Here is a 70,731-nt window from a genome sequence, read left to right as displayed (position 1 = left end):
GAAGATTGACAAGTTGACGGGGCTGTGACGGGGAGACGAGATGGATTTGAGTCAGAGATGCTTAGTGCAAAGCACTCTTTGAAGCCATGCCTTCAAATTACCCGTCATCAAAGTAGGTTTGGGGAGAACCAACGGTTGGATTTCACAGAGGCTTTGTGAGACAACTTAATGGAAACTTTCTGTTCCCTTTCCAAAGGAGCCACTGAATCTGCCAAGCCTCGAAGCAGGGACTGTTACCTAGCAATAATGTTAATCAAGAAATGGCTGGGTATCCTTGATGTAATATTTTGGGGAAGACGGTCACAACTGAAAAGGATCTTAATATCTGGATTCAATATTTGAAGCTAAATTCCCATAGGAACACTCGAGTGTCTCAGGCCTTGTCTAAACTACCACTTACTTTGGTATAACTTATATCACTCAGGGGTGTGAATAATCCACCCCCCTGAGCGACGTAAGTTACGCCGACTTAAGTGCCTGTGTGGACATGGCCTGAAATACTCATGGAGGGATAGTTATTGTGCTGACGGGAGAGTGCTCCCTCGTCGGCATGGAGCATTTTCACCAGACATGCTACAGCCGATGTAGCGCTTATAATGTAAACTAGCCCTCAGTGGGAATAGTGTTTAAGCTCTAATTCAGCAAAGCACTTAAAACATTTTCCTAACTTTAAGCAAGTTTTTGAGTCCATCCCTATACAGCAGCTCATGCTTAACTCCTAAGTTTAGCATGTGCTTACATGTTTTGCTGCATAAGGATGGAGTTAAGTAAATGCTTAAAAGCTCTGCTGAATCAAGACCAGTCTTACAGCCTGGTATTCACATCTCACCAGTGAAGAGGGAAAAAATCATACATGTACTGTCGTTCTTCAGAGACGCTAGTCAGCAAGGGTACAGAACACATGGAGGCAAAACCCGAAAGTACATTAAAGAAAAATGTGGCTTCAGAATTTTACTAGTTCTGAGCGTATGAGGATAAATAAATAGATATAAAACACTATTAAAACGCGTCCTTCAAAAAATGACCTTGCATAAACTTCAAAGGAGTAAATGTTTCACACAGTGCTCAGGGCTTGGATCACATGACTTTTATGAGACAGCAGTTAAAAACCTGAAGTGCCACCTTCAGATGTTTCCTCTAATGTACCAGCAGAGCAATCTAAAATCAGAGTCACTTGTGAGCATATGAGGAAGGAATCAAATGTTGAACCATACACTGGGAACTTGCAGCTCAGAGTAAAAAATGTTGCACATGTAGAAAGATATAAGTAGGCTTGGAATGATTCAATTTTTATTGGTAAATGTCAATAAACATTGATTTCCCTGCACACACACACAGACTGACAACAATATTTCTATCAATAATATGACAATATAGGTATAGGTGAAGTAAGCAAAATGCTATTTGAGAACTTATTGGAGTTTGATGTAAGGATGTTTACTTGGTATAGTTTGACATACGAGGTGGACAGTTTGTGTTTTAATGGTTATAAAGCTTTAATGTTTTGAATCTCAGTGAATACGGTCATTAAATAACTGTCCAACCCACCATTGTCTGACTCTCATCTTCATGTCCCACAACTCCGAACATGTACATTGATAAAACTAGAAAAAATGCTTAAAATACATAAGTTCATGCAACTGTGAAAATTTAAATTGATAAATATCTAAAAGAGCTTAGAAATAAAGATCGATATTATCTGTTGAAATTATTAAAAAAAATAAAAATGGATTCTGCCAAGCCTAGAAAATATATGGAGATATACCTGTCTCATAGAACTGGAAAGGACCCTGAAAGGTCATCAAGTCCAGCCCCCTGCCTTCACCAGCAGGACCAAGTACTGATTTTTGCCCCACATCCCTAATTGCTCTCCCTCAAGGGCTGAACTCACAACACTGGGTTTAACAGGCCAATGCTCAAACCACTGAGCTATCCCTATGAGTTATGGGAGTAGAGACCCCAGCTCATGGAAGGTAGGGAATTGGGAACCTTTTTATCACTTTAGGTCTAGTTTGATTGCATGATACAGAGCTTATTAGAGATAAAGGGCAGATGATGTTGCGATTCAAAGCCAGGGTGGTAACATTTCTACTGACTGCACTCGATCTGTTTTCACAGTCAACACCCAAAAGTCCTATGCAACGATTGTGCCAAAACTCTACTCGAAAAAACAAAGGTGTTTCTGAATTTTTCCCTTTCAAGTTACTGACATGAGCTTCAGCTACTTAGGAATTCCCTTGATTATAATTACATTCAATACTTTTGAAGTTAATTTCATCCAGCTGATTAAGTTTGTATAGCAAGATCTACAGGACTGGAAAAATAATTACATTATCTAGATAGGATGTACAAACCTTCTGAGCATGGTTTTTCCTTAATAACACGTCTTCCTTGCCTATACACACGCCCATTGAAATGTTCAGAAAATTCAAAGTCCCTTTAAGGATTTTAATTGAATGACACAAACCCTCTCATTAAAGAAATTACAATAATTTAACGTCAAAAGGGTGTGGCATGCAGAGCAAGGGAAAAAAATTAGTTTCAGATACAATTTTTCAACAGATTTAAAACTTTTCATTCCATTTTGTTTATTGAGCTTCTCCAGAATGCTTGCTTAAATTCTAGGAGTGTGCCAGCCAAATTACATACAGATATTGAGACTGAAAAGGCACAATTTCTCCCTGACAACTGCCACCCAGGCATGTAGTCTGACTATACATGCTCTGCTGGGTATGCCCAAGATTTCTTCACGTGTCCTGTGTTGCATCCATAGAGGCGTAAGAGCATGTGTGCTTATAACAATCCATTCAATCCCCCACACTACTCTGCTTTGATATGATTGTGCTCCTTCTCCCATGAGTTGATCATTGTACTTTTTGCCAGAAGCTAGGAATGGGCAACGGGGGGTGGATCACTTGATGATTCCCTGTTCTGTTCATTCGTTCTGGGGCACCTGGCCTTAGCCACTGTCGGAAGACAGGATACTGGGCTAGATGGACCTTTGGGCTAACTCAGTCTGGCCGTTCTTGTATTCTAATGTACTGTGCCTACCGGCAGAATCCAGCTGTTTGAGAGATCCTGAAAAATGGACCAGTAACGTAGACCAGAACTCTGTCATGGTATCAAGTATCAGGGGGTAGCCGTGTTAGTCTGTATCCACAAAAACAACAAGGAGTCTGGTGGCACCTTAAAGCCTAACCGATTTATTTGGGCATAAGCTTTCATGGGTTAAAAAACCTCCCTTCTTCAGATGCGTCTGTCATGGTAGGCACTGCATTTGTAGAGCATCTTGCACAAGGGGATCTTGGTCCATGAATGGGACTCCTAGGAACTATAAGAATAAATAACAACAAGAAGAACATTCTGCAGCCTGTTCTCTTGTATCATTAAAAAAATAAAACTGTGGTGAAACTCAGCTGTAAATAAGCCACGAGGAGTCCCTTGACTTGTTTGGCTAAACTATAATTAGACTTTAAGGAAGCAGAGTAATTAATTAAAATGTAAGTCCTGCAAGTGAAGCTTGCAAGCAAAGCATATATTTTAATTTCACATTTATTTCATGTGTAATAGAATGTTTGCTCTGTTTAGCTTCTTTATAAGCCATTTCTTGCTGCCAGGCAAACCAAACCCACAATCTATAAATTAATTTTATGCATCCCATGCAGCTCCTGAAACATATATAAGGTGAAATTCCTTAACTCAATTCAAAGGAAAGCTCTTTCCTTCACTGTCTGCTCTTCTCTTGCACTTGACTGCTTTGCTGATTCTGCTCCATTCTCACTCCAAGCAAGCCACCATGAATCGATTGTGTTTCTCGTCTGGTTCTCTTGGTGGAAGAAGGTGCTTCTCTTCGGCTTCTGCCGTTTGTGGCCTCAGCGGAGGCAGAACCAGCTCGGGCTCCATGTCCTGGCCTGCTGGAAGAAGTGAAAGCGGTGGCTTTGGCAGCACAAGTCTCTTTGAGCTGGGTAGAAGTCAAAGAATTTCCTATGGTGGAGGCTATGGTCTTGGACACTGTGGTGCATATGGTGGTGGGGGGTACGGTTACGGCGCAGGCTATGGCAGCGGTGCGGGCTTTGGCAGCCATTTCGGTGTTGGCAGTGGTGCAGGTTATGGTAGCTGTGTAGGCTACGGCAGTGGAGGCTACAGAGGTTCCTCTGGTTTTGGAGGTTACTCCCCCTACCATTTTGGAAGTGGTGTACGTTATGGCGTCGGACATGCAGGTAGAAGTGAGGGTATCCAAGCGGTGTGCATCCATCCGGAACTGTTGAAGCCTCTCTCTGTGGGGGTTGACCCAGAAGAACATAAAATACGATCCCATGAGAAGGAGCAGATAAAATGTCTCAACGACCAGTTCGCCTGCTTCATTGACAAGGTGAGAGTATAAAGCGCCTTTCTTTTTCTTGATACTAAAAAACAGAAATAAGACAGAGCTTCGTATTGGAGATCCAAGCTTTCCCAGAGGTCAGAGGTGTTCATCTTTGGTACATTTAGCTTGGCCTCTGATGGCCCATGAGGTGTAGGAAAAGTTGATATTAATATGATAGGGTTAATTTAGTTGATATTCCTTTCCTTCCTAGACAGAAGAATATCCAGGAAGCCACAGTATCTCTTAATGGTTCTCTGCTGAGAAAGAATCAATGGTAAAAAATTGATATATCAAATGCCACTCAGACATGATGGTTATGGGTAGCAGTATAAAATCCTAAAATAGAATAGGACCAGTGACAATTTTCTATCAAAGCACAGTGTTTTAATGGTTTGTAACTAGGTATGTACCAATAGCCCTCACGGACATGGAAGGAATTTTATGCTCTTAAGTACTATTTGTGCTATAATATGTGGAAATACACAGGGATTTAACTAAAACAAAGTAGTTCTCTTTCAACTTCTGTGAATCTCACCCCGGGAAAGTTGATTTAATGTAGTTATTTTGAGGTTGGATGCATTGCAAATTTCATATTCATGATTATTGTTAAGGATAAAACCAGCTGCATTAAAGTAACCTGGAAAGGAACAACAATGACAACAAAAAATGGGTTTCTGCCTTTTTGTGAAGAAGGCCAAGGTGGTTGTGTTTTTCAGCCTCTTTGATGAACATCAGCAATGTTATAGAATATCAGGGCTGGAAGGGACCTCAGGAGATCATCTAGTCCAAGCCCCTGCTTAAAGCAAGATAAATCCCCAGTTTTATTTATTTATTTTTTTACACCCCAGTTCCCTAAATGGCCCCCTCAAGGATTGAACTCACAACCCTGGGTTTAGCAGGCCAATGCTCAAACCACTGAGCTATCCCTCCCTTAAATCGTCTCTCCCCTGGGGTATTTTTGGGAGCACTTCTTGAATGACTCAGTAACGTGTAAGAGGAGCTTCTTTATTCCTATCATTGAAAATCAAGAGGTGACTGAACCACGGTTTATGAGAATCTTCACCGAGAGAAAACAATCTAGCAGAGAAAGGCAGAACTAGAACTGATGGTTGGAAGCCGCGGCCCTAGACAAATTCAAATTAGAAATCAGGCACCAATTTTTAACCGTGAGGGCGATTAGCCATTGGAGCAAACGATCACAGGAAGTGGTGGATTCTCCAACTCTCGATATCTTTAAATCAAGACTGGATACCTTTCTGGAAGATATACCGTAATCAGACACAAGTATTGAGCTCAATATAGAGATAAGTGGTTGAAATGCTTTGGCCTGTGTTTTACAGGAGGTCAGAATGGATGTTCAAATGGTCCACTTTGGCTTTCAAATCCATGAATCTATGAAAAGGCCGAGTTGTTGCTTGCTTTACCAGGACCGTTTTTCTCTGCAGGGCTTTATTTAAAGAAGCATTACCCATAAGTTTCTAAGCAGTGTGAAAAAAATCACTTCCTCTGTCAGGCCAGGTCTACACTACAGGCCTATACTGGTATAGGTATGTTACTCGGGTGTGAAAAATCCCCTTTTTATGTTGGCGGGAGAGCTTCTCCCGTTGACACAGCTACCCCTCTTGTGGAGGTGGATTATCTACACCGAGAGGAGAAGGTCTTCTGTCAGCGTAACAGCGTCTTCACTTAAGCGCTACAGTGGCACAGCTGTGCCGATGCAGTGTTTTAATTGTAGACCTGCCCTCAGTTAACAAGGTTTAATGCCTTTCGGAGGCTTTTAGAAGAGTTAAAACAATATTGCATCTTTGGCTTTCAGGTCCGCTGCCTTGAGCAGCAGAACAAGGTGCTGGCAACGAAATGGGATCTCTTGCAGCAGCATGCCGTCCCGGCAAAGAGAGACCTTCTCCCTGTTTTCGAGAATTACATCTGCCAACTGAAAAAACAGCTGGAATGTTTGTTACATGACAGGGCGAGACTGGAAGATGAAGAAAAGGCCGTCCAGGACTTGGTCCATGAGTACAAAAGCAAGTAAGTGAGACGGTGAAGTGGATAAAAGCTGTATACTAGGGCTAACGCACCATAGTGTGTGCTGGAAAGGAACAGGGAGAGCTACTCACCCATGTTTCAGTCAAGAAACTCTAAATCCCAAGCCCTCCTTTCCTGTCAGCTATTCTCCAATATCAGAGCTACAGGCTCATCTATGTCCACCTCCTCTTCAGATTCTTAAAGCCATTCTTGACTTGAACTTTCACGGATGCTGTCAACCCCACAAAAACTACAGCCGGTGTCATTTCCTCCCTATGCCTTCCTCCTTATTGTCACCTCATTCATCCTACCTCCCAGCAGGTAGCTGGGTTGCAGGTATTGTTATTGTTGTGCTGGAGCTGCCTAGAAGCCCCAGTCACAGACCGATACCCTATTCTGTTCAAACACAGAAGCTGGGAATGGGCGACAGGATGGAACCCTTTGATGATTCCCTGTTCTGTTCATTGCCTCTGAAGCACCTGGCATTGGTCACTGACAGGATACTGGGCTAGATGGACCTTTGGTCTGACCCAGTATAGCCGTTCTTATGTTTTTATGTTCTTAAAAAGGTGATTGTTGCCCCAAGATCTTACCATCTAAGTGTCTCAGCTCTAGCTGCTCACGGTTCCACCAATAAGGAACACCAGGCTCTTTAACTTGTTTTGTGATGGTTCTTTTAGTCTTTGCTTCTTGGTTGCTATGGGTGCAAATCACACCTGTGCAGAGGGCCAGCGCAAACCCTGCATGTGATTTATGTCTTGTTTCAGGCTGGGATTTTCAAAAAGGATTAAGGGGATGAGGCCTTTGGAAATCCAGCATAAGCGCTCAGACTAAAGCTTAAATGGGCCTCCCTGTATAAACTTACATGGAAATGGGAAGACACAGAGATGTTCAAACCCACGACAATGTGGGAGGCCACCTCACAGATTTATACAGCTTGTAAATGCTGGGCCTGATTCACCTCTGTGTTACTCTGGTTTGACATCAGTGTAACTCCACTGAAATTAGTGAAGTAAGGGTATGTCTACACTACCCACCGGATCAGCAGGCAGCGATCGATCCAGCGGGTGTCGATTTATCGCGTCTAGTCTAGACGCAATAAATCAATCCCCGAGCGCTCTCCCGTCAACTCCTGTACTCCAGCGCCGCGAGAGGTGCAGGCAGAGTCGACGGGGAAGCGGCAGCAGTCGACTCACCGCAGTGAAGACACCACGGTAAGTCGATCTAAGTACGTTGACTTCAGCTACATTATTCGCATAGCTGAAGTTCCGTAACTTAGATCGATCCCCCTTCCCACCCCCCCAGTGTAGACTGTTGGGAAACTGTAGGAATACATTGAGGCAGGATCAGTATTTTTGTCAGAAACAATAATGTAAAAAAATGAGCAGGGTACAAAATTAATAGGGAATGGCTTTGTTTGTATCGCACTTCCTGTCTTTGCTAATGGCTTAGACGACAAAGTCAAACCTTGGCTCTCCTTTCTTCTCATAGATATGAAGGGGAAATCAACAAACGCACGCATGCAGAGAATGAGTTTGTGGTGCTCAAGAAGGTAAGTCAGGCAACGAAAGCGTGAAACAAGACAAAATTAGCTGTTTTGGGCATTTCACTTTAAACTCGGTCCTAGACCAAATCCTCAATCAGTGGAAGTGGTTGTATTTCAATGGAATGATGCCAGTTTAAATCAGCCGAGTCACTGATCTGCAACAGGGTTTAATAACATACTGAATCGAAAGGTCTTTGAAATCATTATACTTGAGGAAATGAATGGGCAAACCTTGCCCTAATGTTCTCCTCACACCTCTGCTTGATGGAGAACAATTGGTAAAAAAGGAAGCATATTTTAAGCATCAAGGGAAAATTATCCATTTTTCTTGCTTGCTTCCACTTTGGAATCAGCAGATGAAAAATAATATTTTCAGTATTCATTTTGGACAATCACTAATCAGTGTTGGGTTTTATTAAATCACGTCTAGGCATACTTTACCCTGTTTTAGTGAAGAGGGATGAACTATTAGACGACCTTCTGGGGACCTTCCAGCCCTACATTTCTAAGAACCATGTGATAGAGCTGGACTTTGGCCTTAAAAGGCCAACAGAGATTCCCCTGGAGGAGGGAAGTTCTTTGCTGCCATAAATTCAGAGCTGGCAGCTGTGTCAGCTTGTCCCTCCCCACGTCCTGGCATGATGGGGGAAAGAAGAGTGGGGGTGGTAGAGCAGAACTCAACCAGGTAGATTCTCTGACAGTGGTAGATGCCTGAGCAGTCAAAGGGCTGCCCTAAATGATGCAGGGGCTTGGGTATCCCCTACTCAGGTGTCATATCAATCCCCTGATGGCATCCCCCGAGGAGCTCAAACACAGGGAAGAAGAGAGCCTGTAGTGCCTGGTTCTTATCTACACCAAAAACCCTTACGCCACTCTGACAGTGTAAAAGGGCCATAATGTGGCAATGAATTATATCTACACTTGATATAAGGCGCATTTATATGGCCACATTGGTGTAAAGTGACCTTTGTGTGACCAGGCCAACACTGTTTGTAAAAAAAATACCATCATCTTTCCATGGATTTGGAAGATATTTAGTTTTTTCCCTATAAGACGTCAAAGGGTCCTGAGGAAGCCTCACCTCTGAGACGACATGCTCCAAAAGCCTGACCAGAAGACGACTGCGGGTGTTGCCACTGTTGCTATGTTTCTCTGTGTTTGGATCAATACCATTTCTGATTGCCTGGGGCTGCTTTTCAGGATGTGGACTGTGTCTTCATGACCAAAGAAGAGCTGGAGGCCAAGCTGTTGCAGCTGAGACAGCACTTTGAGTTCCTGAAATGCATCTTTATTGAGGTAGGCATTCTGCCCATTCTAGCCACTTGGAGATTGGTCCCAACGCAATATTAATCAATGACTTTTCTGAAACCGCATTCAGGGTTGTTATGATGAAGCCTAATGCAGGCAAAATAATTTTCTTTATAAAATTTCTAACCCTGTGGGCACTCCCAGAAAACATTATCAATCACTCTACATACAAGATATTTCTTTATAAATAAGAATTATTATATTAAAAAAGCCACGTGCTTTCAGACAAGCATGGAGACAAAGGGACAGACTGTCTTGCCTACATCTGGTTGGGAAATTGGGTTTATTTTTGCATGGAAAATTTTGAGTTTTCATTGAAACAGTGACAACCAAACAACTTTCAGCCCAAAATAGTCAAACTGAAAAATGTTTGGAGAAAAACTTCTGAAAACGTTCAGATTTTCAGTGTTCCAACTGATATATATATATATGGGAAACAGCTACTTTCTGGTAAAAAAGTTTGTTTAGCCAGAAACCCAATTTTCCATCAGAAAAAGTTTTGTCTGAAAATATCCAACCAGCCTTGGACGTTGTGTCTTCGTGTACCCTTGTGCATAGTGAGTTTGAATCATAAGGGTAGCATTTTACACCTAGTTTCCATTGACTTAAACTAAATGATGATACGAGGTGAGCAGTAGCAGCGTTTCAGGCCCAATGCCTTACAAAGCTCACAGTCTAAAGAATGGCAAAATAAATAGTAGCGATATTGTTTTGTAAATCTCTGCATTGGGATTTCTCCATCCTTCATCAGAAAATCACACTGTGGCAAATAGGTTCCATCCACCAGGCCTCACACCCGGCAGTAGCTGGGAACAGACCAGCTACCGGGTAACTCTGGTTAAGGGAAAACTCTTTTCTTTGCGGCTTTATTTACATGTTCAGAGTGTGGGCAAATAAATTAGGAGCATGCTTCTTGATAGAACACATGGGAGTGTGGATGAGGGGATCTGTACGTGAAGGGGCCCCAACATTAATACCTGACTGAGACTTTATGCAACTTGCAGGAGAGAGCTCAGCTAGATGGCCAACTCTGCGATACCGCCGTTGTTTTGGAAATGGACAACAGCCGAGACCTGGACCTCAGTGGCATTATCCACAGTGTTAAATGCTGTTATGAGGAGATCGCTCAAAAGAGCAAAGGAGAAGCTGAGACATTCTACCAAACTAGAGTGAGTAATCACAAAGCTATAGTGTATGGAGATAAAGCCGTAATTTTGTCACTCTACCACTTCCACAAAATCATGAGCATGGGACAATTTCTTTCTCCGCAACGTACGATACATGCTGAAAAAACATCTTCGCCCTGCTCAGTTGCAGTGACACGTCTTCTGAAGACGTGATGCACATTGACCATCCACCTCTACAATCTGCTTAATAGCTAGAAGTGGGATATTTATGAAAAATTATCCACATCCATCATTTTAGAACAAAGCAGTGGTCGATAACTGGGATGCTCTTTCCCGACCTTGATATATCATTAATTATTATTATTATGAAGTCCCAGTTATGGATCAATACGAACACATAACAAAAAGACAGTTCTGGTCTCGAAGAGCGTACAGTCTAAGTTACTTAACTTTGGGCCCATCTATGAATTCCAGAGGACGCCTTGCCTTGTTTACACTCATATCACAACTGTGTCTTTTCCCATGAGCAGAGGTGTCTATGAGACTCAAAACAGCTGCCACCTGTCTTGGAATGGATGATGATTAATGTATAGCCATTATCTTGTTCTGAATACTAGCTTGAGGAGCTGAGCACCAACAGAGGCAGATTCTGTGATGACCTGAAGAATATCCAGGGTGAAATAGCAGAGCTGAAACGGCTGATCCACAAACTGCAGGGCGAGACTGATAAAGTGAAGAAAGAGGTAGGATCGATTTGTTTGCTTTCTCCTGGATTGATTGCTCTTGCCTTGGTGTAAAATTCACAGCTGTTCAGAGGACCGGCACAAGATCTACAGGCCAGTTAAGTGCCAATTCAGAATAATCCCTGATGGTTGACCCTCTGCACAGGAGTGAATTTCAATGGTGGCAAGTCTATATGGGCCAGGAATCAGCTGGCAGAGTTCAGCATAACTCCATCGACTTGAATGGAGTTAAACCTATTGACACAAGCACAGGATCCAACCCATGGACCCTGTTCTAAAATCCAATAGCAATATGACTGGTATATACTCACCTGCTCTGTTAGCTATTTCAAACCTGAGCTTTACTTGCTCACTTCCTTATCATTTACTTGGGATAGGTCATAGAAGATGCTTGGTGTTGTTTATTATTGGTATCTCAGAGGTGCCCCGTGGGGCTTAATTGGGAATCGGGACACCATTGTTTCAGGCAGCGTGCTTAGCGTCTTCAGGTTTCTGGTGCTAATGCTCACAGAATGTGACCTGAAAGCCGGCGTTGCATGAATGCTCGAGTTTGCAAGCTTAATGTTGATGTTCATTGCTAGTAACACTTGATCTCACAAGAGTAGGCTGCAGACAAAAAAAGACAGGTGGTGGAAGCACATCTGAAGCGGATCGATTTCAAGATTCAAATGGGCATTTAGAAAAGAGGTTTGCAGTATGGTGAAGAGCTGCACAATGACCCTTTGGTTTCCCCCCTCTCACCTCTTCACAGATTGCCTGTCTGCAGACGGCCATTGCTGACGCTGAGCAGCGAGGCGACTGCGCCCTCAAAGACGCCAGAGAGAAGCATATTGATTTGCAGAACGCCTTGCAGAAGGCCAAGGACAAACTGGCCTGCATGCTGCGGGACTACCACGAGCTACTCAACATCAAGCTGGCCTTGGATATTGAGATAGCTACATACAGAACAATGCTGGAAGGAGAAGAAACCAGGTAAGTACCTCATATGTATTGTAGCACAGTAACATTTCAGGTAGCCCCAGTAGCGTTTGACGGGAACAAAGTTAATATAATCAGTAAGAAAGAAAATGAATAATATGGCAACATCCGGATTCAGGACACTGTCTGATTTATGGAGGAAGAGTTTGTCCAAGAGAAGGAGATGAGTTCTTTAAAGATAGTAGGGGTAAAATTTTCAACAGCATATAAGCGATTTAGGAGCTTAAGCCCTATTTTCAAAAGTGAGATAGGCACTTAAGAGTCTAAGCCCCATTGACTTTCAATGACTCATAGGCTCCTAAGGCTGGAATTTTCAAAGGAGCTTAACAGAGGCACCCAATTCCCACTGAATTTCAATGGGATTTTGGTGCCTAAATACCTGGAAATCCTTGGTCATTTTTGAAAATAGGATTTAAGATCCCTAATTATCCAGGCATGCTTGAAAATTGACCTGAGGTCTCATTGGCTACAGGTTGCTAAATGCATATGAGGTCATTTACCTGTATTGTTTTTCTTTCCTTAACAGGATATGTACAGGGAACCCCACGAATGTCGGTAAGTAAACTGAGGATTCACCTTGTTTTGGTAGAAGTCATGTCAGATTTCTTTAAGAGCTTCGAAGCTGCTGTTTAAGTGACTGAACATCTTTTTTTCTCCCAGCTGTGGTCAGCGGTGGCCATACCATCGGGGATTGCAGAGCCGGCTTTGGAAGTGTTTGTGGACCTCTAAAGGGCGGATTCAACCATGGAATTGGAATCTTTGCCTCCAGTGATGGATTCAGCTCCAGAAGTGCAGAAGGCATCTCCAGGATGGGAGGTGGCTATGGCACAAGGAGCGCCGTCGGCTCTTCAGGAAGGGGATATAGTTCTGGAGGACTAGGCAGTGGTGGAATTGGGTATAGCTTGGGAGGATTCAGCTCTGGAAGTGGGGGATACAGCTACAGACGTGTGCTCAGCTCTGATTTTGCAAGTTCCGGGGGTGTTGGCGGTCACGTGGGTGGAGTGGGCAGCTCCGGGAGTGCAGGCGCCGGAGGTGATGTGGGATACCATTCCTCAGGCGGAGTCAGTTCTGTGGGTGGGGTTTGCAGCTCTGGAGACGTAGCCTCCTCTGGAGATGCAGTAGGGAGCTCTGGAGGTGCAAGTGGAATTCATTCCTCAGTGGAACATTTTAGCTCTGGAGGTGTCGGCAGCTCTAGCGGTGGAGTTTATAGCAGTGGCGGTGTAGGAAGTTCTGGTGGTGGAGTTTATAGCAGTGGCGGTGTAGGAAGTTCTGGTGGTGGAGTTTATAGCAGCGGCGGTGGAAGTGGAGGAGCATACAGCTCGGGTACGCGCATGGTATCAGTCAGCTCTTCAAGCAGAAGGATCATCCGATAAAAGTCCAAACGCAAAACTCTCCTTTGCTGTAATGAAAAGTATTTCCTGCCTTCTGACAGCCACATGCATCACCAAACCTGTCATTGACAATAACCATACATTAAAGAAAAACCTGCATCCAACGCAATTCGTATGATCAGAAACCACATTCTTCGAAATGCCCCTTTTAGAGAAACTTTACGCAGTGCTAGATACGATCTTTTTCGTTCAGTGAGTCTGTGGCTGTCTATAGGCGTTATCTTGGCTATTAAACCAGGCTCCTTTGCCTGATAATTTTGCCCTTCTCACTCTGGGTTTTCTTGCATTAGCTACACTTGGGATCACATAGCATTAGGACCCAGAATTTTCCTCCTCCTATGGTAAAGCATTTCAGCCAGGGAAGCAGTGCATTAACCATTCAAGATCAGACTGCAGCTATCACTTAGCTTCTCTTATGACACCAGGAATCAGTTTTTTGTTGCTTTTTTTTGGTGAGGGTTAGCTGGTTTTGATCAGTTTGCATAATCACTGCCATTACATTTGCTGCATCCACTCGGTGACCTTTGCTAAAACTGATTGTAATTACACCAGAGATAAGCATTTGTCTGCTTCATCTACAGTTAAATGTCTGTGTTGTTATTCCTGTGTGTATATTGGATGGAAAGGTCTTGTGCTTTTTCTGTATATACAGTTGGAACACCATTGACTGTCCTTTGCTTATTATCGAGCACTCTACACTCTCTGCTGTATCTACAATAAACTGAATGCATAATTCAAGCTTTGTTTCTGAAGGGTTGTTTTTTCTTCCCCTCTGAGGTTTCAAAATATGTTAGTAGTTGCTCATGGCCAAACAGAAAATCCCAAATGGGTCTGTGGCAGGTCTGGAGTAAAACCCCTTTGAAAGCCCTGCTAAAATGCTGGCTAAGCTCCGTTTTCTGGTAGGGAGGCCAGGTGTGGGGACCCAGGCAGTCAGCAGAGAGCCCAGCTGCAGGCCCTAACGAGGACTGGCTCACTGCAATGAGGGTACGTCTACACTACCCGCCGGATCGGCGAGTAGTGATTGATCTATCGGGGATCGATTTATCGCGTCTAGTGTAGACACGATAAATCGATCCCCGATCGCTCTGCCGTCGACTCCGGAACTCCATCACGGTGAGAGGCGGAAGCGGAGTCGACAGGGGAGTGGCGGCCGTTGATCCCACGCCGCGAGGATGCGAAGGAAGTGATTCTAAGTGGATCTAAGATACGTCGACTTCAGTTACGCTATTCTTGTAGCTGAAGTTGTGCATCTTAGATCGATTCCCCCCCCCCCAGTGTAGACCAAGCCTGAGCTGAGTAGTGACAGCTGGGCTGAGGACGGGCGGGGCTATAAAAGCCGTGGGGAAAGCTCAGTCAGGAGGCTAGCCCGGGAGAGGATAGGAGGGTTACATCTCTGTCTCCTCACCAAAGGAAAGGAGCCTCATGGGCCAGGAGACCTTGGAAAGGGTCTGACTGGAGATAGCTGCTGGGGGAAGACGGGGGACTACACTGTTGCACTGTAAATAAAGACACAAGGGTGAAGCACTGAAGAAGGTGTGAGGACTGTTTATTTAACCAGCCAACACAGGGCACTGGCACGAGGGGGTGGAAACCTGAGCAGACCCTGTGACGTGGTCGTTTTGTAAATAGGGGAAACAATTTTCAAGAGCACCTGTAGGACTAAGGAGTCTGACTTTCAGTGAGACTTTGGAGAAGATTTTCAGAGACACCCATTAACAGCTAATGGGAGTTAGATGTCTCTTAGGGTACGTCCAGACTACCCGCTGTATCGGTGGGTAGCGATCGATTTATCGGGGATCGATATATCGATTCTCGTTAAGACGCGATATATCGATCCCCAAACGCGCTCCCCATTGACTCCGGAACTCCACCGGAGCGAATGGCGGTAGCGGAGTCGATGGGGGAGCCGCGGCCGTCGATCCCCCGCCGTGAGGACCCAAGGTAAATCGATCTAAGATACTTCGACTTCAGCTACGCTATTCCCGTAGCTGAAGTTGCGTATCTTAGATATCTACCCCCCCACCCGCAGTGTAGACCAGCCCTTAGAAAATCTCCCCCGAGATTCTAAGGCCCAGATCCACAAGGGAACTTAGATGTTGCAACGCCTAACTTTTAAGTGCCTAGAAAATCACTGGAGCCATATGCTCCACAAAGCCCGAGTGAGGTGCCCAGCTCCCTATACAATGAATGAGCTAGGCGCCTAGGAACGGGAGCCACAAAAGCCAGCATGCTAGGCCGGGAGTTGCCCAAGCTAGCCAACGGGTGATGCCGACCAGAGGGGTATGTCCTAAGCCCTGCCCCTCTCTCAGAGATAGGCACCTATGTCCAGACCGCAGGGAGGCGCCTGTCTCTGCTGGTGAGCCACAAAGGGGAACCAGTCTCCTGGAATCAGGCATCTACGCCATTTCTTGCAAGATAGAGTTAAGCACCTGCTCAATTCCACACAAAATGGAGGGGGAGTTTGTGGGGATAACTTCCCTTTAGCCTAGGGGTTAGGATACTCCGCTGGGATGTGGGAGAGCCCAGTTCAAACCTCCCTTCTGCCTGATGAGGAGAAAGGATTCATGGAGGGATCTAGAACCTGTCAGAGAGGTTAGGCTTTGGGATATTCTGAGCTGGGTGCTTCTCAATCTCACCTGGTGAAGCTGTTCTGCTTTAATTGGATCATTAACGAGGCCAGAAAATGCGTGAGAACAACTCCATATAGCCTGGGGAATGCAACCAATCTGGGGAAGAGCCCTCTTCCAATGCCTGCTCTTCAACAAGCAGAGACCACCCAATACTGTGGGGGGCAGAGTGAGGGGAACCAGCTTCAGCAGTGTTACTGATCAAGGCATGGGTCAGCCGTGGGTGTTTTATTACAGTGTAGACATACCCACTGTGTCTACACTGCTGGGTGTGCCCACAGCCTGGCTCACAGGCTTTAGACCAGAAGCCAAGCAAGCCCACCCCAACAGTCCACCCTGCAGGGTCGTACATGCACCAAATGCTGCTCCCCTGAATCCACACTGGCACGTCTGGTGCGCAGGCATGGTGCTATGATTGCTGGGGGCGTATCCCAGGATTCTTTGCACCACAGCACAACCGGAGCTGCTCTAGGAACTGTTTGTTGTTGTATAGTGGGGACAACGTGTCAGTCCTTTCCGATCTGAACCTGTAAGTCAGGTTAGCCTGTCAGTCATCCAGGCCCAGTGCATCAGCAGACAACAGGGTTCCTTTCCGCCCATCTTCGAGGCAATGGATATTCCCTTACAGCCATCTTCTTGCTTCTGGATTTTAGAGGCAGGAGTTGCAGAACAAGAGGGGCCCGCCGTGCGATGACCCGAGAACCAACCCACAGGAGATTGCAGAGCTGAGTCCAGCCGATCCAGAGGCTGCCGTGGGAGAATGGACACACAAAGAAAAGGTAGGGCAGATCTTTCGTCCCTTGGCTTGAACAGGATTGATTTGGTGCATATAGCCCTGCCAGGGAGCCGGCGACGGCAGGGTCAGTCTCCTAGCAAAAACACTGGACACAGCCAATGTTGGCAGGGGCTTCCTGAGTGGTTGCATTTCCTGACTGGTGGAGGGATGGAGCTAGCTTACTACTTGACCCAGCCGCTGCCAGAGCTGGCCAGCAGCTTAACCTGTTCCATGTCCACAGCTGTGCTTGGTCCTGTTCCCCAGGCCTGCTGTTGTCCCCTTTTCAGCCCTTGCCTTTCTCCATCCTGGACGGCCTTGGCGCTGACCTGACCACGTCTCCGACTCACCCCTTGACTCTGACATTGATCCCTGGCCCATACACCGTGACTCTGCTCCCCTGGGTGTCTCATTGCCTTGATTCTGGACTCCAGCTCGGCTCCTCTCTAACCTCCAGGCCTGGCCGTCCCCATGGCTCCAACCATTAGGCATGACGGCCCATGTCCTAGTCATATCCCTGACGAGTACAGATCTTGAGGTCCAGCTGAGGTCCTTTGGCTTGGTGAGTGGAGGAGCTATGTGATTGGGATGTCTTATTCTAGTCTGGACGTTGCCACAGTGCTATTGTTCAGGCTGACCTGAGCTGGTTTCCAATTAAAATAACTTAGATTCACAGTATCTAGGCACTACATCAGGACCCCTGTTATGCTAGGCACAGAGATGGTCCCTGCCTAGAGGAGCTTATGACCTAAATAGACAAGGCCACAGTGACTTGCACAAGGTCATGCGGCTGGTTAGTGTTAGAACCAAGGTTTCCGAGTCCTGTTCAGGAGGCCACCTGGCCTTCCTATGCTTGCTACTTGTGCTCCTGTGCTTCACAGCAACATCTGAAGACTATCTGGGAGGAGAATAGGCAGTTCAGACATCTGAATGGGGTTTTGTTGCTACAGTTAATTGGGAAACCTTTCCAGGATCTTGCCTGGATAGTAATGGTGGATTAGATGAAGGGGTCTAGGAGTATCATATCCTTTAGAAAGGACAGCAGTGTGCCCAGGGGGTGAGAAGCAGGAAAGGAATAAAAGCTTGGAGAGTTAAAACAAGCTGATGAGGTTCTCCAAGATGAATGTTCCTTTGGTGACTCCGGTGTTGTTCCCTGGCACATTAGGTAGAGTGAAACACATTAGAGTGCTCTGCCATGCCGCGCAGACAAACCCTATTTCTCCAACTGTGGACTCAAGCTCAGAGTACCACCCATTCCAAAAAAAAGCAAATAGGTGCTTGCACAATATTATTCTCGCAACACCGATGAACAAAGTGATAAGGGAACCTGGAGATGCCAAGTCTAACCAAGAATGAAGGATGAATTAGATGCAAATAGATGAGTTTGGGCTCAGAAATCTTTGGGAACGTCCTTAAGCAAGTTGGGGAGCAGAAGAATCCATGTGATTGCCACATTATCATTGTGAGGGGGAAAAGAGACATTAATGTTCCTGGTATTCTGTTGTTCTCGAAAGCACCCAGGCATTACGACAATCAGGGTCTCTCTCCCCCGTGAAATTTGTCTGGAGTGCACCCTCAGTTCACCCAGCGCTTGACTTCAGACCTTATGGCTCCTACACACAATGCTAAAGCTACAGGACCAGCTTCAGCAGGGAAGAAACAAGCTCCACTTGTATCGAAGCAAATGGAGTCAGGTCCCACTTCCCATGTGCTGGAGATGATATTCACAGAGATAGACTATTCGTGAAGTACTAATGTAGACACACAGTTATAATAGCCTTTATTGTGTCCATCACAGTGTGTTAGCTAAGCTCGTTTCTGTGCATACATGACTTATCAGGCTGGAGAAAGACTTAAAAAAACCTGAAACCTGCAAAATGTCCCTTGGGGGACCAGAAGGAGTGGAAACAGGCCAGTGGTACAGCACGTGGGGACAGAGGTTGTATGGGACTCCAAGAGGCAGGGCCGGCTCTGGCTTTTTTGCCGCCCTAGGCAAAAAAGCCACCCGCCGCCCCCTTCCCCCCACCCCCGCCAGCGCAGCAGGGGAGGGCGCTGAGCCCGGCCACGGGCCGGCAATCCCCGACCGGCCGGAGCGCAGGGGGGAGGGCGGCGAGCCTGCCGCGGCTCCACTCTCCCCAGTGGCCAGAGTGCCGGGAGCAGGGCGGAGAGCCCGCCGCGGCTCTCCACTCTCCCCGACCGGCCGGAGCACCGTGGGGAGGGCGGCGAGCCCGGCCGGGGCTGTCTGCTCTCCCCAACCGGCCGGAGTGCCGCGGGGAGGGCGGCGAGCCCAGTCGCGGCCCCGCTCTCGGGCCGGAGCGCCCCGCCATGCCGCCCCCCTCCAGGCGCCGCCCCAAGCACATGCTTGGTGGGCTGGTGCCTGGAGCCGGCCCTGCCGAGAGGGAAAGGGGACTTGGGATGGGGAGGGGAGGCTGAGAGGATAGGGTGTCCAGGGGTGGAGGGCAATGAGATAGGGGCTGTGGGGGAAGGCCAATCTGAGGAGACAGAGGCACTGTGGGGAGGGAGGCGGTTGGAACGGGGGCTAGAGGAAGACAGGGGGCGGTGGGGAGGATCAGAACGAAAGGTGGGAAAGAGTCTCCAAAGGCAACTCCTTCCCCCGCAGCCTGTTTCCCCTTGGGGCGCCTATTCCCATCAATCTACCTCCTCCCCCGCTTGCCAGCCAGGCCTTTGGGTGGTTGGCTGCTGCGGCTTCCCCCTCCTACTCGCTTTCCACTGGCAGATCCAGGCTGGCTGGGCACCAGCAGAGGGAGCATTGAGAGCGGAGGAGAAGATGTTACAGCTGGCCCTGCTCTAAAGGGAAGACCAACAGCTGCCCCTGGTGGCCAGGAAAGTCACTGCAGCAGAATTCCTGCTGGATGTGTGAGGGAGACGGTATCTGTATAGCTGGAACAAACCGACGAGGGGAACCTAACAGAGAATCCATTCACATTTTCTGATTTTTCAAGACATTCAATAAAGAGTAAAATTCAGGCCTGACTCAGAGATCATGCAGCCCCCACCAGCGGGGCCTGGCCCCACAATTTGAAAAAGCCAGGTATAAAGTGCACGTCCAGGTATAAACTGAATGCAAGTTAGAAGTAATACAACTTGCACCAATTTGGCAGTCAGTGAGTATGCAATACAAGTGTAGCATACACCAGTACATCCTCCAAACTTTTGAAAGCCGAGTCCCACCCTTAGGGAAATGAAGGAGACAGAGCTGCTCCGAAGTTTGCTGTCAAACCATTTTCAGCATTGCCAACTCTTGTGGTTTGAACTCAAGTCTCACGATATTTGGTGTGTTTCTTAAAGCCCCTCCTCCTGGAGTCCTATGATTGCAAATCCCAGCTTTTATTTTTTTTGTAAAACACTACATTTCTAGCCCTTTTGGTTGCAGAGAATAGCCTGGTAACGTGAAGTGGGTGCACCTTAAAGGTTTAGAAACCAGCAGACTGGGAAAGAGAAACCTAAATTTATTATTTTAAAAAAAACATGATTTTTAGGGGCTGACTCATTATTTCTGAAAATTTGACTTTGGGAATACTGTATTCCCCCCCTCCCCCGGCCACTTTTTGATGAACCAGAAGTTGTTCATGAAAAAGTTTGTTTTCATCACAAGTGTTTAGTTTTGAGGTTTTCAATGAAAATCCAGCCAAAAAAGTCTGTTCTTCAAAATATTCTTAGGGGAAATAATTTCCCAACCAGTTGCAAGACCATCATACATTGTAAAGGTCTACCTATCTTCCATGGCCTCACCAGCTGCCAATCCCTGATCAGTGCTTTGTGAAATCCTATTTTATGGAATCAACCTCTTCATCTCACACTAAAGTCAACGAACCTTAAGCCACGGATGAGTTTTCCCATGTAAACAAATCTCTGCGCCACCTTCAGGTGCTTAATGGTGGCACAGAACATATTTTCCAGTATCTACAAATCACCTAAGTAAGACCCAGCTCACTCATACTGTAAATTACAGGGGGAAATGTTGGCACAATCTCTCTCTGCAGAAAGAGTTCTGTGCAGAACTTCAGGGTCAATCTCACAATTGAATCAAAAGAAAAACAATGGGATTCTGTAAAAAAAAAAAAACATTGAAAAAACAACCTGAATAAATAAATCTGTCTGATATCATCCAGTTGAAAATTGGGACATAGGCATTCGTTATCATGTTTTCATACTCCTGTAAAGAAACGCAGGTAAATCAACTCATTTCAGGTGAAATTCATCTGCGTTCAGAGTTATCAGTACAAGGCCTCTACCCTATGGGAATTCCATAGATATCCTGCAAAGAGGACTTAAGCGGTTCTATGCATCCAATCTGAATTTTCCTGTGATTAGTTATGCTGTTTAGTGGCTTGGAAATGTGAGATATAGAGGGTATTTCCCTAAACGTCCTGTTTCTTTCTCCTGGGCCTCCTTCCAAATCACGTAAAAAACTTTGCTGTGGACTTAGCCCCATGGCCGAAAATGTAATTGCCACGACATGGAAATGAAACACTCCGCCATGTGAATCAGAATAGCTCCAGGGGATCTGGTGTAGTTTGGGAAAACAGTCATATGCTAATAGCCAGACTGAATACAACCTGCTATTATCCCTGTGTTTACATTAATTGACTGAAATGCTGTCCATCCCTTCAATTACACGCAGAGAACTTTCCATCTGAGGTTGAGTTCTCCTTCTAAGGTGAAATTTGCCCCTATACAGAGGGTCTGTGCAAGGTCCATGCACCACTTAAGCCCTATTTTGAGGGCTTACGTTGAGCATAAACTTTCTGGGGGAACCCTTTGTGAACTGTGAAATGGTTCCTTCCTACCAATTTTCCATTGAACACATTTACAGGTGAAGAGGTGCTGTAACGTTAGACTCCTTGTCTAGTATGTGTTGCATCACGGGGGAGAGAGGAGATAATTCATCGAGTCCAAGGTCAGAAGGGACCATTGTGGCAGATCAAAGGAGATTAGATTTCACAGACACTAGACCAGGGGTGGGCAAACTTTTTGGCCACATCTGGGTGGGGAAATAGCATGCAGGGCCATGAATGTAGGGCTGGGGCAGGGGGTTGGGGTGCGGGGTGTGGGAGGGGGTACAGTGTGCAGGACTGGGCTCAGGGCAAGGGGTTGGGGCAGAAGAGGGGTGCGGGGTGTATGAGGGGGCTCAGGACAGGGGGTTGGGGTGCAGAAGGGTTGAGAGGTGCAGGAGGGGGCTTAGGGCAGGGAGTTGCGGTGTAGGAGGGGTGTGGTAGGGGGCTCAGGGCAGGGAGTTGGAGTGTGGGGTGCAGGAGGGGCTCAGGGTGTGGGCTCCATCCTGGCACCACTTACCTGGAGTGGCTCCAGGGTGGCAGCAGCGCAAACCAGGGCCTGCCCTGGCCCCGTGCCTCTCCTGGAAGTGGCTGGCACCACGTCCCTGTGGCCCCTGGGGGAAGGGGGCAGAGGGCTCCGTGCGCTGCCCTTGCCTGTGGGTACCTCCCTCGAAGCTCCCATTGACTGCAGTTCCCCGTTCCCAGCCAATGGGAGCTGCGGGGGGCAGTGCCTGCAGGCAAGGGCAGCGCGTGGAGTCCTCTGTCCCACCTCCCCCAGGGGCTGCAGGGACATGGTGCTGGCTGCTTCCGGGAGCAGCGCGGGGCCCGCCACGCCACAGGGGTGGCAATCCTGTGGGCCAGATCCGGCCCGCGGGCCATAATTTGCCCACCCCAATCTAGTCTGACCTCCAATATACCACAGGCCATGGGACGTCCCCAGAATAATTCCTAGAGAAGATCTTTTAGAAGAACATCCAGTTGATTTAAAAATTGCCCATGATGGAGACTCCACCATGACCGTTGATAAATTGTTCCGATGGTTGTACCTTCATAGATTGTGTCTTCGTAAGGTATGGGCCAAGAGCAAATTTCCCCTTTGAATTGCATTACATTGCAATGCATAGTTAAGTTTATGGCTTTGTTGAAATGTGGTCAACTGAACAGTCTTCCAGGAGCTGCAAAACCTCAGGCTGGCCCTGAATATTGAGACTGCTATATACCTGACTTTGCTGGAGGGACAAGAATGCACGTAGGTAAAACATCTTTATTACAGTGTGTTATACTCAGCATTTCAGTTAGCCCTGGAATAAGGTGGGTGATAATACACATAATTTTCGTGTGTAATTATAGGCGAGATAATAATATTGAAAGATGCCATAGAGAGGAAGGATGGTCCTGTGGATGTGACACCATCCTGAGGGGGAGGGATAGCTCAGTGGTTTGAGCATTGGTCTGCTAGACCCAGGGTTGTGAGTTCAATCCTTGAGGGGGCCATTTAGGGAACTGGGATAAAAATCTGTCTGGGGATTGGTCCTGCTTTAAGCAGGGGGCTGGACTAGATGATCTCCTGAAGTCCCTTCCAACCCTGATATTCTATGAGAGATGTGGGTTCAATTTCTTGCTCTGTCACAGACTTCCTGGGTGATCTTGGTCAAGTCAATTCATCTCTCCAGTGGAATTTGCGGGCCTCTGTGTCCCACTGACTCCAGCTGGGGTTGTGGATGGTGAACTTGTCTGAAAAATCAGGCCCATTGTATATCAAGTTTCAGCACCCAAAATTAGAGGCAGCTTTTGAAAATGTGGGTGTCTGGCCTGTCATTCGTACCTGGGTGTGGAACATGGATGGGCCCCTTTTGAAGCCATTATTGAATTCTCTGGAGCTCGTAACACTGGCCCAGTGGATGGAGCTGATACGGGGCAACTGCAGATAGCCTGGGCTAGATTATTTGTAACGGAACCAGGTTGATTTACACCAGCTGAGGGTCTGGCTCCATACACCCAGTGCACACTGAGGGCCAAATTCTACTCTTCGCCACTTTGGATTTATACCGTTGTCACTCCATTGAATCCAACAGAGCAGATCCAGATTGACCGGGGTGTGACTGACAGCCAAATTTGGCCCTGGATGGGCAGTTCCCTGTAGAGCCCTTCCATAGCTGCCTCCTCTACCCACAGATGAACTGGATGAGGGAGAGTCAAGGAAGAGAATCATGCCTTTTTCCCACCCCTTGCATTACTTGCATACCTCATGCACAATAGACTGAATGAGGGATAGTGTGGGAACCTGAACGGAAAGTGTCCTCGCTCTTGTTGGGCCAGGCCACACCCTTAATCTCATGAGATTTTTTCATAATTAACATCGGAGCTGAAGTTGTTCATCAGCTTTAGGGTAATTCTCCTTCACCGGGATCAAGACAGCATGAAGACGATCTGACGTTCCCCTAGCTCTTGGTGGTTGTATTTCGTATATTACCTGGACTTGTCAATGTGTTCTAAGTTTATGAACTTTGGGCAAGACCTCAGATGGTATAAATCGGGCCCAAAATTCCTTCCATGGGCTTTTACATCAGCTGGGAATCTGGCCCTGCAACTAGAAGCTAGATTTCTGTGGTCAAACTTTTACTGTCCTCATTTGACTGCACTGGCAAGAATTTATTCATTTTACTTTGTCGCTTCAAACTAGCAGTCCATCTTCATTCAGCAAAGCACTTAAGTACTTTATGTGCTCAGCTTTAAGCATGCATCTCCCATTGGTTTGAATAGAACTTAAGCATGTAGTTAAGTGCTTTTTCTGCCAGAGAAACCAGGTCAATGAGCATTTAGGCCCCAGTCCTGCAAACACTTATGCTGAGGCTTAACTTCCAGTGCACGAGCAGTTCCACTCGTGTCAGTGGAACAGTTACGTGCTTCACACTAAACACATGCATAAGTGCGTGCACGATGAAGGACTTGCAGATCAGTTTGCTCAAATGGAGATTTAAAATATTATCAAGTTGGAGGTGGATCTTCTTACAAAAAAGTTTGTTAAAATATGTTTGACTCAAAAGAGCAATGTCAACATGCACAACTAGGGTGACCAGATATTTAGTTGTTTGTCCGATGTTTGGTTGGGATGCCATTTGTCTGGATATTTCGCACTCCGTGTTGTTGTTTTTCGCTCCGCCGGCGGCCCCCCGCCATGTGTCCCGATATTTTGTTCCTCTCATTTGGTCACCCTATTCACAACCCCCTTTTGATTCAGTGTTGGCCCATTTTTGTGTGAGCAAAATTTGGTTCATGTAGAATCATAGAAAAGTAGAGTTGGACAGGACCTCAAGAGGTCACCTAGTCCATCCTCACTCTGTTTCTCTTTGTGTAAAATACTTTATATGGTTGCCAGATCCGCAGGTTACATCTTTGCTTTAAAATACTGCAGCCGGTTCTCTCCCTGTGAAAAACAAACTGGGTGAAACATTTTTTGGCAAACACTGGAACAATGTGATTAATTTCTATTTGCTGCATAAAAGCCGGTCAGAAAGACATCTCAGTGTCAGCGGAGTGAAACGCTGACGAGCACTATTAAATAGGTGTGTAGTGTTTGTCTTTATTTAGCAGAGTATAAAGACTTTCTCATATTGCTCCCAGGCAAACCAAGCCCATCAAAGCACTCCGTTCATCTCTGGTTTCCCATGTAACCAAGCCCAGCTCCTCAAACACACAGGGCCCCATGGATCCTGGGTGTAACTTTACTGAGATCATGGGCTGAATCTCAGGTTCTCAGGTCCACCTCCCTCAGAGTCGCAACCTCAAAGCACCATCTACACAGGTGTTTTTAGTGTGCACTGCTAGCGCAAGCCCTGCTAGGACAAGTCTGTGGACTCAGGCTGGGAGGTTCAGACCCAGGTGCAGTGTAGACATACCCACAAAGTGCAAAGGGAAGGGTGCAGTTCTGGCCAGGCCCTCTCAGCGGTCCAGAGAGGCCCAGACCACTTCCAGCTTTTGAGGCCCCTAGCCATAATAATAAAAAATGACGACACATGAAAACAAAATAAGGCACTAAAATGTAACGATTCTCTACCTTTCAACACGCACTTGATCCAGCGCCAGCCACTAGTAGTGGTTTGTTTATATAATCAGCTGATTTGAGAGGACACGTTCATCGTGGTCTAATCTTGTGCCATCAGAACCGATATATTTTTATTAATATTTCTGAACATTTTTAATTCTTTAATGTGACAAAATCTATATCAGTTAACAAAAAAGTATGTCTTTTACCAAATCACATCTCTTATTTGCTTAAATTTGCGGCTCTAAGCTGAGAATGTGTGTCACATTTTGGTCCAACAGGGATGCGCATAAAAACAAGTTGGGAAACTTATCAAATGCCAAAAAATTAACAAGGGTCTACATTTGAGGCCTCTTTGGAGTTTGAGGCCCAGGCCAAATGGTCCTCCTGCCTCCCTCCTGCCCCCCGATTGGCTCTGGTTCTGGCAATCAGTATGTTTAGTTCTCTGCTTTTCTCCTGCCTCCAGATCTTTAAACAAATCACATGGTTGTGCAATTGCTACATGCATAGAGCTCCCTCAGAGAAGACATAGGAGATTCTTGCTTCTCATTGGTCCTGATGAAACATATCCAAACATCCATTCTCTTCATTGGGCAGTTCTATGTGTGAAGCAATTGCAGGACCATGTGTCTTGTTCAAATATGAAATAAATAAATAATCTCAAACCTCCAAGGCCTGGAGAAGAGCAGAGCCGTGCAGAATTTAGCTCGAGGTGATTGTTGCATACAAATGCATTGCAGGCTTTGGTCATTCTGTTGTATCAGGGCTCATGTAAGAAAGATGACCAACAACTAGATGTAGAACTGGTCGGAATATTTTTCCCCATGGACATTTTCAGCTAAAACTAAACGTCTTTGTTTCCATGGAGATTTGCAGTGGAAAGTTTCAATTTTTGACACAAAAATGAAACCCCCAAACCTGAAAATTTTAGGCTGATGTGCAACCTATTTTTATTATTATGATGATAGGATTATTATTTTATTTGATCAATTCTTAAAATGAATCTATAATTAATGTCATTCCACATGAAGCTGGTGGAAAAAAATTCCAACACAATTCTTTTTCAGAGAAAAGGCCTTTTAGAGCAACTGAACATTTTCACAAAAAATGGCCATTTGGAAATGTTTTTGTTTCCTTTCTTTTCAGTCGGGGAAATAAACCCTATCAGATATTTACTTTATTTATTGTGGGCAAAAAAGTATGTGTGTGGGGGATGGGGGGTGGGTGGGATAGGAGGGTGTTTTTGTTTTGTTCCTACTGAAGTGAAATTTTCCACTGAAAAACGTTGAATCAAATTAAAAATGTTCATTTCTTTCTGACCTTTTCACGAACCTTTGTGCAGCAATGTCTTCAGAAATTCTGAACGTAGAGAGCTCAACTGTGATCCCCTTGGGAGTTTATCTAAGTAAGCTAGGGTGGCCAATTTTGGTTGCATGTGTTCCTGGAGATTTCATCACATGACATAATCTTAAATTAAATATTCATCTTTAATTCCTGGAGACTCCAGGCCAATCCTGGAGGCTTGGCAACCCTAAAGGAATCCCTCAGTACCAAAAGAGTAACGGTTTCAGGTTCTGGACCAAATGCTTCTCCTTACTGTATTATTATTATTAATAATAATAATTTTTACTGCTGTAAGGTCTAGGCACCCAGTCATGGATCAGGGCCCCATTGTGCAAGGTGCTGTACAAACTCAGAAGAAAAAGACAGTCCCTTCCTCAAACAGCTTATTGTGAGAGTATGAATGTAATAATAATAATAATAATAATAATACTTAGCTTTGCTATAATGTTTTTCATCCGTAGGTCTCAAAGCGGTTTACAAAGGAGAGCACTATCGTTAGTCACATTTATGTTTACAGATGGGGAAACTGAGGCACAGAGTGGTGAAGTCATTTGCCATGGTCACCCAGTGGCCAAGCCAGGAATAGAAACCAGGTTTCCTAAGTACCAATCCAGTGCGCTAGCCACTAAGCCACACTACCATAGGAGCAATCCATTTGAAGATTGCACAAATCATGGCCCTTAAATAGAGCTGTCCTTGTCAATGATCATCAGGCCAGTGCAGCGGCCAAACAGCTGTTCTATGCCTCCAGGCCAAGAATTCTCATGAAATTTTTGTCCAGCATTAGTAAGCAGGAGATTTTTAAAGGCACTAATAGGATATAGACCCCACTGACTTTCATTCTAATTAACTCAGACAAGTCTCCCATTCACCTTGACGATGAGTAAGCTGTTTTAGCTAGTGCATCTTTTAAATGAATGTAGGGCTTTGGTAAGATACCGTATGGATAATCCTGGAAATTGACGTATTCCATCCACTTGTGTTCCTGGGTGCATTCATTTACCTTGGAGCTTCAGCTTACTGTCTGTGTCAGTGAAAGCCAGTAGAAGACAGTAGAAGAATACAAGAACTAGGGGCACCAAATGAAATTAATGGGCAGCAGGTTTAAAACAAATAAAAGGAAGTTCTTCTTCACACAGAGCACAGTCAACCTGTGAAACTCCTTACCTGAGGAGGTTGTGAAGGCTACGACTATAACAGGGTTTAAAAGAGAACTGGATAAATTCATGGAGGTTAACTCCATTAATGGCTATTAGCCAGGATGGGTAAGGAATGGTGTCCCTAGCCTCTGTTTGTCAGAGGGTGGAGATGGATGGCAGGAGAGAGATCACTTGATCATTATCTGTTAGGTTCACTCCCTCTGGGGCACCTGGCATTGGCCACTGTCGGTAGACAGGATACTGGGCTAGATGGACCTTTGGTCTGACCCAGTATGGCCGTTCTTATGTTCTATGTTCTAAGACCGGCTTCATCTGGCCTTGCAGTTTCCACCTGCATTATTCGTGGTAAGGGCTGTCACTCGAGAATTGGGGGTTTTAGCCCATTGGATGTTCCAGCACGGTACATAGTAACTGAACAGTTTTGGACAATTGCCATCTGGGGGTATGTGAAACCAATGAGCAACCATCGCTGACTCAGATGAGAGTGCCAATTGGTTCTTGAAACATGGCTCGTAGTTCGGGGCACATTCATATGGAAACACCTTTGTTTTGCAGCAGGAAAATAAAAACGATTCGCCTCTGAAAGCGAAGCTCCGTGTCTGAGCACTCGCTGCCGGAAAATGAGGCGTTAGATAACCCTGTTGCTGGATCGAAGCCGATCAGCGATGCAGACTCCCATCAGTTCCACGGGAGTGGTTGAGTTCAGTGAGCATTTAACAAGTTCATTTCGACACCTGCCTGCCAGGAATGTCAAAACCATTAAGGCGCTCAACTGATCGCTTCACTTCCAGGCAACCCAGCCCAGATCCCAAAGGATAAAAGGGGCAAGGCTCCGGTGGGGTGTTCACCAAAAGGCACCGCTTGCCGACTCCGCTCCTTTCCCGCAGCAGCGCTGATCTCTCCCGCCACGATGAGCTGGCAATCCGGCAGCATCCGAAGTGGAGGTGGGAGCAAGGGCTTCAGTACAGTCTCTGCTGTGGTTCCAAGTAGCCACAGAGCCAGCTTCAGTTCGGTTTCCGTGTCAAGAGGCGGCGGAGGTTTCGGAAGGCTCAGCGGCGGAGGCAGTTTTGGCAGCCGGAGCCTCTATAACCTAGGGGGCACTAAGAAAATTTCCATCGGTGGTGGGAGCAACCTCCGGAGTGGATTTGTGGGTGGAGCTGGTGGTGGCTTCTATCTTGGCAGCGGAGGTCATGGTGGCGGACCTAGCTTTGGTGGGGGAGCTGGCGGTGGTGGGCTCAGTATTGGTGGTGGAGCCGCTGGGAGTGGATTTGGCTTTGGTGGCAGTGGGCTTGGTTTTGGTGGCGGGGGAGGCTTTGGTGGAGGTAGAAGTCCAGCAGGATTTGGGGGTGGCAATTTACCTGGCATGGGTACCATCCAAGAAGTGACCGTCAACCAAAGTCTTCTGGCACCACTGAACCTGGAGATTGACCCAAACATCCAACAGGTGCGAAAAGAGGAGAAGGAGCAGATTAAGAGTCTCAACAACAAATTTGCTTCTTTCATTGACAAGGTGAGAGTTTATCAGAAACTATGGTGATGGGAGTGCTGTGGAAAAAGGCAGATAGGTGGAAAGGAATGGAAAAGGCATGTTTTCATATTTGGATATCTACAAAAACCCATGAGTTAATAAGTCTCTCACCCGGCAAATGTTTCCTCTTTGCACTAATTGATTCAAATCTTCCAGTAAATGAACGTGCTTCTACGTGCTACGCGAATCCAGATTTCTCAGTGGTTAGCATTGGAAACTGAACAGACCAGGGACTTGATTTGCTCCATCCCACCCCCAAACGCACACAGAAAGAGGGGAAATGTGAAATATAGATTGCAAAATCCACAACTATTTCATTAATAGTTGTAATCCCTTTTTGGGACACAATTTGAAATGTCAGTGAAACATGGTGTTCGTCTCTAATTGGAGCATTTCCTCTAACTCTCACCTTTCTGCTAATGCTTGACCACAAGCTGAATCAGTTTTCTCTCAGTCACTATTTAGCTATAACTCCATGTTTCTATATTGAGGTCCTTACTTGGGTTTACTCAGGAAAATGCCATTAAATGGAGTACACCTGAGTCCAGACTGAGCCCAAATGAAGGAAAACTGGAGTAAGCCAATACTTAGCGACAGAAGTTGTTAAATATCATTACACCACTTACAAAGATGGGGAAACTGAGGCACAGAAGTCACACAGACGGTCGGCGATAGGAATAAAACCCAGATATCTCGAGTCCCAGTCTATATTGTCCTAGCTAGTACATCAGCCTACCTCAGGAATTGAGCTGGTCAATGGGAGATTTGGTTGGCTAAAGACTACGTTAATGTGAGAGACCCTGAGGATTTGGCCCGTTGTTTTCAAGAAAATGTAGAGGTTAATTTAATATGTCCTCTCTTGCCCCCTGAACTGCCAAGTTACTGAATCTCAGGTGTCAACATGGTTGCGAATATCTTCCATTAAATATCTTCTGCCTGTTGGGTTTCAGGTCCGCTTCCTGGAGCAGCAGAACAAGGTGCTTGAGACCAAGTGGACCCTGTTGCAGGATCAGGGTCAGAAATCCAATTCCAACAAGAATAACCTTGAACCCCTCTTTGAGTCTTATATCAACAACCTGAGGAAGCAGCTGAACCACCTGTTAAATGAAAGAGGGCGGATGGAGGGAGAACTGAAGAACACGCAGGACCTTGTAGAGGATTTTAAGAACAAGTAAGTGAATGTGCTGTGTTATACACTCTACAGTCGTTCCAGTTTGGAAGTTGGGGATCAGATCCCTGGCGGTACGGTAGCTTTGTTGCGATGAGGGCTAGCTGATAAAAATTAGATGGAACAGTTTTCTGTTGGAAAAGGCAGTGAAAAAGTTTCATGGGAACATGTTGAATTTGACGAAATGTTCAAAGGAAAAGTGTTAAAATGAATTGTTTTGACTCTTGTTTCATGCTGATAATGTTGAAATGTTTCATATGGACTTCACTGTTTTGTCTCATTTTGTATTAACATTTATGGTAGAATGATTCGAACTATATATTATAGTTCACATTTTACAGACACGTATTTAACATAATTATCTCATATTTTAACATCATCTGCACAAAACAATCTGATATTACTGGAAGACAGTGTTTCGCATTAAACTTTTTCAGAATTTCCACACTGAGAAAAATGTCAAAATTCCAACTTTCTGTTCTGATTCAGAGTGACAACAAATTTGGAAATGTCTGAATTTCCGCCAGAGGGGAAATTCCATTCTCCGACCAGTTCAAGTTGTGATACATTTTTTTCATGCTTACAGCAGGCATGACCAACACACATGGCCCAAATCTTAAGCCTGCACATGTGAGTTTTAGGGACAAAAACCCAGGAGATGGAGTATGTTTGCTGAGGAGATATATGGAACACCGTGTGAGTCTAGTGACTGGCATACATAGAATGTTTATGAGTTTTCCACTGCTCCAAACAAATGCACATGCGTTAAGATCTGGTGTTCAATCCCTGCACATGACATTCCAGCCGCATCACTACTGTTGCAAGGGAAATTAAAACATCTCGCAAGCTTATAGAGCACAATTTTACAGCAGTTTTGCAGAGTGGATGTGGAAAGAGAGAGGAGGTGAGACCATAGATTCATAGATTCTAGGACTGGAAGGGACCTCGAGAGGTCATCGAGTCCAGTCCCCTGCCCTCATGGCAGGACCAAACACTGTCTAGCGTTGACCAACAGGGTCAATGCCGGTGGGCCATGAACACACACAGAGATGGAGCTGCATCCAGATGTGAATCTGAGTTCTGTAGCAGACTGGACCTTGAAAGCCCCCCTGCCAAAATTTTAGAGAGGTTGAAAATATGGATCGTGTTGAGAAGCTAAATTTTGAAGTGAAAGCCAATCACTAGCCTGGACTGCAGCTAATGCAGATAGTGTCTGGAAAGATTTCCTTTTTTCTAAACATCTATCTTCCCGTTTTGAAGCCAAAAATTCAAAGAATCAGCATGACCAAAGGAATTGCAATTTGTAAAAAGCATTACCCTAAATTTCAGTAGAAACGATAATCATGCTACAAGAAAGGTGGCCAGGTTAATCTTAGAAACAGGCATTTGCAAATGGGAGCTCAAGCAAGAAATTCTTTGCCTTCCTGCCTCTCTTATTCCATGAACAAGGTCTAGCGCTGCATCCCCTCTATCCCTACAGATACGAAGACGAAATCAACAGGCGCACAGCCGCGGAGAATGAGTTTGTGGTGCTCAAGAAGGTGAGCCGTGCTAAGATCGATTACAATTTTCACCCTGTTTGCAGTATCGAAGGCAGAGATTTTCAAAGGCGCCTAAGAGAGCTGGTGTCCAAATCCAATTGAAAGACCTCCTTGGCCCTACAAGGTTCAATTGTCCCACTAAGTCTTCCAAGGGGGTTGGAGGTAGCATCTTTTCCCCACTCCCACCCCCCTGACACTACACTGGACCTGGCAGAATGCCAGCATTTCTGAAGGGTAAGGGAGGGATTGTGAGCAGACCCCAAAATATTACCTCCATGCTTTACACCCTCCCTATCTTTGGCCCAGAATGCTTCAGAGTTCTTCCCCTATAAGCTCTATGCACCCCCTCGCTGAGCTTTGTCCTTTAAAAGTCAGCAGTGCAATGAAGTGTCTCTATCGACTTCCCCAGCCCACACAGACCCAGAAAGGCCGCTTGAGCTTCACCCCTGGGCAATCCTTGGCTTCTTTTCTGCGCCAGCCGAGGCCGCTAGGCTGCAGTTGTGACTGTGTTTGCTGTTTCTCAGGACGTGGATGCCGCCTATATGAACAAGATAGACCTGGAGGCCAAGGTGGATGCGTTGATGGATGAGATCAACTTCCTCAGAACCCTCTATGACGCGGTATTGCTTCTTCTCATGGCGTCTTCGCTAGGAAATTAAATACGGCCTATGTTCATGAGCAGGCTTAACGTGGGAGGGAATCAAGACCACCACAGAAGGCGGTTTTGGCCATTGGAGAGGGCATTGGGCTGGCATTCGGTAGACCTGGGTTCTGCTCCTAGCTTTGCCACTTAGCTGCGGTGTGATCTTGGAGTCGCGTCATTTCATTGCTGTTTTGTCTGCTTTTATCACAAGGTCTTCGGGGCCAGGTCTATCTCATTCTGTGTTGATACGGTGCCTGACTCAATGGGGCCCTGACCTTGGCTGAAGCCTCTACCTGCGACTGCAATCTTAATAAAAACACATGCCTTTTTATCGTACAAGAGAATAATCTTTAGGATTTCTAAGTACCTAACTCCTGTGCTACTTAGAGCTACTACACTTCTCAGACTCCTAGACTGTCAAAGTTCACATACCCTGAGTGGTTTTGAATAATACCAATTTCCAGTGTGCACCTGTCTCTGTGTTTGACTTAAATAAAAATGCTAGAGTCCAGATTCTGATCTCAGTTGCCCCTTTGTAAATCCGGAGTAACCTCGTTGATTTCTGTGGAGTCACTCTGGATTGACACAGGTGTGGAGTCACTTTGGATTTAAATGGGTTTACACTGGAATCTGGACCTAAACTTCTAAAGATAGTGACCTTGTTTTTGATGCGCTACACCACTGTCAATCCAGAGCAGCTCCACTGACACACAAATGGACTTTCTCCTGATTTGCAACTGGGTACATGGAAGGAGAATCAGGTCCAGCATTTTTAAAGGCAGATGGTGGCTATCAGGACATTTCTGCACTAGAGGTGACTCAGACGCCCATGTACTTCTGCAGGAACTGGCCCAGCTGAATGTCCAGGTGTCTGACACCTCTGTCATCCTGTCAATGGACAACAACCGCGACCTGGACCTTAGCAGCATCGTGAACGAAGTCAAAGCGCAGTACGAGGACATTGCTAACAGGAGCCGAGCCGAGGCTGAGTCATGGTATCAGAACAAGGTGAGTGGATCTATAAACGGAGGCCCCCGGATTCTTCTCCGGGTGTTCAATTCTTTTAAAAGAGTGCCCAGAGCTATGCCGTTATTGCCGCCCGAATGAGTGGCTGCTTAGTTAAAGTGCAGAGCTGGGCATTAGATTGTATTTTTTCCCCCCCCTTGTTTCTGAATATTAGTTCGAGGAGCTGCGAGCCACTGCTGGGAAACACGGCGATGACCTGCGGAACACAAAGGGAGAAATCTCAGAGCTCAACCGGCTGACCCAGAGGTTACGGGCCGAGATTGAGAATGCAAGGAACCAGGTAGGAACGGCTCTCCCTAGAGACGGGAGAAGACAGAACTGCCTGCTCCTGTCACCCAGTTTCCTGCCCCCCCGCCCCACTCTGTCGGCTGCAGCACTGTGAGGATGTATAGCCACACCAGCTGCAGTCAGTAGAGGGCGACATGTCACACGTAAGTAGTTTCATTCCACCCAGCAGAGGGCAGTGGTGTGCATGCGTGCTCACACACATACGTATCAGCCTTCTCTCCACAGCACTAAATCATTCTTGCTAAGCCAGAGACTCAGCCCTCACAATGGTTTGTATGCCGCAGACATGGCCATAGCTCAAAATGCTCCAGCACAAGACTTAGCAGCTGTAAATATAAATCAGTCACCACCCTCTGACTGGATATTGTGTCTCAGTAGCATAGGCCAGATTAGTGGTCATGATGATGCAGAAAACAGCTGCAATGAACATAAGAACGGCCCTACTGGGTCAGACCAAAGGTCCATCTAGCCCAGGATCCTGTCTTCCGACAGTGGCCAGTGCCAGGTGCCCTAGAGGGAATGAACAGAACAGGGAATCATCAAGTGATCCATCCCCGTTTTCCATTCCCAGCTTCTGGCAAACAGAGGCTATGGAAATGTGCAGGCCAGTCACGCCCCTGGTGCTAACAGCAGCAAGGACAGCTAGGAGTCAGCTCTCTGCCTGTGAATTCTGCACTGTTAAAGGAGAGCGGGAAAACACAGAGAGAAATGGCTGGTAATTAAAAGGAAGCCAACTCCCTTCCCCTGCAGTGCGCCAGTCTGCAGACGGCGATCGCCGACTCCGAGGACCGTGGCGAGCTGGCTCTCAAAGACGCCAGGATGAAGGTGGCTGATCTGGAGGATGCTCTCCAGAAGGCCAAGCAGGACATGACGCGCCAGCTGCGGGAGTACCAGGAGCTGATGAACGTCAAGCTGGCGCTGGATATCGAGATCGCCACCTACAGGAAGCTGCTGGAGGGAGAGGAGAGCAGGTGGGTGCAAGATAATGAGAGTGATCATAATGCTTCTGACTCATTGAGATCCAGCACTCTTCATCTACAGCTCTCAAAGCACTTTTCAATGGGGGGCAGGGGAGTATCTTTATCCCTATTCTACAGACAGGGAAACTGAGGCACCGAGAGTAAATTGAGGTACACACAGTGGGGAGTCTAATATAAATTCCTAGATAGAGAGATAGTAATGTATGCACAGAGAGAGAGAGAAAGTTCTATATGCAGACTGATATAGCAATTCAGAATAACGTAGATAGACAGATAGAGGAGTGTATATGATGGATGGATGGATAGATGTGTATGTGTGGGGATAGCTAGATACTTCCTTTCCCAAGGTTACCTAGCAAGCCACTGGCAGAGCTAGAATAGAACCCAAGTCACTTTATTACTTGTATTGAAGTCGCACCTAGAGGCACCAATCCGCGATCAAGGGCCCATTGGGCTAGGTGGTTGATAGTCCCTGCCCCAAAGAGCTTACAAAGTCCTTGCACAGGACAGGAGACAAGAGGTGGATACAACAAACATATGGAGGAAGGACCACAGGGAGCAGCATCTCTTGACTCTCAGCCCAGCACGCTGAGTGGCTAATCTTTTGCAAAATTACCATGGGTCTGTTGGGGGCTGGGTTCCCTATTCAAGAAGGATGGATGGTACAGTGGTTAGTCTAGCCTGCAATGTAGGAGAATCTGGTCTGGTTCCCTGCCTTTCTTGCACCCTGCTCCTGTGGTGTTGAGCAGTTCACTTAGGGCCAGATTTTAAAAGGTATTTAGGCTCCACAGACAGAAACAGACTAGCCTCCTAGGAAAACATGAAAACAGATGGTCTCGATGGACTAGATGAATATGATGATCCCGTCTGGCCTTTTAGTCAACGAGTCTTTGAAGATCTTAGCACTGCAAGGTTGCAAATGTGCCAGAAAAAGCAGCTGGGATAAACTTCCTCACGTATTTACGGCGCCGATCTTAAAAGCCGAACTCCTCCATGTGATTTTTACCTTCCTTTTGTCTGCCTTCCCCCACAGGCTGAGCGGAGAGGGCGTCATCCCCGTCAGCTACTGTGAGTATCTCGCTCCTGTCGGGAGCAGTGTCTGGGCTTATGTAACCCGTGCTAGGCGAGTGTGGGCATTTGCTCCCTCTATGGCTGGCCCACATAAGCTATTAAAGGGTCTGCTCCTCTTGCTAGTTACAGGGTCTATCCCCAGCTCATTTAGACACCTACGGTCTATTGATTTCAAAATGGGGCGTGAGTGCCTAACTATCTTTGAGGCTCTGCGGCCTAGTCTTTTATCTCCGGTGGCAGAGGCCCATGCTTTTAGTGCCAGAGGTCCCAGATTCAATACCCAATTGTGGGCCCAGTAGGTAGAGTTGTCAACTTTGGTTGGATGGATTCCTGGAGGTTTCATCACATGAGGTAACCTTTAATTAAAGATTCCTCTTTAATTCCTGGAGATCCCAGGACAATGCTGGAGGGTTGGCAACCCTACCAGTAGGGCCAGTTAAGAGTCCATGTTTCACTGGAACCGAACCCCTGATTCAACTGGGCATCTGACCAGGCTGTGGTTTTCTTGCAGCGGTGGTCAGCTCTAGCGCTGGAGTTGGTGGCGGAGCTGGTTTAGGAGGAGGATTTGGCGGTTTTAGCTCAGCAGGAGGCGGAGGAGGATTCGGCTATGGAGGTGGAAGTGGTCTCGGTCTCGGAGGCGGAGGGTTCGGCTTTGGAAGCGGCGGCGGCTTCGGAGGGGGCAGCAGCTTTGGCTATGGAGGTGGCAGCGGGCTGAGTGCCGGAGGAGGAAATTTCAGCACCGGAAGCGGGAAAGGCACTGGGGTGGGAACCAGCATGGGCGTGAAAATTGTCTCCAAAACCTCTTCCAGCAAAAAGACCATTAAAAGTTAAGCTAGAGGAATTCCCCACAGCTCAAGTCATAGATAGACCACTCCCCCAACCCATGTATAATTGCCCCTTGATACTACCCCCCACGGCAACAATCCATCACTTTGGCAAGGAACCCCCTGTAGCATCTTGAATTCCTTCAGCCCCCCCCTTTATAACTCTAGTGTGAATGACAATGATGCGCCTGTTTCTTTGGCTCCTGGCATAGTAGTTCTTAAGCACTGGGGTCCTAATTCAGGAAAGCTGTTAAGCATGTGCTCAAGTTAAGCGAGTGCTTAAGCATTTTCAAGAAGGGACTTAAACCTATGTTTAAAAGTTAAGTTCCTTGGAGGTTTTTAAGGCCCGACTTGACAAAGCCCTGGCTGGGATGATTTAGTTGGGAATTGGTCCTGCTTTGAGCAGGGGGTTGGACTAGATGACCTCTTGAGGTCCCTTCCAACCCTGATATTCTATGATTCTATGATTCTAAGTCTCTGCTTAAGTGAACAGGGGCCTTTGTTGTATTCCGTGCGACCTGAGAGGTTGTCAACATTTTCAAACTTGGCACCCAAGCCTAAGAACCTAAGGGAGAAATTTTCAAAACAGCCGAATGGATTTAGGCACATGCACCCCGTTGAAAGTCCTTAGGACTCGTGCTCCTAAATCTCTTTAGTGCTTTAGAAGATCTCTCCCAAAATCTATATGTAGGCTCCTAAAATAAGTGGTCTAATAGTCACAGACACTGAGCAGTTGCAATTGTTGTTGAAGTCAATGGAGCTGTGGGCACTCAGCGCTTCTGAAAATAAGGCCATGTATTCTGAAGCTGAATATCGATTAAGGAAGGGAATTAAAGTTGTGAAACTGACTTTAGATAACAGTGTTTGCAAATGTTAGCCACAGCCACGCTGATTAGATTTACAAATGGCTTATCAAATGCTAATCCTTGTGTTCTTTTATTGAAAGGGAAGTTTACCCCGTTGTGTTACATTTTCAAAACTAAACCCAAGGCAAACATGAGATTTATGACGCGGTTTACATGTAGGTTTGTGGTCATGTGTTATCAAAGGCTAGAAGTACAAACGATCAAATCTGTTTATGTAAAAGCTCTGGTTTTGAGTTACTGAGATTAAAACAAAATTAACCAGGGCAGGGACTGGGTTCCCAGAGAACAATTATTATGATTTAATATTTACACTGCCAAAAGGCTCCTGTTAGCCTCGTGCTAGGCAGCACGGTTAACATTTTCAAAAGTGCCAGAGTGATTTAGGAGCTTAAGTCCTCTTGGCTTTCCATGATTTTCCATGAGAATTAGGCTTCTAAGTGATTTAGTACTTTTGACAAATGTAACCTGTTTATACACATAAGAAACGGAATGGGATTTTCAAAAGCTCCTAACTCAAATTTTCAAAAGGGCCTAAGTGACTTAGGCACCTTAGTGCTATTTTTAAAAGTGACAAGCATTTAGGTTCTAGATCAAAGGTATTTAGGTGATTAACTCCCATGGAAATCAGTGGGAGTTAGATGCCCAAATAATACCTTTGGGGATCTAGGCCTAGAAGCCAAAGTCTCATTGAAAGACAATGGCATATAAGCTCCTAAATTCCGAAGTCACTTTTCAAAATAGAACCCAAACACCAGATTTTTAAGGGATTTAGGCACCTAAAGATGCTTATAGGTGCCTGGTGGGATTTTCAAAAACATCTAAGTGCCTAACTGCCTATGGATTTAGGCACTTTTGAAAATCTCACTAGATGCCTAAAAACCTTTAAAAATCTGGCCCGAATTCCTAACTCCCATAAGTGCTTTTGAAAATTCCACCTGAGATCTCTGCACTGGAGTTTCTACAATGTTGAAAGAGAAATACAAAGAGAAGGAGAGAAAGTGGATTTGTGTTCAAAAAATACCTTTAAGAACAGTTAACTTTTCCAACAGGGCAATTTTAAGTCTGATTAATTTGATATTAAGAATGAATTAAGAAAATTATAGTACAATTCTTAAAACACTTATGTGGAAAATTCAAGCAACATATACAGCAGATGGGAAGAATATCTTTGTCCGAGGGGGTTAGACTCTGATGTAAATTACACTGATGTAAATCAGGAAATATGTCCCTTGGTCTCAATAGAGTTACTCCGTATTTGCAATTGAAATTTGAATCTGGCCCAGAAGTACTATTGCATTTCTTGTGAGTATAGTCATCAGCAGCAATGGTACCGCAAAAATCTCCAGAACGGTGTGTTTTAGCAAAAATGTATCTGAACAAACCACCTTCATGTGTACTATCCAGTTTGCCATGAAATTCCTTCATGTTATTTTTTTGTGAGTGCACCACTAAAAAAGGCGACAGATTTCTACACTTCTTCAATAATAATGACAAACAATAATTATACTCCCGTTTGACTTTTTGGCATGTGTTCAATAAAACTGGATTGTAATTTACGACGTGTTACTGCCTATTTTTACCCAAGAGGTGAATTTATAGCACAAAATATTTCTGCACCGTCTTTCACAGGAGAGGGATGTATTAATAACAAGGAAAATGGGATTTTTTCCCCATGGCAAATGTTTAACGTTTGTCAAAAACATGAAAATTGAAAAACCGAAGATTGGGCTGACTTTTGTTGTTGTTATTGTTTTTACCCAAATGTTTTCAGTTTTTGGCAACTGACAGCCAAAACATTTCGGCCGAAAATGGAAAAATATTTGGCTGAAAACTGAAAAAACTTGGATTTGGGGTTTCTGATCAAAAATTGTCAAGGAAGGCGGATACTTTCTGGAAACGTTTTTTATTTCATTGAAAACGCACATTCCATCAAAACAACGTTTTGACCAGTTCTACTAACTAGCAGAAATAATTTTGCTGAAAGATTTCGGGGAAGGTCTATTATGGCCTGATCACAGTGGTCTCCCCTGGCCTTAGAAACTATGGATCTATGTTTCTATTTCTGCATTTCTTAAGGAGCAAGATCAGAAAGATACATTCACTGAGTTTTTTGGTGGCTTTGGGGGAAATAACCTGAATTCAGATTGTGCAGCTGTGGGGTTCTTTTGCTGGAACAAAGCATAAAACACCTAGATGCATTGGTAGACACGGAGGGTGGAATATTCTAGGGCAGTGATTCTCAACCAGGGGTACACGTGCCCCTGGAGGTACTCAAAGGTCCTCCAGGGGGTACATCCACTCATCTAGATATTTGTCTAGTTTTACAACAGATTGTCACGGAGTATGGGGGACTCAGGGCCCTGCACCCCCGGCTTCCTGCGATTCACCATGACTCTTAGCCAGCCAGTAAAGCAGAAGGTTTATTTAGATGACAGGAACACAGTCCAAGACAGGTCTTGCAGGCACAGACAACAGGATACCCCTCAGTTAGGTCCATCTTGGGGTCCTCGGGCACCACAGCCCCTTTGGGAGGTCAGAGCCCTCTCTGCCTCCCAGCCACCACACAAACCAGCTCCTCAGACTCTGCCTTCAGCGACCCCTCCCACAGCCTTTGTTCAGTTTCCCGGGCAAAGGTGTCACCTGGCCTCCAACCCCTTCCTGGGTTCTCATGTTACATACTCAGGTATTCTCCGTCGGTCAGTCTCCCATCCCACAACGCAGACCATCCTAGCCACACTCCCCTGTCAGCATTCAAAGCCCACAGTAAGAACAGTCCCACTTCGTCACACAGATTACATAAAAAGCACTAGCAAAATCAGTGCAAATTACAATTACATACTGACAATGACTTGTTTATACAATTACATATAGACAATGACTTGTTTGCTCTATATACTATGCACTGAAATGTAATTACAATACATATATTCCCGTTGATTTATTTTATAATTCTATCACAAAAGGGAGAAAGGAAGCAATTTGTCAGTAACAGTGCGCTGTGACACTTTTGTATTTCTATGTCTGATGGTGGAAGCATGTAGCTTTTAACTGAGGTTAACTTGAGGGTACACGAGACAAATCAGACTCCTGAAAGGGGAACAGTAGTCTGGAAAGGTTTAGAGCCACTGTTCTAGGGAACCTAAAACAAGCATTAATCCCAGATTTACATAACTTCAGAATTTAGGGTTTTAAATGACACATTGTTAGAGTGCTTCATGTAGCAAGAAAACACGTTTGGAAAACTATTTTAGCAATGTTCACCTCGGATTTCTTCCTTGCACTTTTCTAATAACTGTTCACAGAACGGATTGATGTTGCCACATGTTGTTTCAGGCTTATGTTAAAAGAAGCTCAGGCCTTTATTTATTGATTGCCCCACCTAATTATAATTCTGACAATCACAGTTTAAATCCTAGTCCTTCAATTCAAAAGTTCACAGGGCTTTTCCTGTCTACCTGGCCAGTGCATCTGAGGGCTTGTCTATACTTATGCGCTAGTTCGGCGGCAGGCAATCGAACTTCTGGGTTCAATTTATCGCGTCTTGTCTGGACGCGATAAATCAAACCCAGAAGTGCTCCCCGTCGATTCCGGTAATCCTGCTCGGTGCGAGGAGTACGCGGAGTCGACGGGGGAGCCTGCCTGCCGTGTCTGGACCGCGGTAAGTTCGAACTAAGGTACGTTGACTTCAGCTACGTTATTCATGTAGCTGAAGTTGCGTACCTTAGTTCGAATTGGGGGGTTAGTGTAGACCAGGCCTGAGTTGAGAGCGCTGTCCAGAGCGGTCACTATGGAGCACTCTGGGATAGCTCCCGGAGGTCAATACCGTCGAATTGCGTCCACACTACCCCAAATTCGACCCAGCAGGGTCGATTTCAGCGCTAATCCCCTCGTCGGGGAGAAGTACCGAAATCGATTTTAAGAGCCCTCTAAGTTGACAAAAATGGCTTTGTCGTGTGGATGGGTGCAGGGTTAAATCGATCTAACGCTGCTAAATTCGACCTAAACTCGTAGTGTAGACCAGGGCTAAGTGGCGTAGCTTGAAGATGATGTGGATTAAAGATCGACTCAGTTTCAGTCTAACTTAAATCCGGTCATTACCAAAATCACTGGTGCCAGATGCTAGTCTCAGTTACCCCCATGTATGTAAAATGTAACCCCACTATGATTTCACTAGTTGTCATTAATCTTACAATATGATGCAGAGGTCCCAGCTGAGCTCCAGGCTCCATTGTAACAGACCACACTCTACAAACTAAAAACTCTACAAACGGGCCTGCTAAACCCAGGGTTGTGAGTTCAATCCTTGAGGGGGCCATTTAGGAATCTGGGGCAAAAATCTGTCTGGGGATGGTCCTGCTTTGAGCAGGGGGTTGGACTAGATGACCTCCTGAGATCTCTTCCAACCCTGATATTCTATGAGTCTATAGGCACAAAGACGGAACGCGAATGCCCAGAGTCACACAGCAGGTGAGTGGCAGAGTGAAGAATAAAACCAGTGTCTCCTGAATCCCAGTTCAATGCCCCTAGTTATTAGACCACAATACTGCTTAACGATCTGGTCCAATGTCTCCCTGTGAATTTGAGAAATGCCTTACAGAGAGACATGGGGCCAAAATGCTTCCCTGATTTACAGCAGTGCAATTCCAGATTAACTCATCTGAAGTCAGTGTGACTGCTCCAGATTTAACTGATGACAGAATCTGTCCAGTTTTCCGGTGAATACACAATGTTGCTAGAACGCATAAATGTTCAGAAGCAGAAGATGACTAATTAACTCTGTGCACAGCCTCTTTGCAAAATAGGCTTCTTTGGGAATAAATCATCTTGACATACAACAACAGCGAAAGAAACCTGTATCCCAGCAGCACAAACAACCCCGCAGGGCTGGGAGACGCTGGAATTCACTGTCTTTCCAGGAGCGCTTTCCTCTGAACATGAGAGCAAGATCTCAGGCTGGGAGGAAATTCTACTGAACTAGAAACCTGATTTGGAAAACTCCATTTGGATGTTATAATGTTACCGAGAAAAAACCCCAGCCATTTTGCTCAGCCCAGAAATCTGAAAGCTGTAAGAATCCCTGCTCAGCATAGACAAAGTCTGAGATGTCTTTGCATATAGAGGGGGTGCCACATCAGACAAACAGGAAGGGGAAAGTTGCTGGGAGAAAGGAACGCCAGGATTCCAGTCTCAGCTGCCACTTCTGTGCCATATAGGACAGGGTAGGGCACAACTTTGATGTGCCTCAGTTTCCCCCACGTGTAAAATGAAGATAATGATCTTGTACTTTGCAGAGGTGTTGCAAGGATTTCATTGCAGTGGTTAATGTGCCCCACCCTGGGAGGGGCAGAGCATTTTTATCTCCCTGTAAAGCTAACGGGAGCTGAGAACACACGGCCCCTTGCAGATTTGGGAGTAGATCCACCAGCCGGTGGCAATTGTCATGACCAGTTGAGGAGCTGCCCCCGGGACTTGACATTTGCGAAGTGCTTTTGAGGGTTTAAAGTGCTACATGAATGCCAAGAGAATTCAGTTTTCTAGCAGACTGAAATATAAATGCAGGGGTAAATTTCCATACCAGGGGTCCTAAAATCAGTCCCCTAAAGCCAGGTTTAGGCACCTACTTAAAAATGACCTGATTTTCAGAGGTCTGACTTCAAGCTCCCATTGAAATCAGTGATTGGGGTCATGCAGAGTGAGCTATAACAATACGTCCCTCTTGCATTTTTAAAAGGCCCGCCTAAGAAAATCTGCCTTAGATTGTAAGTATTTTTGGACCGGAAGCATCTTTTTATTCTATATTTGTACAGAGCCTAGCACACTGGGTGTGCTATTGGAACACAAGGTATTATTTTATTATTAATAATGGAATGCCATCAAACGATGAATAAAGCAAATATACAAAAGGCATCAAACCAAGACAAGAGATTTTCAAGTCTTTTTTTTCCCCGCCATGAGCCTAAAAATATTAGGACTGAGGCCTGGTCTACACTGGGGGCGGGGATCGATCTAAGATACACAACTTCAGCTACGAGAAGAGTGTAGCTAAAGTCGACGTATCTTAGATCGACTTAGAATCACTTACTTCACATCCTCGTGGCGCGGGATCGACGGCCGCGGCTCCCCCGTCGACTTTGCTTCGGCCTCTCGCCGAGCTGCAGTTCAGCAGTCGACGGCAGAACGATCGGGGATCAATTTATCGCGTCTACATTACACACGATAAATCGATCCCCAATAGATCGATCGCTACCCGCTGATCCGGCGGGTAGTGTAGACGTACCTTGATTCTTCTCTCACTTAAACAGGTGTAAGTGACTTCATTGAAGTCAAAGGAATTACAAAGGTTTCAAAAGAGAACTAGACCTAATGCTCCTTGGTAGGATGCACCCCACTTGATGTCTGATGCAAAAACGACACCACAGACATAGCTGGAAGTAGAAGCAACCAACTGACCTTCTTGATGACGTCACTTCCTGCCCTTTGCCTCAGTTTCCCTACATGTAAAAAGAGGATAATGATACTGCCCTCCTTTGTAAAGTGCTTTGTGATCTATACGCTTGGAAGGTTTAAGTTTTTTATCAATAAATGTCAGTAAAAGTCAACTTCACTGTACACACGCCAACTAACAAAACAATATTTTGATTGATAACCATCAGAATTCACAGATAGGCAAAGGAAGAAAAATGCTACTTGAGAACTTACTAGAGTTTGATTTAAGGATATTTACTTTGCATATTTAACCATGATAAAGCTTTCACTTTTTGAATCTCAATGTCATTAAAAAAATGATTGTCCCCCGCCCACTCTCTGACCTCCACACAACTTCCTGCAATTCCTAAAATGTAAATAAATAAAAAACATGCTTAAAATCCATAATTTTGTGCAACTGAAAATTTAAACTGAGAAACAGTTTAAAAATTCCAAAAAGTAAACATTGATATCGGTCAAATTTATATAAAAAATAGAAACCAGAGTTTGCCAAGCCTAGTATGGAAAAGCCAGGTATTATCAGTATTATTATGAGGCAAACCGACATTTTTGATCTTTTAGCACCACGCCCTGCTAGCCTGACATCCTCGCTTGTGATAGTGCCGATGACAAAAGGTGGGTAAAGGTTGACTCTCTGCAAAATGATTGGACAATTCATGTTGGAAAGAAGGGGTCTACATTGCGTTCTTCGCTCACACAAATGTTCCACTGCTGGGCCAAATCCAACTCCTGCTGGTGACTCACTTTACCTCAACAGGATTACTCAAGCGAGTAAAATGAGCAAGCTTTGGCCCTAAATCCAGGACAATATTGTCTGAGTGAAGACTCAGTATGCACTGTGTGACCTTTCTATGCATTAGTGTCTCATGCAGGGTGATCAGATGTCCCGATTTTATAGGGATATCAGGAAAAACTTTTTCACTAGGAGGTGGTGAAGTACTGGAATGGATTACCTAGGGAGGTGGTGGAATCTCCTTCCTTAGAGGTTTTTAAGGTCAGGCTTGACAAAGCCCTGGCTGGGATGATTTAGTTGGTGTTGGTCCTGCTTTGAGCAGGGGGTTGGACTAGATGATCTCCTGAGGCCCCTTCCAACCCTGATAGTCTGTGATTCTATGAATGTGAACTTTCAAGCAGGACAGTGACATGATTTAGTTGGGGATTGGTCCTGCACTGAGCAGGGGGTTGGACTAGATGACCTCCTGAGGTCCTTCCAACCCTGATCTTCTATGATTCTATGATTCTATGATATTTGGGGCTTTGTCTTATATAGGTGCCTATTACCCTTACCGCCGTCCCAATTTTTCACACTGCTGTCTGGTCACCCTAGTTTCACGCCACCAGTTGCTTTACATTTTGATACTCTTCGTAACAATCCAGTGAATGAACATTATTTGGGGGCAACATGCATATTTAGACATTCCATTGTAGAGTCATTTATTCATTAAAATAAAAATGAACATTTTATACTTTTTAATTCAAACTTTTCACACTGTGGTCCTGCTGGCATAACTTGGCATTGCTCCACCGGAGTAAATGGGGCCAGATTCCCACCTGGTGTAAAAATGGATGTAGCTCTATTGAAATCAATAGATACACGCCAATTTACACTTGCCGAAAATGTACCCCTTGCTGTTATGGGAAGGTACCTATTAATCTAAGACACTTTGGGTCTGAGTTGCCTCTCCCTTGTGCAGCTTTTACATCCGTATAGATCCACTGACGTCAGTAGACTCCCAGCTTATGTTGATATCAATGAGAGGAGGATCAAAGTCTTGATATTGTCCATAAAGCCAATGCATGTTGGAATGGACAATGCATGTTGGAATGGAATCCATGTTGCTACGGCAATGTCTGGACAGATCACATGGGAGCTGATGTCATTATCTTTGTCGTAGATAACGTTACAGTTTTAAATATAACCTCCAGATATGCAAGCAGCCAAGCGCTTTCTAAACTCTACAATCCCGAGATTACAGCACCCCCTTGCTACAACTCAGCCTTATCCCTGCCATTGGAGGTTTAATTAAATGATTAATTTCCTAATTTCTTACCTGAATGAGCTTCAGGTGCTAATGACTCACACAACTGGCAATAAGTGGCAACAGGAATGCTGGGGGAACACACATTGTGCAAGCATCAGGTTTTCTGACTGCAATAAAAAAAAAATCAGTTTTAATTCAGATTCTTTCAAGTTCTCAGGCAAAGGAAACCAGTTCTGGAAAGTTATCAACAGAAAACAAGCTATGAGCCAATGATGATGCCCCTAAGCCTCTAATTTTGGATTCATTATCTCTGCTGGCTGCTCATGCACCCAACTCTGCAAAAATCCAGCACGAGACGGGATCTGAACTGCCTGCTTTCCTTATGCAGAGCAGTATCTTACTTTGCCAGCAGGCCCATTGAAGTCAACAGAACTAACTGCACAGCGAAGTACCATTCAAGACGGACACGGTTGGCGGAGTCTGGTTTATGAGTAAGTCCACTGGCCAAGATTTTCAAAAGTTTCTAGTGATTTGCGGGGGCTTGCCCGATTTGCGATCCCTTCCAGGGGACTGATTTTCAGAAACGGCTCGCTGAGAATTGGAGCCCCCTTCAACTGGCTCAAGTCGTGCACCCAAAATCCAAAGTGACCAAAATCAAACAGAAACTCTTGAAAATCTTGACTGGTGCGGTAAGTGCCAACAGATCTTTTACCTGAGTGAGGTTGTGCAACATCGGACCTAAAACCAGAATGTTGTGAATTCCACCAGCAAATGTCACTACTGGGCACTGATGACTGGAAACCTCCCGTTGAATGTTGTAATTTTGCAGATCAGCAGGTGAAAAACAAGCACAATAAAAACACAGCCTCACGCCCTTACTTTTAGAATTGACCCTGACTGAGAAGTCCAGGAACATTGACTAGGAAATGCTACCCTTTTTATAGGGTTTTTTTGAAAAAAAAATATGCCTATAGAATTTAATAGATAATTCCATCCCTCCTGTATAATTCCATAGGTTGGCTCAGACTGTAGACGTCTCATTATGTACCAAATTCCATAGACCGTATCCTCAACTGGTGTAGCTCCAGTAACTTCAAGGCTGCAGTGTCTTTCTGACCCTATAGAATTTGAGTAATTTCTATAGACCCCTATTGATTTCATTCCAGTTCAAATCTATAATGCTTTTCCTTAGGGGGCAGTCCCATATGATAATACTCCCTAATGTAGTATAGATTTTTTTTTTGACTGAACATCATCTGCAGCCTCATTACACAATTCTGCAATGAAGTCTCTCTTGAAATGTGGGGCTACATTGATTTGTTTTTTTGGTGCAAAGATTAGTTGGATTCATCTTCGAAAGCTATTTCAACGGTGATTCACAGCTCTGCTTGCCGTCGCTATAAAAATAGGAATTAAAGCTAAAAAAGCTTATGGCTAAGACTTTCAAAGTTGCCTAGAGGATTTGCTCACCCAACTCCCAGTAAACTGATCAAGAGTTGGACATCTAAATTCCCAAGGAGATTTGAAAATCAATCTCTCTCACACACACACACCACTGCTGTAATATCTGAAACTGGTATTACTGATGTCTTTAGGTATGCAGATTTCTAAGCAGCTTGTGTATCATAATTAATAAATGGAGATATCCTATTTACTAGAACTGGAAGGGACCTTGAAAGATCATTGAGTCCAGCCCCCTGCCTTCACTAGCAGGACCAAGTACTGTTTTTGCCCCAGATCCCTAAGTGGCCCCCTCAAGGATTGAGCTCACAACCCTGGGTTTAGCAAGCCAATGCTCAAACCACTGAGCTATCCCTCCCCCCTTCATAGCCTCTGTGATAAGACCTTGCAGCCCCTTTGCAATGTAAGACCCATCCCCCGAGCCCTGCAAAGACTTGAGCGTGGAAGTAACTTCACCAGTTAAAGTCAATTGTTAGTAGAGCAGCTGGTATGGTCTTTTACAGATGCTAGCTCTGTGATAGTGGATGATCCAGCGACTAGTTCTGACACACCTGAGTAGCCTCTTCATGCCAAATCTCATGAGTCACTGTTTCAGAATCAGGCCTACAATCTCATTTAATTAAAAAAACAACAACCCTCCTGTGCAAGGACGAGTAAGTGCACTCCGTTACTTTTTTGCCCACAAACAATGCATTTTTCAAAGCCAGGCTGCTACCTAGGCGTGTTTGACAAGACAAGTTGCTGCAAGGTACGTCAAGCCCATGAATGCAGCGGATCGTCTCTGCATCCCATGCCAAGTGCTCCAAGCAGATAAAAGAAGCGGCTCCCCGCTCTCACATCAGAGGGGTTCCATCTCCTTCGCTCTCTGCTCTTCTCCCGCAGCACAGCTTCTATTCCCGCACTTTGCTCTCCACTCTTTTCGTTTTCAATTGAACGAGCCACCATGAGTCGAATCTCCATGAGAAAATCAACAAGCGGGGGTGGAAGCAAGACCTTCAGCTCAGGTTCTGCTGGCTTAGGTGGAGGTTTTGGTGGTGGTGGTGGCGGCAGAAGCAGCTTCAGCTCGGTCTCTGTCTCTCGAGTTGGAGGAGGAAGAGCTGGTGGCTTTGGAGGTGGTGGCGGTGGTGGTTTTGGCAGCAGAAGCCTATACAGCTTAGGTGGAAATAAAAGAATTTCCTACAGTACCATCGGCGGAGGTCTCCGGAGTGGATTTGGTGGTGGTGGAGGATACGGTTTTGGTGGAGGATCAGGCATTGGCTTTGGTTACGGTGGTGGAGCAGGCGGTGGGTTTGCTCTCGGTGGAGGTGGCGGGTATGGGTTAGGTGGTGCTGGCGGTGGCTATGGGTTGGGTGGTCCTGGGTTCGGTGGAAGGGGTGGCCCTGGGTTTCCCGTTTGTCCACCTGGCGGCATCCACGAAGTGACCGTCAACCAGAGCCTCTTGGCGCCGCTCCACCTGGATATCGACCCGGAGGTCCAGAAAGTGAAAGTGCAGGAGAGAGAACAGATCAAGACCCTCAACAACAAATTTGCCTCCTTCATCGACAAGGTGAGCACCTGTCCTGAACCCACAGGCTGCAAAGTATCTTCTCTGGATAGTTCAGTGTCTTCAAGAAAAAAAATTGAATGCTATCCTTTTCCATGAGCAGGTGTTGTCTGGGCAATTTCTGTATTCACCATGGTTTATCCACAGGCAGTGGATTATTAGTATTAGGAGAAATCGCTGATTAAAAACCAGGAATTTTTCTTAAATCTCCTTGTCACAGAGATGCGCTGGGGGGGGGGACAATAAACTGTTTTTTTAAATCCTTCTCAAGCTTTCACTTGATAATAAACCCTCAGCTAGTGTAATGCGGGGGAGTGACATTGATTTAAAGTAGTTGTGAATCTGGAGCCAGACTTTCAAAGATATTTAGGCACCTAAAGATAGGCACCTAGTGCGCTTTACAAAAGTGCCTACCCTGCTTAAGTTCTTTTGAAAATCCTGCCTGCATCTTTAGCTTCCTAAATGCCATTGAAAATCTGGCACCTGGTCCCAAAATTCCTATCTGTCACTTTCTCCCTACCCGCATCTCGCTCTCTCTGCCCTGAACTGAACAATCAACCTTTTTCTCATCAGTGGTTTTGTGGATTGTTTGAATGGGTTTAAGCACCTGCCTGTGGGTTCTGTTTTTTCCCCAGGTCCGATTCTTGGAGCAACAGAACAAAGTATTGGAGACCAAATGGACTCTACTGCAGGAACAGGGTCAGACGACTGTCAAACGGAGCCTGGAGCCTCTTTTTGACGCCTACATTAATAACCTCAGGAGGCAGCTAGATAACCTTTTGGGGGAGAGAGGAAGGCTGGATTCAGAACTGAGGAACATGCAAGACATGGTGGAGGATTTCAAGAATAAGTAAGAAGTCTGCATTAAAATCTAGGCTATTGGTATGCATGAAAAACCAAGCCAGGCATTTCATACTGTGTTGAGTATCAAAATGCCTTACATGGGCATCACGTGGCATTTGCTACTCTCAAAACAGATGCATGCACTGAACTAGATTCTGATCTTGGAGCATCTGGCTCTAACTCCACTGAAGCCAATGGAGTTACTCTAGCGTAACTGAGATCAGAATTTGACCCACTGATTTGTTAAAAATAAAACAGCCGCGGATTTTAAAATTAGTATAGTGGATGTGCACAAATTTCAAATGCACCAAAGTGACTTAGGAGCTTAAGTCCCATTTTCAAAAAGTGACCTAGCACTTAGAACTAAGACCCATTGCCTTTTGATTTTCAAAAGTGACAGTTACTTAGGTGCCTAAATCCTAGTGGCTTTCAGTGGGACTTAGGCGCTTTTGAACATTTTACCCCATATCTAAAACGCCTTCTCTCCATCCCTCATATTTACAAGACACTCTTAATCCTTGCATCCAGTAAAGCATTAAGTAGCAAGACTAGCAAAGTGCAGATCTGAGAAAATTACACTTGAGGATCAGAAAAGTTTAGATAGATAGATAGACAGATAGATGTGTTTTTAGGAATCCGCACATAATATTGGCATGGTGGCATGGCATGAATTGGCTTCTAGTATTCGTTTGTGTTTCTTGTATTTGTATCTTCCATTGGCTTTTTTAATGGTCAAATATAATACATAGTCTGTTTTACTCATTATACTATGGTTTCTGGAGGATGGAAATACTGCATGGGAAACAGACCGTGTCTTATTTCAAATCCCTCTTCATTGCCTCTTTCACCTCATTCCCATGCCAAAATCAGGTACAGAGTTGGCAACAGCCTTTTGGAGACATCCAGATCACCTTTGCCGCAGCCCGGTCAAGATAATGCTTCCTTTCTCCTATCTTGCCATGACCCACCCTGCTTCTTTGATTTAGCCCTAAGCCATGAAGTTTCACAGAAGCATATTTTTAGCATAACGAAGTGCTTTTGCAAAACTCCAGCTAAATGGTACAGTTAGTTAGACAGACTGATTTATGATGTATTTACAGGCATTTCCATGGCAGTTGCATCTAAAACAATTAGTGACACTTGATAATGGGCCCCAATCCTGCAAAGATTTTTTCCACATGCTTAACTTGATGCCTGGTGGGTAGCTCTATTGGTTTCAGCTGGGACTACTAAGAATGCAGAAAGTTAACCATGTGGGTAATTCTGTGCAGGTTTTGGGTGAGTAACCAGCCAGTAGCTACCCTTACATCTGGGGCTAGATTTTAAGCAAGTGTGTCAGTTCTGGACTCGGTACTATTTTTCAAATGTGGACCCCCTTCTTTCAGCAAGCCACAGCTAAAGGAAATGGATGGTATTATATGGCCCCAGGTTACGCAGCATCTGAGCAGCTCGCAGTTGTGAACGTATTTATCTTAACACCCCCTCGAAGGGGGGCAGTGCTAGTACCCCTTGTTAAAGAGAGGGAATGGAGGGTAACATTTTCCAGAGCTCCCAAGGGATTTAGGAGCTTAAGTCACTTTAAAATGTCTGACTCCATCAAAGTCATCCGGGAAGGTCATAGCAGAGCAAGGATTTGAACTTAGGTTTCTGTCCTCATGTACTCACACCTGACACTGGACCATTTCCCTCTGAGGCCGTTGTTGGCGAAATGCTACAGTGATGTGGATTCTGCTCCCACAAGACCTGATACCACTAGCTAAGTTTGGAGACACAGTGGCGAGATTTTCATAGGCACAGGTTGGATCTAGGCACCCAATACCCATTGATTTTCAGTGGGAGTTGGGCTCCTAACTGCTCTGGATTTAAAATCCATCCCCTCCCCTCCATGGCCCCTATCATTTGGAATAGGAGTGGCTTGCATCATAGAAATGTGGGACTGGAAGGGACCTTGAGAGAGCTTCTAGTCCAGTCCAGTCCCCTGCACTCAAGGAAGGGTCTGTGCCTTCTCTGCTAGTCACTCAAGCGGACGGGTCCTGATCTAGCCCTCTCTCTCCTCTCTCCCAACAGATATGAAGATGAAATCAACCGGCGCACAGCTGCAGAGAATGACTTTGTGGTGCTCAAGAAGGTGAGTAGCCCAGCGTCACTCACGGCCTTGAGTCCAAGGGGCGTGTGGTACCTGCAGAGTCCAGCCAACGTCAGTGGGAGCTGTGGACTCCCCCAGCTCCTGCTCGATGGGGGCCTGTCTGAGAATTACAGCTCAACCCGGCATTGGAATGTTTAGCAATACATGGTGGGCGAGGTGCTCAGCTGGAGTAACTGGGTATGGCGTCATTCCTTGGAAATGAAACCCCCTCAGGGCTGAGAAGAAGAAGGCCTCTTCCATGCTGGTTGCATGCTTGTTACATGGAAAACAGTGGCCGGTGGCTATGCCTAGTGGTAAATCTAGTAGCCACACCCTTACCTTCTTGCACCCTAAACCTGTGCCACCCCCAAATCCAGGGTCGCCGGGGCTGAGAAGGGCTGGCACAAGGCACTTGGCACCAGCTGCCCAGGAACTGCTGTAGGAACTGCAGTCAGAACTACCAGGATGCCCCTTCCCAGCCAGAGAGCTGGTTGCCCTGTCCCAGTAACTCTCCTTGCTCGCCTTCCTCTCCCTCTTCCTCCTGCCCCACCCCAACCATCACCCCGCACCGATTGGAACAACACTGCCCCTCCCGCACCAAGGGGCACTACCTCAGTTCTGCTCACCTAGGACCATCCATGGCCACAGAAGAAGGGCCCGGCCTTGCCCTTTAATGACACATTTTAAAAGACCTTGTACATCACGATAGAGCGACCGCTTAGACAATAACACTCTGCTAAGGCTGATGACAGCGGACGGGTGGTTTTTTTTGCAGTTGTCACCAGGGCCTTTTGGCTGACACTGTAGCTCATCAGGATGTCCATGACTTTTGTCTTCTTTCCTTTAGGATGTGGACGGCTCCTACATGAACAAGGTCGAGTTGCAGGCCAAAGCAGATGCGCTGGCCGATGAAATTAATTTCCTGAGAGCTCTGTATGAAGCGGTAAGCAGCTGTCCCCCACTGTTTTAGAAACTTAGCAAGTTCCCCATCCTACTGCACTGATGACTGGGGATGTGTCAATTTACGGTATTTGTATGGTCCCCTTTAACATGGTACCCGAGCACCTCATAATTGTCAGTGTATTTATCCTCCCAACACCCCTGAAAAGTAGGGAAGTACTATTATCCTCATTTGACAGATGGAAAACTCAGGCACAGAGACACTAAAGCATTTGCCCAACATCGCATAGAGAAGAGAATTAAACCCAGGTGTCCTAGGTTAGCGCTTTAACCATTGCACCATACTTCCTCTGATAAGCAAGCACTAGTGTGCACTACTGTAACAAACCCTTCATCATCCATCAGCAGCGGGGTTTGAATTCTGAACCTGCCACACAAATGGCTACTAGTCAAACGACAGGACTGGCTTCTCTCTTGATCCCAGTGGTTGATGACTCAGCAGCAGATAGATCACGGAGAGTCACGGAGAAAAATCAAATAAGAGAAGGGACTGTCTATCCCATACATTTGTAGCTGGTCAGAACTTTTCAACCAAATTTTTTTTTGAGTTTTCACCAAAAATGAGATTTTTTTTTTCCGGTGGGAAAATGTCATTTTTGACAACAATTTTCAATGGTAAAATCCCCAAACATTTTTGTTGGCTTCATTTTGCTTTTCGGGTTGGGTTTTTGAAAATTCCCAAAAAAGGAATGTTGGTTTTTTATTCAAATTAAATCAAAATGAAAAAAAAAAAAAACCCAAACCCTTGGTTTTATTACATGTTGAAATTTTCCACACCAAAACAAATCAAAACATTTTGAATGAAAAATGGTTGCTCAACGTTTTTCTTGGAGGAAAAAAAGCCAGGTTTATGACCAAGTCTATTATTACTTATTAGCTGTATTACGGTAGCATCTAGGAGCCACGGTCACGGACCATGACCCCACTGTGCTAGGGGCTGTACAAATGCAGAACAAAAAAGTCTCTGCCCCAAAGAGCTTGCAATCTAAGTGTAAGACAAGAGGGGAAAGGCGGATACTGACAGACAGACATGGGAGCCCAAGGAAACAGAGAGACACAAGTGGTCAGGAGGACGGGCAGGGATCTCAGGACACCAGCTGCCACACGGGGGTCAGCTCTACATACGATGCAAATGACCCAGGCTTTGCGTATCTTGTAGGAACTAAGCCAGATGCAGCAGCAGGTCTCCGACACCTCCGTCGTCCTGTCTATGGACAACAACCGAAGCCTGGACCTGGACAGTATCATCCGGGAGGTCAAAGCCCAGTACGAGGAGATTGCCAACAGGAGCAGAGCTGAGGCAGAGTCTTGGTACCAGACTAAGGTGAGTAACCAGGATCACGAGTGGGACCGAAGGCCAATAATGTTCTTGGCTTTTTTTATTCCACTTATCTACTGCTTGCATTCAGTTCCTCACACTGCACCAATGAGAGCTTTCTCCTTGACTTAGACAGGTACAGGATCACATTTTAGACTGATCAAGTTCTCCAGAAGTTGGGCGTAGATGACAGGGGATGGATCACTTGATGATTGCCTGTTCTGTTCATTCCCTCTCAAGTACCTGCCACTGGCCACTGTCAGAAGACAGGACACTGGGCTAGATGGACCCATGGTCTGACCCAGTACGGCTGTTCTTAAGTTACACCAGGAATGAATTTGGCTCATTGCACACAGTAATAACAATAGTAAACTACGCCACAGAGATTTTCATCATTCATTCTCAAAGCGCTTAACAGTGGTGGATAAGTATCATTTTAAATATGGGGAAACTGAGGCCGGGGCCGTTTAAGTGACTTGACGCTGGTTGCCCAAAGAGTCGGTGGCAGAGCCAGCATTAGAAGCCAGGTCTTGTGACTCCCACATTACTGTTTTAACCACTAGGCCACACTGTCTATAGTCCTTGGGGTGCGAGGCCGTGCATGCTTTCTTTATTGTAGTCATTACGAGTGTGTCTTTGCTCTATCCGCAACATTAAGAATAAGTGGAAACACATTTGAATTCCAAGTACTGTGATTACTAATGCTAGACAGACACACAAGGCCCAGCCTTTCTCCTGCTAGTGTCCGGTGGCTTCTGCAGTACAAGACATAGGGCGCCCAATCTATTTAAATGGATACTATCCAATTCCTCAACGCTGCAGTAAGTAATGGGTCGTGTTCTCCCTCCCCCTCCCCCTTATGTCTGCCTATTCAGTTTGAGGAGCTGCAGATCTCTGTCGGGCGGCACGGTGATGACCTGCGCAACACAAAGGTCGAAATTTCTGAGATCAACCGGATGATCCACAGGCTGCGGAATGAAATCGACAACGTGAAGAAGCAGGTAGGGTGGAGCTCCTTGTTCCCTGGGGCAGGCTAGTGGTTGGGCGTGAGGCACAGGCGGGAGCTCGTGCGCTGAGTATCGGTTCGGCTGATGGGTTCGGAGCAGGGAGGTGGTTGAGGGGCTTCTCCCTTTGTAAGAAACGGTGATGCCAGCCTGACGGAAGCTTGCACGAGACACCGTGCATTGCACACCGAGCACTCACACTTGCAAGGCCTCCGTTACCATGGTATCTCATGTCTCTCCTGAATCGCTAGCCACTGGCCCCTCCTTTTACTCAACTCTTCTAACTCTCAGAGGTAACTTTCTGGTGGCCAACGGAGCAGTTCTAGGCTTGTGCTCTAACCACTGGGCCATCCTTCCTCTCTCTTCCTCTATTAAAAAGAGTGAAGCAGCTCGAGTTACACCAGCTAAAGATCTGGCCACATCATTGCCAGAGGGACTCCACCCAAGACACAATACACACCACCGATAAGCTTGAGAACCACTGATTTAGTTGGGGATTGGTCCTGCTTTGAGCAGGGGGTTGGACTAGATACCTCCTGAGGTCCCTTCCAACCCTGATCTTCTATCATTCTGTGATATTGAGAAAATATCTGTTTGCCCCTTACTTACGCTGATGTGATTCACATCAATGGAGGGGCTGCTGATTTAACTACTGTCAATGAAAGGAGTCCCATGCCCATTCCAGTCAGTGAAATTACTCCTGGTTTACAATACTGTAAGCAAAAGAGGAATGACACCCATTGGCTTCAGTGGAGTTAATCCCAATTTACACTGGAGCATGCAAAAGAGAATCATACCCATTGAGTGACTCCTGAGTTGCATCTGTGCAGGAGAAAGAGAATCATATCGATTGACTTCAATGGAGTGACTCCTGCTTTGCACAAAGGGGATTCATGCTAATTATTTCAGTGATCTGTTTATGACTCCAGGTTTACATAGGCTTACCTGCCCAGAGTGAGCTTTCACTCCCACATTTGGTTACCCCATTAAATAATAATCACACTTCAACGTTCCCGGTTTGCAGTGCGCCAGCCTGCAAGCGGCCATTGCCGAGGCCGAGGAGCGCGGCGAAATGGCCCTCAAGGACGCCCGAGCGAAACTGGCTGAGCTGGAGGATGCCCTGCAGAAGGCCAAGGCAGACTTGGCGCGCCAGCTGCGGGAGTACCAGGAGCTGATGAACGTCAAGCTGGCGCTGGATATCGAGATCGCCACCTACAGGAAGCTGCTGGAAGGAGAGGAGAGCAGGTGGGTGCACGACGCAATGCTACTGCAGCCCTGAGGCAAGCGAGCAGCCGCATTGCTCCCCTGAGGGCAGGATGCGAGATTGGAACCCTAAGCGGTATAATTCAGGGTATGTCTACCCAGCAACGCCGAGGTGTGACTACAGAACCTGCACTAGCTCTGATCGAGCTCACTTGCCAAAAATAAGCCGCAACACCTGGGCAGTGACTGGGCTCCACCTTTGAGTTCACACTGCTAGTTTTTAATAAGCTGGGTTGATCAAAGCTGCCTTGGGTATGTCTATCTACACCTGCAGCAATGACCCCTCCCGATTGCAGTGTAGACATACACGCAACGAGGGCCGGAACAACAGCTACACTGTCGTGTGAGCAAATAAGGTGCCTTCCTTCATGTTTGCACAGCTCCTAGCACATTGCGAGTGACGCCGGAAATGTGTCCCAGTAATGAGAAGACGATAAAAAAGAAGGTAAAATGCTGCTGTAATTGGAGCAGAGATGGGCTAAGGAGCTGCAAATGCAATCCCATGACCATGAGTACTATGAGCTAGATTAGATGGAGACTGATGTGTGATGTTTGACTGACATTCAGAGTTTAAAGATGGGAATCAGTTGCAGTGGGGGATTTAGGTTGGCTATTAGGAAAAACTTTTTCATGAGGAGGGTGGTGAAGCACTGGAATGGGTTACCTAGGGAGGTGGTGGAATCTCCTTCCTTAGAGGTTTTTAAGGCCCAGCTTGACAAAGCCCTGGCTGGGATGATTTCGTTGGGGTTGGTCCTGCTTTGAGCAGGGGGTTGGACTAGATACCTCCTGAGGTCCCTTCCAACCCTGATATTCTATGATTCTATGAATCCTAGTGCTGGAAACATTCATAAGGCTGAAAATCCAGCAGACAAAATTATGTGTGTGAGGCAGGCTGGTGACTGTTCCCTCCTTTTCCATTGTTTTCATCACCATTCTACATTTTTTACCTAAACATTTCATCTGGGCTTTGAGCAAATTTCAATTGGCTCCATAGCTGGCTGGAAAATGGGAGGGAGAAAATGCACCAACATTCAGAAAACTTCCAATCTCCCCCTTCCCATTTTCCCATGGCCTTAAAAAATTTTTTCCATGAAATTTCCAATCCTGAAAAATACCGGTTGGCTCTAATAGGCAATGGAGCTGGAATTTTCAAAGGGAGTCGGTAAGGCCCTTTTGAAAATTCCAGGCTATGATCCTAAATCAATTCAGACTCGAAATAAGGTGCAACTTACCTAGGGCCAGGGTGGATTCTCCGCCACTGTAGGTCTTTAAGTCAAGACTGGGGGACTTTCTAAAAGATATGTGCTGGCTCAACCAGGAGTTATGGATGCAGGAATCCCTAGAGGAGGTTCTCAGGCATGGACTATCAGAATAGATGAGCACAACGGTCCCTTCTGGCCTTAATGTCTGCAAATCTATCTGTATTGGTCATTGGTTGTCTATGAACTGAGGGTGTCACTTACATCCTTTCCTTCCTGTCCCTCTCTTTCCTAACAGGCTGGCAGGAGAGGGAGTTGGACCCGTGAGCATCTGTAAGTGACTCGACCTCTGACCTATCATTGGCTTTTCCAACTGAAGCTGATGTCTGGGTTTGGCTTCCCTCTGGAAACCACAGAGATCTCACTTGTTGTGCTTGTCGTTTTGCAGCGGTGGTCAGTTCCTCGACTGGATACAGTGGCGGAGGCAGCCTGGGAGGAGGATATGGAGGTGGGCTTTCCCTGGGAGGTGGCGGAGGAGGTGGCGGCTACAGTCTCGGCATGGGAGGCGGGAGCGGATTCGGCCTTGGCGGCGGCGGCGGCGGCGGCGGTGGATATGGCTACGGAAGCGGGATGAGCATTGGAGGTGGCAGCGGTTTCAGCTCTGGAAGTGGAAGAGGCCTGAGTGGAAGTCTGAGCTCCGGAGGGAGGAGCGGCTCCAGCGTGAAAATCGTATCCAAGACCACGACCAGCAAAAAATCCATCAGATAAAGACGAGGCCCCCAGCGATCCCCGCATGAATGAAAACACGTTTCCTACCTACTGAAAGCAAGTGCAGCCCTTAGAAATCCATTGTGTAAATAGCTGAGCTAATCCCCACACTCAAGTCCTTTCACCTTTTCCCCGTGGATTGGGTACAGCCAGGATCTTACCATGGAAATCAGGAATGTTGTAGGCCAAAGCATTGCTTGCAATCTGTTTCACCTGTGGGGTTCCGACCAGCACAGAGGCCAGACCGTATTCCTGATTCGGCACGTGCTTTAATGTTCATTCCCATTGGAATCGTGAACTTAAAGATAAGCTGAAGCACTTTGCTGAATCGGGACCCGTCTGATCACCACGGCCAGTTAAATCCATCGCTTACAGCTGATGGGAAAGGGGATTTCCATTTACATGCTGTGCGAACGTGCCTAGATATATGTTGCCTGAAATCCCTTTCCTGTTTGGGCATGTTCATTTAATTCACAGTAGAAAAGAAAATTATAGCGGCAGCCTCACAAAATTACAAATCCATCTGTTCTAGCCAAAGAAAATAGTTCCACGACACTATAATAAGGTAAGATCTGTGCCCCAACATGTGTTCTAAGCTGCGGGTGTCTTCCTGGAAACTAAAAAAATATCTTCAGCGCCGTCTTTTTTGTGAGTGATCCGGTGGAAAAGGTGATTGCTTTTTTGATGTATAAACTCCAGCACTGATTTCTAATTCTTTGCCCTCATGGCTACAGCCCCCTGACTTTCGGGAGTATGGTACTGTATGTCCAATAAACAGCATCTGTCATTTTTAAACTGTCGTTTTACTGTTTTTTCCTCCCCAAAATATTATGAGGTGTATGATCATAGCACCAAGAGGACCCCAATGGAGAGCAGCTCTCCATTGCACTATGCCGGGGCGGCTCTTCAGAAGTTAATATGCGGCTCCTTGTATAGGCACCGACTCCGGAGCTGGGGCTACATGCGCCAACTTTCCACTGTGCCGGGGGGGGGCTCACTGCTCAACCCCTGGCTTTGCCACAGGCCCTGCCCCCACTCCACCCCTTCCTGCCCCCTCCCCTCAGCCTGCTGTGCCCTTGCTCCTCCCCCGCTCTCCCCCCAGAACCTCCTGCACACCACAAAACAGCTGATTGGGAGGGGCAGGAAGGGAGCGGGAGGGGCCGATTGGTGGGGCTGCCGGTGGGTGGGAGGCACTGGGAGCGGGGTGGGGGAGCTGATGGGGGCCTGCTGACATATTACTGTGGTTCTTTGGCAATGTACACTGGTAAATTCTGGCTCCTTCTCAGGCTCAGGTTGGCCACCCCAGCACTAGGCGCTCTTTAAACACTGAGCAAGAGACAGTCCCTGCCTTGGGGAGCTTACAGAGTATGTCTACACTGCAGCTGAGAGATGTAATTCCCCGCTCAGTTGGAACTTTGGACAAGCTAGTGCCCTACAAATAGCAACGTGCCCGCAACAGCAGGGACAACCGTGCAGGATAGCCACACAAGTACAACCCTGTCCGAGAGCCTCGGTCTATGCTCAGGTGGCTAACCCCAGCCGTTGCCCCTGCTGCTGTGTCTATGCAGAAATTTTTAGTATACGAGCATGCGACATCTACCCAAGCTGGGAATTACACTTCTTAGATATAGCCACAGTGTCAAGAGATGAAAGGTTGGAGAAAGGAAGAATTATTGCGCCCATTTTACAGATGAGGGCCTGAGGCACAGAGAGATTACGTGAGCTGCCCAAGGTGTCTCGCAAAACTGGTGGGAGAACTAAGTATGGAACAAATTGGAGAGAGTCCAGCGGAGGGCAGCGAAAATGATTGGGGGGGCTGGGGCACATGACTTACGAGGAGAGGCTGAGGGAACTGGGATTATTTAGTCTGCAGAAGAGAAGAGTGAGGGGGGATTTGATAGCTGCTTTCAACTACCTGAAGGGGGGTTCCAAAGAGGATGGAGCTCGGCTGTTCTCAGTGGTGGCAGATGACAGAACAAGGAGCAATGGTCTCAAGTTGCAGTGGGGGAGGTCTAGGTTGGATATTAGGAAACACTATTTCACTAGGAGGGTGGGGAAGCACTGGAATGCGTTACCTAGGGAGATGGTGGAATCTCCTTCCTTAGAGGTTTTTAAGGCCCGGCTTGACAAAGCCCTGGCTGGGATGATTTAGTTGGGGATTGGTTCTGCTTTGAGCAGGGGCTTGGACTAGATGACTTCCTGAGGTCTTTTCCAACCCTGATATTCTATGATTCTATGAACTCAAGCCTGATGAATTTCAGGCCAGGACATTAACCAAAAATAATCCTCCTTTTCCCCTGAAGCTGGACGCATTTGAAGAAGTGGACAAAGAGGAGTGGAGCGGGTAGCACGCGCCAAATGTTTCACAAGCTTTCATGCCTCCATGTTTATTGGCCGTGTCTAAACCATTATAACACCCTCTCCCCCCCCACCACAAAAACCTTAGTTAACACTGGAAGTGCTGACATAACCTGAAATACATCAATGACACTCAGTGGCTTCAGAATAAGAATTTGTGGAATACAGTGGGAACAGGTGACATCCCCAAACTGGCCCTACCATAGCCGACACACGCAATGGATACTACGGCTGGTCCTTCACAATGGATACGACCCATCCTTTACCTTTCCGGACTTTAACTTTATTTTTAATGACGGCTGAGATTTTCAATAGGTCTTAGAGAAACTGGCTGCCTGATTCCTATCCAGATCCCTTAGGTGACCAGAAATCTCAGCTTAAAAAGCTAAAACATGGCTCTACAAACGTCTCTTTGTCCCCAAGCTCCCTCTACTGGTGGCTGCTCAAGATTTCGCTCTGCTCTTCCCTCTAGCTCTCGCCTGCCCCAGAAACAAACTCTTCTTTTAAATGGAGCTAATGAGACCCACCCAGTGTGAGTACCAGGGTGAATCAGCACAACAGCTCTGCAGTCTGACTCCCAGTGACAACCAGAGAAGTAACAGAATTAGAAATGTTTGTTAGGAAGGAAACACTGTCCATATTTCATTAACATAACTGTATAAATGATCCATGGAGGGTAATTCAACCCTGTTGTCTGTGATCAGATACCAACAAGTTGGCTGTGGGACAGAGCCAAGGGGAAATTCCAAATCCATTAGGTATAGTTTACATTACAATGACAGGGTGCTTTCCAGCAGCATGGTTTCCAGGGCTTTGTTTTATTAAGCAGAAGAAGAGAATTACCCTCCAGCCAGGAGGAACGAAGAGATGTTAGACTATTGATTAAATAAGTGTTGCAAGAGCATACGCTCTGCCTTAAGTTGGAACCTGATCTCTTAGTCCTGTCAGCGCCCCTGATCAGTTAAGGGGGGGAATTTCTAAAGGGGCTTCCAATGGAAGTTGGACGCTTAATAGCCTTTAGGTTTCTTTGGAAATCTCAGCTTACACATATAACGATTCCCATGTGGCTTCTTGCTTCTCCAACCCACTGCTAAATAGCAGGGATAGGAGAACTTGGGGGGGGTGGGGGAGAGCAAAGGAGGCTAGCGCCCCTTAGTGGAAATACTATGGAGGCTCCTTCCCCACGTAAACACACACATGCTCAGGGGGAGGAGAAGGTGACAATGAGTCCCAGAGAGTTTGGAGCAGGTGCCACGGGGCCCAAAGGTGTTCGGATGGGTCCAAGAGCCTGTAGGAACCTCCAGGACCCGCCTGGAGCTGGTTGCCTCCCTCCTGCCCACTGAACCTCAGTACTTATCTTCACTGCCCCACCATCCTCCCAAACCCCTGCCCCATTCCCAGGGAGCTTCCGCCCCCCTATGCTAAATAATCCTGCTCATAGAAAAGAGGCTACCGTACTCCATGATGTATTTAGATTGCTGCCTCTAGAACCTTTAGTCCCATGCAGTCCTGGCTTAAGAGAACAAATCCACCTTAAACTAGATAATGAAGACATCGGGGTTTGATGGCCCCTAATAGCCACAGAACGTGGTTCTGGAGATGAATTAACAGTTCCCTAAACTCTACTGAGATGTTCTAGAAGAGCATTAACAAATGCTCCCTTGACGCCCGCGGGATCCGTGATGGACTGGATACAGTCCACGGGCTCAGCTGTAATTGACGCATTTGATCTCTTAAGGAAATACAGCCCCTTTTAAAAGTGGACCCAAGACATGCAGGTGAAACCCAGCCAAGAACCCCCTAGGGGTGAGTTCTAGATGCTTAGGGTCTGATCCGCCACTGTTCTGCCCCTCGTGCAGTGATTTACGTGAGTGTGATAACTGCGGTGAGACCCAGGTCGCACGCTTCCCTGCAGAGCCCCCTAGCCTGCAAACAAGACCAGGAAAACCCTGGAGGATTTAAAGAGAGACAGCTTTCTCACTGTTTCAATACAGTTTTCACTACCCCATGTAAATGACTAGAGAAAGTCCTCAGCAGTCGGGAATCAAGCCCATAGAGTCTAATACATTGTGCACAGAATAGGATAACGGGCACACTCAGCTAAGCGCTACAGAGGTTTCTAGATGCATAGATTCCAAGGCCAGAAGGGACCACTGTGATCTTCCAGACTGACCTCCGGCATAACCCAGGCCAGAGAAATCCCCGTAAATAATTCCTAGAGCAGATCAAGAGAGGTGGTTCAAAGGAGCCTCTAAAAAGCTACAATCTGCGAAGGAGGCGCCGAGACTGCAGATCTGCAGTAGGGCGGCCATGAATAAAACCTGTGGTTGATGAGCGGGGCGAAGAGTCAGAGGCGGAGTTACCCCACAGGCCGCGAAGCGCCAGCGAAGGTTGTTGCCTCAGGAGAAGATGTCGTGGAAAGAGCAAGTCACACCTACACTTCCAAGCAATCTAAGAGCGTGAGTGGTCTCAAGGTACCACCCATGATTGTCCTTGCCCTGGTCCCTACCATTTTTAAAGGGCTCTTCCCCAGTAAAAGGGAGCCCCCCAGGCTGTATTCCCTTCTCTCCCTAATTTCTACAGGGAAAGTAGGAGGGGGCAATGCGTGTCTCACTGCCCAAACCCAGCCCACCCTAGTCTCTCCACGACGTCTTCTCCTGAGGCAACAACCTTCGCTGGCGCTTCGCGGCCTGTGGGGTAACTCCGCCTCTGTCTCTTCGCCCCACTCAACAACCACAGTTTTTATTCATGGCCGCCCTACTGCAGATCTGTTTATAGAGTGTCTAGTGCTGGGGTGGCCAACCTGAGCCTGAGAAGGAGCCAGAATTTACCAATGTACATTGCCAAAGAGCCACAGTAATACGTCAGCAGCCCCCCATCAGCTCCCCCACCCCGCTCCCAGATGTCCCGATTTTATAGGGACAGTCCCGATTTTTTGGGTCTTTTTCTTATATAGGCTCCTATTATCCTCTATTCCCGGTCCCGATTTTTCACATTTGCTGTCTGGTCACCCTAGCCCACCCACTCTTCCATCTCCCTTCCAATCCATGCAACCCCAACGGAGAACCCCCTCAAGGCATGAGTCACAGGGAGGTTGTACTGTGAAGTTGTCTGACCTCCCTTTCCCTGCAGGAGGGGTGAGATCCACGCTTGGATGAACTGATCCTTATCTGGATTTTGGAGGCATGATCTGTCCTGGAGCAAGGGTGGAGGCTCACTGACAGACTTGATCTCTGAGCTGCTGTGATGCAAAGAAACAGAAGGAAAGACTGACACACACACTCATATGGCAACTGTAAGTAGTTTAGCCATTGACCCATCTCTGCTGTCACTCTGAAATTCCTGGGAGAGGCTTGGTGTGGTCTCTGACGGAGACCTGCCTTATACCCATCAGCTTTGCTTTGATCTTCTCTTGCGTGTCTAATACACTTTGCTTCATTTAAGATACTTTTTAAAGAAGCTGGTTGGGAAATGACATTTTTCATCAGCGTTTTTCGAGAGGAAATAAAAAAATAATTTCCCATCCAAATCTGAACAGAAAAAGCTTAAATGAAGCAAAGCTTATTAGAAATGTTTTGCCATTTTCTTTGAAAACCCCCAAATCCCAAATTGTTCGGCTTTTGGTGAAAACTGGAAATTTTTCTAGGAAAACTGAACTTCAAAAAGGAACTCGATAAGTTCATGGAGGATAGGTCCATCAATGTCTATTAGCCAGGATGGGCAGGGATGGTGTCCTTAGCCTCTGTTTGCCAGAAGCTGGGAATGGGCGACAGGGGATGGATCACTTGATGATTCCCTGTTCTGTTCATTCCCTCTGGGGCACCTGGCCTTGGCCACTGTCGGCAGACAGGATACTGGGCTAGATGGACCCTTGGTCTGACCCAGTCTGGCCGTTCTTATGTTCTCATGGGCTTGTTTCGGTGGAAATTTCCATTACATCGAAAAGGCATTTTCTATCCAAAAATATTTAAATGGAAAATTTTCAACCAGTTCTAATTTTTTCATTTTAGCCTCTAATCTCCACTTGCGTGTGGATTTCACATTTTTTTTGAAACTTAAATCTGATCATTTCCAATCCAGAGAGGCCTAGAGAAGCCAAAGAATTTTGAGACTATTCTAGCCAAGGAAATGTACATGAAAACAAACCCCTACTGATCTGTTCCTCTAAGCGTAGGCTTGGCAAACGCTATGGATGCCTACTGTGAATGCAAAGCCAGAAATGCATATTACGGCATTGCACTTTGGATAAAACAGACTTCATGCTAGTCTCATCTCTGAGAAGAGCCGCTGGAGATATTGTCTGAGAGACCCCAAATCTTTCTAAGACATTTATTTTGGATCAGTTCCAATCCAGGAATTTAAGTGATTTAGGAATCCAAGTCCCATTGAAAGTTAATAAGACTTGGGCTCCTAAACCCTTTAGAAAACTTTAGAAAACTTTTACCCCTAAATCCTATTGTAATTCGTTGTGAATTGGGCCTCTAACTCCTTTAATGATCTTTGGACAATCCTGGCCGAGCAGCCAAGGTCTGCACCCTTGATTATGGGTGGGCATCTACCTACATCTTTTCTTCCGACCCCCAGCATTCTAAGGTAGAGACTGGGGGTAGCCCAATCTTTATTAGGAAAGAAACTACTAAGCTTGGATATTACTGAATGAGTCATTCATGGGCCAGCAGGAATGCGAGTGCCTCTCTGCTCTCGCAATTAGGGCCAAATCGCTCCTCCCACGTAGCCTGGTTTTAAACAAGTGTTCGGCCTATTCGGCGTTCATTGCACTGGTGTAAATCTGAAGTAATTCCATTATAGGCAGTGGAGTAACTCTGGTTTGGTGCCCATGTAAATGGGAGCAGAATCTGGCCCCATTAACTTCAATGTGGTTCCTCCAGGGTTTCACCAGTTGGTACAAATGGCCTGTTATACTCAGGTGTTTTAAGCAGCAGGCTGGAAGCATGACGTTGTTGTCTTGTTTCACAGGAGCCCACCTTTATGCCTTTGACACTCTGCTAGGGCCTGGGCTAAAGAAACCCTTTCGAGTTTGCCCAAGGACTATTTTAATTGGCACACCAGGGATTGAACCGGGAACGACTTGAGCTATGCGCAGGAGCTGCTGCACCTTGAGTTTAAGAGCCAGACTTACCACCAGCCTGCTGTCACAGACAGACAGTCTGTGCACACGACAACAAGGTGGCCCCATAAACATTCACCGACGGCTGGGTAACTAATGCCCAGTACAGGCGTTGACTTTTGGCTGTGTAATGAAAGGGATGCTTTGGGGGGCTCTGGCCCACTGAAGAGGTTTCTCCAAGAGACAGTTTAAAAGCTGGGCCCAGCACAGATCCTGGGGCTCTTTGACACGTAAACAAGACTATCTCCTCTGGTATAGCCATGCCCCACTCTTTTTTTTACCCCCATGCATTCGCGACTATGAGAGCCGCACGAAGGGGCTTCAGACGTCCCACTCCGGGCAGAGGACCACCCCTAGCTCTGACGCTGGTGCTGAGGCCCACTGATCTCACGCTCATGCAAGCGCACAACAGCCCTGCACGGCCCGCCGCGCACCGTGCCACGACTTGCAGGATCGGCGTCGAGCTCTGGTTTCACCCCTCCGCTGGGGCTGAGAGGCAGAAGTGGTGGAGAAAACAGCGCTGCTTCAACGTAGACTTCCCCCGTGTAAGAGGAATTCTCAGCTGGTGGGAACAGACCAGTCTCTGCTCCCTTTGCATGGTAGGGTGACCAGACAGCAAGTGTGAAAAGGGGGGGAGGGGGGGGGGGGGGGGGGGGGGTAATAGGATCCTATATAAGAAAAAGACCCAAAAATCGGGACTGTCCCTATAAAATCGGGACATCTGGTCACCCTATTGCATGGATGGATTGGGACTAAGGTTATGTCTACACTTGGAGCTAGGGGTGAGATTCCCAGCTCCCACAAACATATTTGCTCTAACTCTCATAGAGTTAGCACGTTAAAAAAGTTTGCTAGATGCCCTGAGTACGTACGTCCAGGTGGGTTTGCACTCAGGGCAGCTAGCCTGTGTGGCCGCTCCCTGCTACTGCACCTACATTATGCAAGTGGGAAATCACACTCCTAGCTCCAAGTGTAGAGGTAGCCACAGAGGTTGGAGCGGACCAGGGGAGGGTGAGGACTCACCTTAAGTCCAGATGAGCACAATGGCAAAACAGACATCTGCCTCTGAAAGGTGCATTCGTTCACACGGTGTGCCTAATAAATTCCTCCAGCCAGCTACTAAGAAACACAATGTTTCGACAACAGTCTAGGGTGGGGGCTGTATTGTCATGATCAGTCACCCCAAACCTGTAGCTGCAGCTCCTTGCACTTTTCTTTTGCCTTTTATCTGTGGCTTCTCCTTGGAATTCCTTTCTGATGAGTGGCAGTCCCCGCCCGATGGTAAATGCTGAATGGAAAGTTTCATTTATTTCCTTTTAAGTTGGTTAGAAGAGTTTTCTTTTTGCAATGGTCTCCACCCCAGCTAGGATGTTCTTTGGCTAGAAAGACATGTTGCAAAAGTAAAAGGGGTAACCAGTGAGTTTTGCAGTGCGGCTTGGTATCGAGGGGTGTGATTTTCAAAGAAGTCTATGGGATTTCAGTAGGTGGTTGGCATATGCACAGGTACAGAGGGACTGGATGCAGTCATAAACTACTTCTGGCTCCTTATTTTTCACCCATTTAAGCTTGAGGTCTTGATTCTCCACTGCTGTGCTGTTTGTGTGGTCATTCGCAGTTGTGCAAAGGGAATACAATGAGGGACCAATCGGCTGTCAGCAACGTAAGTGAATGGAGAACTGATCTGATATCATTCTATATCTGCCATGTGATGGCTGCTGTCTTTCCTGAGGCACTGGGGACCTACAGAGCTAAAAGGATGAGCGGCTACAACTTGAACTAAAGCCCACAAGCTGCTGTGATGGTAGACTCATATCCTGCTACTACGGGGCTCCGGCGGTGATTTAAAGAGCCCGGGGTTCCCAGCCGCTGCTACTGCAGCTGGTGCCCCGGGCCCTTTAAATTGTGATTTAAAGGGCCTGGGGATGTAAAGACCCTGCCCCCTTCCGATGAGGCCACGCCCCTTCTGGTTGAGGCCACGCCCCCTTTCAGGACCCCGGCCCTGCGGACCGGTAAGTCCTTTAAGTTACTTTAACCGCTGGGGATCTGTAACAAGCTCACCAGTGGGTTACATCTGCACAGGTGCAAAAGATGATCCCAAAGTGCAAGTCAGATGAGAATCAGGCCCAGAATATTGTCTGCAAATCAAATATCCTTTGGGCTTGATCCTGCATTCTCTTACTTATAAGACTATCCCTTACTCGTGGTTTCTGGGACTATGAACAAATCTACTCAGATGAGTAAAGGTTTGCAGGGCTGGTCCTCAGATCTGCAACACCTGATTGAGCCACCTGCATTGCTATCCTAACATAGTCGTTTGAGATATTAGTGGAAAGGCAAGTCTATGAGATAACTAACCAATATGAGGGCTTGTCTACATGGAGACTCAGTGCACAGCAAGTTGGGGTGTCAATCTACAACATACTAACTGGCCACGTGGATCCTGCTACAGTGCACTAAAGGTTCTGTTGTGTGCTTTGATCTATGACTGTGTTCGGGATCTGGGCTAAGGGAATCATATCTCTAGGCCCATGTCCTGCAATCGTCCTGGAACTCAACGAGCCTGCTTCTCCTCTCACACCAGTTTTACATGGCTGTAATCCCACTGGCTGCAACTGACTGGTACAAGGAGGCAGGAACAGGCCAGGGGAATGAGAGGGGAGACCCTATCTTAAAACCAGATTCACCCAATATCAAAGCAGGCATCTGCCTCTGAAAGGTGCACTTGTTCACATGCCCGGAAACACATGGTGTGTAAAGGTGAAGAGAATCAGGCCCTGGTGGGCTGCGCACATGAGTGAAAGTTGCAGAATCTGTCCCTTGCTTAACTTAAAAATCCATGCTTATAGTATAATAGATGCAAAAAACGTACCTCATCCAGGGCATCAAACGCCCCAACAACAATGTGGGTGGAACGAGACAATCGCTACACTCTCGAATGAACTCGCACAGCAAAATGATAAAAGACAAAAACACCCTGTCGCCGGTGGGTGATGACTTTTCACAAAGCGGTCACTCCACATCTGACCTCTCAGTCCTCGTTCTCAAAGGAAGCCCACCCAACACCTTCAAAAGACAAGCCTGGGAGCTGAAATTCAGGGTTCAAAAAAGAATTAGATAAGTTAATGGAGTGGCTATTAGCCAGGATGGGCAGGGATGGTGTCCCTAGCCTCTGTTTGCCAGAGGCTGGGAATGAGTGACGGGATGGATCACTTGATGATTCCCTGTTCTGTTCATTCCCTCTGGAGCTCCTGGCATTGGCCACTGTCAGAAGACAGGATACTGGGCTAGATGGACCATTGGTCTGATCCAGTATGACCATTCTTATGTTCATTTGTTCATCATTCTGGTAAACATCAAAAATCATGGACTCAGTAGAGACACTAGTTTTATGTCTCATTACAACATTCTGTTCCACCTTGTATTTAGCTGTGACACTCTGATTACCATTCCCAGGACCTGAAGAAGAGCTCTGTATAGCTCAAAACTGTATACCTCTTCCACCAACAGAAACTGGTCCAATAAAAGACATTACCCACCCGCCTTGTCTCTCATAAAAAAAAATTGACATTTAGCATTTCATTTTACTTTAAAAATAATATTTCACTCAATAGGTTTTAGAGAAACAAAGATGAACATCTGAAGAAGTGAGGTTTTTACCCACGAAAGCTTATGCCCAAATAAATCTGTTAGTCTTTAAGGTGCCACCAGACTCCTTGTTGTTTTTAAAGATGAACACACATCAGTACAGAACACAAAATCTTTCTGGAACTACAGGTGTGTCCCCATTGCAAGTTAGTGGGAGATCAGGGTGTTCACTGCCATTCAGGACTCATCCCTAATCGTTTCACCATCCCATTATTACAGTCTGCAGATACTTAGACATGTTAACAATAGGACTGGAGGTTTCCCAGGGGTATATGCTTGTGAGATCACTCTGCCTGTGTAAACAGATTTGGCATGAATCATATACTTCTTGAATTAACTGGAATGCACATACTGTCTAAAAACATCCCCCCGCATGAATGTCAGCATGAAACTGGACAAAACCCAGATTACCTATTTATCAACTTGCCAGCTGAATCCACTGTGAATCCAAAAGCAAAGCACGTGGTTTGCAGGAAGAGGAGCCT

The 70,731-nt window shown here is 46.3% G+C and overlaps 3 protein-coding genes across 3 annotated transcripts; all 3 read left to right on the top strand.

The window, feature by feature from the left end:
• The first annotated feature begins 3,796 nt into the window (after positions 1-3,796).
• Positions 3,797-13,466, top strand: LOC117889157 (keratin, type II cytoskeletal 1-like). Its single transcript, XM_034793028.1, has 9 exons — positions 3,797-4,372; positions 6,183-6,394; positions 7,883-7,943; positions 9,138-9,233; positions 10,250-10,414; positions 10,990-11,115; positions 11,867-12,087; positions 12,620-12,648; positions 12,754-13,466. Exons 1-9 carry the CDS (start codon positions 3,797-3,799, stop codon positions 13,464-13,466), a joined length of 2,199 nt encoding a protein of 732 aa, XP_034648919.1.
• A 15,672-nt stretch (positions 13,467-29,138) lies between these two features.
• LOC117889068 (keratin, type II cytoskeletal 5-like) lies at positions 29,139-37,304 on the top strand. Its single transcript, XM_034792888.1, has 11 exons — positions 29,139-29,415; positions 29,482-29,738; positions 30,707-30,927; positions 32,405-32,465; positions 32,990-33,085; positions 33,952-34,116; positions 34,289-34,414; positions 35,173-35,393; positions 36,436-36,470; positions 36,985-37,011; positions 37,111-37,304. The coding sequence occupies exons 1-11, from the start codon at positions 29,139-29,141 to the stop codon at positions 37,302-37,304; spliced, it is 1,680 nt and encodes a 559-aa protein (XP_034648779.1).
• An 11,644-nt stretch (positions 37,305-48,948) lies between these two features.
• Positions 48,949-59,891, top strand: LOC117889067 (keratin, type II cytoskeletal 5-like). Its single transcript, XM_034792887.1, has 9 exons — positions 48,949-49,638; positions 50,271-50,485; positions 52,546-52,606; positions 53,451-53,546; positions 54,723-54,887; positions 55,757-55,882; positions 56,910-57,130; positions 58,646-58,680; positions 58,796-59,891. The coding sequence occupies exons 1-9, from the start codon at positions 49,036-49,038 to the stop codon at positions 59,113-59,115; spliced, it is 1,842 nt and encodes a 613-aa protein (XP_034648778.1). The 5' UTR covers positions 48,949-49,035; the 3' UTR covers positions 59,116-59,891.
• The last annotated feature ends 10,840 nt before the right edge of the window (positions 59,892-70,731 follow it).

The sequence above is a fragment of the Trachemys scripta genome, chromosome 16 (assembly GCF_013100865.1).
Source record: "Trachemys scripta elegans isolate TJP31775 chromosome 16, CAS_Tse_1.0, whole genome shotgun sequence".
Lineage (NCBI taxonomy): Eukaryota > Metazoa > Chordata > Testudines > Emydidae > Trachemys > Trachemys scripta.
The sequence above is the reverse complement of the archived record's forward strand: the minus strand, read 5'-3'. Positions and strand labels throughout refer to the sequence as shown.

What these genes read in the sequence shown, in the direction of transcription:
- LOC117889067 (XM_034792887.1), top strand. Translation starts at nt 49,036, where the DNA reads ATGAGTCGAATCTCCATGAGAAAATCAACAAGCGGGGGTGGAAGCAAG. An exon ending in GTGGAGGATTTCAAGAATAA is followed by an intron (nt 50,486 to 52,545) that starts GTAAGAAGTCTG and finishes CTCTCCCAACAG; the next exon opens with ATATGAAGATGAAATCAACC. An exon ending in ACTTTGTGGTGCTCAAGAAG is followed by an intron (nt 52,607 to 53,450) that starts GTGAGTAGCCCA and finishes TCTTTCCTTTAG; the next exon opens with GATGTGGACGGCTCCTACAT.
- LOC117889157 (XM_034793028.1), top strand. Translation starts at nt 3,797, where the DNA reads ATGAATCGATTGTGTTTCTCGTCTGGTTCTCTTGGTGGAAGAAGGTGC. An exon ending in AGTTTGTGGTGCTCAAGAAG is followed by an intron (nt 7,944 to 9,137) that starts GTAAGTCAGGCA and finishes GCTGCTTTTCAG; the next exon opens with GATGTGGACTGTGTCTTCAT. An exon ending in AGACATTCTACCAAACTAGA is followed by an intron (nt 10,415 to 10,989) that starts GTGAGTAATCAC and finishes TCTGAATACTAG; the next exon opens with CTTGAGGAGCTGAGCACCAA.
- LOC117889068 (XM_034792888.1), top strand. Translation starts at nt 29,139, where the DNA reads ATGAGCTGGCAATCCGGCAGCATCCGAAGTGGAGGTGGGAGCAAGGGC. An exon ending in TCAGAACCCTCTATGACGCG is followed by an intron (nt 33,086 to 33,951) that starts GTATTGCTTCTT and finishes GTACTTCTGCAG; the next exon opens with GAACTGGCCCAGCTGAATGT. An exon ending in TTGAGAATGCAAGGAACCAG is followed by an intron (nt 34,415 to 35,172) that starts GTAGGAACGGCT and finishes CTTCCCCTGCAG; the next exon opens with TGCGCCAGTCTGCAGACGGC.